This window comes from Biomphalaria glabrata, chromosome 11 (genome assembly GCF_947242115.1).
Source record: "Biomphalaria glabrata chromosome 11, xgBioGlab47.1, whole genome shotgun sequence".
Lineage (NCBI taxonomy): Eukaryota > Metazoa > Mollusca > Gastropoda > Planorbidae > Biomphalaria > Biomphalaria glabrata.
This window is the reverse complement of record NC_074721.1, coordinates 2,912,589-2,977,038: the sequence shown is the minus strand read 5'-3', so window position 1 is coordinate 2,977,038 and position 64,450 is coordinate 2,912,589. Positions and strand designations below refer to the sequence as shown.

Here is a 64,450-nt window from a genome sequence, read left to right as displayed (position 1 = left end):
TCTGAAAAGATTAGGCCTAATTTTTTTTTTTTTTTTTTTTTTGCTTTTAACTATTCCTATTTTCTGTACACTGGATGTATTCCAATTAGATAGTTTTTTATAGTTATCGGCATGGATAAAGATCTCTAATATATGTTTTCTTTCACTAAAAGTAACTAAAATATTGTTTAACATTCATACGCTTCAATATTCAACATGCTTGCAACACAGTTGCCTAAAGCAGCCAGGAAAACCAACGATTTAGCAGAATTTAAGTTACTATTTAACAAGCATGACTGAATGGACACATGAAATGAGGGAAATGCGTAAGACATAATTATCTTCTCTTTTTAAAATAACGTCTGTAATTTATAAAATGATAACTATTAAAGCTACATCTACATCTAGAAATACCCAGAAATCCCAAGCATAGAAAGAAACTGCGGCATGTAATATAAACACCCAGGGGCGGACTGGCTATATGAGTATTCGAGCGAATGCCGATGGGATGTAGGTAGCCAATGGGTCAGTGGGGGCGCCAAAAGGGCCACTTTGAATGACAGCTTTTAATCGGTTTGGCTTGGCTACCTATGAAGAAGGCTCGAGGTTCGACACCCGACTCGAGCAGAGTTATTTTTACTGAGCGACTAAAGGCAGCATGGAAAACCTTCTCCCAGATACCCCCTTCCACCCACTGGTCCACAAATGAGATTGGACCATAGCGCTCTGAGCATGCTATAAGCATGAAAGTAGCGATATATAAAAGCCATAATTTATTTATATAATTCAAGTCCCATAAATGTGATTGGCCATCGCCTTATCTTTTATAAATGTTTGTTGTTTTTTTTGTTTGTTTGTTTTTTCACAGACTGTAATACTTTACTGTGTAAAACAAGCCACAAGTTTCGTAATAATGCATTCGGCTTAACCCCCTTCCCAGAAGGTATGGCAAGTTTTTGTGGGCCGGGTCGTATGGTAATGCCCATGACAGCCAGTCTGTCGGCCTTCTTATGCACCACTCTAAACCCAAAAAAAAAAAAAAAATGCTTTCAAAATTTCAGTTTGAGAACCTTTAAAATCAGCACGCGAGAACTAACCCCATTATCAGCCTGACCACAACAGTCTGTGAAAACCAACAAAAACTAACCTTGAGCAAATATCTAGACAGAAGTGCACACCACCTCTTTCTTTTTCCTTTTCTTTTTTTTTTTTGTCCCACTAGTTTTCACTATGTATTTCACACACACACAAACACACATGTAAACACTTAAACGCCCTACAAAATTTTGATGGAATGGCGTCCTGATATTAAAGCTTCATTGATTAGATCAAAAGAAGTTCTGACAGTTCACGACAATAACTTGGATAGTATCATTCAGTTGTATTCCACAAAATGATCTGCAAGAGGATCTGAACCATAACTCCTCAGTTTGAAGACGCTCGAACTCGGTGACCTCCGATCTGAAGAGCCAAAGTGATGGGTGTGTGTGTGTTGTTGTTGTTTTTGGTCCAATTTTTTATTTCGACAATTTTTTTTTGGTCCAATTTTTTTTTACATTTTTTTGGGGGGGTCCAATTTTTTTTACATTTTTTGGGGGGGGTCCAATTTTTTTTTTTAAATTTGTATCCAATTTTTTTGACAATTTTTTGTGGTCCAATTTTTTTTTTTTTTTTTATATTGACTTTGTCGAATTATATGCTAGCAGTATGAGCTTCAAATGGACTTTGACATAGCCAAAAAATGCAAACATCAATTATCAAGGTTTTTTTTTCATTTTTGGTACCACACACACACACACATAAGGGGGCGTAGTGGCTGAGTGGTATAGCGTTTGGCTTCCTAACCTAAACGTCTCGGGTTCAAATCTCGGGGAAGGGAGGCGCGCGCTTTTGAACTTTTGTGATTTTCAGGACGACCCTGAGTCTAATGTGTTCCAGACATTAGTCGGGAAAAAAAATAAAAGCGGTTGATCGTTGTGCTGGCCACATGACACCCTCGTCAACCGTCTTTCATAGAAACAGATTGTCCTAAAGATTGCAAGGTCTGAAAGGAGTTTATTTACACAAACATTCGCAAACAAACAATACCATCCTTGCACAGAGGAAACAAAACGCAATGAATGAGGAAGACCAAAAGTTTAACACTTATTATTATGAGCTCATATTTTGTGTGTAGACTGGGCGAGACCCTATTAACTGCTACAAGCCGCATTATAAGATTTACAAAGAAAACAATTTTAATGCTATTTTAACGTGAACATCGAGAAAATATGTAATTAACAAGACTGAGTACCTGTGATGGCCTTAAAAAGGACATAAGTATTGGAGGTGAAAAGCTGACAAATGTCATTAATTTTAAATAACTTGGAGCTATTGTCTCAGATGAGGAAACCAAACCTGAACTACTGGCCAGAATTGCACAGTTCACAGCAGCACTCCAAACAAAATGGAAAGACTAAGGCATTGTCCTCGACACTATAATCAGAATGATGCGCTTTCTGGTCGCGGCCACATGCTTGCGAATCTTGGACCCTGACTACAGAGGAGGATCCTAGCAATGGAGTTGAGATGCTACAGAAAGATCCTGGGTTTCATTTACAAAGACCCCATCACATATTAAGAGATAAGAAACAGGATTAATACAGGATCCCACGATGACCTGCTAGCCTATGAAAAACGCAAGCTTAAACTCTATGACTATATCACAAGGTCCTCGAGGCTAGCAAACACCTTCCGTCAGGGAACAGTACCAGGAAAAAGAAGAGGCAAACATAGAAAGTGATGGGAAGACAACATAAAGGAATGATAGAGCCAGTCATTGAAAGAAATTCTACCCAAGGCAAAAGACAGAGTGGAATGGAGAAAGTCGTCTAATCTTGTGAGGTGCCCCAACGGTTCAACAAACGAATGTGAAATGTGAGACAGGTCTAGGTGTCTTGGCTCTCCAATGTCCGATTAATGTTATACTCCCTATCAACTAACTGCTGAGATCTCAGCGCCCTTGGGGGGTCTCGACATGCTACCTTCAATTTAATGGCCATCCGGTTCAGTAGCTTGCCATCACCTCACAATACGTGAGGATAACATTAGCCCTCAACATACCAAGCTTTTGAATCAACTTTTTTTTTTACCAATTTGTCAATTTTATAAGTGCTATTTGCGGTAAATTACTTCTTAAAGATTTTTTGCGTGTTTATGAAACGAAATTTCATTACAACAATAAAAAGAAAATTAGTTATTACAGTTAATACAGGATAACACTAGATCAATATCTTTGGTTCTTCTGGAACCTCCCCCCCTCACGGTATGAAAATTATAACATTCCAAGCTAATGGTACTGTTTTCACTATCCACTCCTACTTGGGAATAATGTCAGTCCTATCAAAATGAAATCTATGAGGCATTTTTTCAAAATATATCACAGTCCAAATCATGCGAAGAAGAATTACAACAATCAGATTTTTTATCTTATCTTGTATAATACAGACGTTACTTCAAAAAAGATGATTATGTCCTACGCGTCATGAATCTAGTCATGCATGTTAACCAATGACTTTAATTCTGACTAGTCACCGATTTTCCAAAGCTTACCAAGTGTGGTCCTTCCCGGGTCTCCTGGCGACCTTTTTTATTTTTTTTATTTTTTTAAACTTTTTTTGTAATTATAACTAGCCTATATATTATTTTGCTTCGTATAATACAGGACGCATACAAAAACGTAGTGAATATTAACCATTATGCTTAGAACAAAATCAGCGAAATTAAACCTCTGGGGTCCCTGGGGGATCCCTTTGTAATGATAAGGGTCAAGACTTATCACTTGCTCGCAAGCACGCTTAGGTCTGGCTTAGAACTTCGAATTATTGATCTCATTTTAACTCTAAACGTTAAAGTTTTCATATTAGGCCTACTAAAAGAATGCATAAAACAAACTAAACCACAACAAATGCGCTGTTGTTTGTTTGTTGTTGTTTTTGTGTGTGTTCTTTTTTTTTGGGGGGGGGTGTAAATACGCCAATTCAATTTTTTTTTTTTTTTTTTTTTACAGCAAATGTTATTAAAAACGGGAACTAGTTTTGTATAAACGAAATTTGTCTCGTTAAGATTTGTTTCCGATTCAAATTTTTGTATTTACCATTTTTGAACTAGTTGCCCTCTGACGTCGATGCATCTCTTCAAAAGTGAAGGCCATAACGTGCTGGCCTTGACGTAATTGGCATGTTGGTTTTAACTCCCCCCCCCCCCCGCTCACCACACACACTGTCCTCAGATTCCCCCTGTGTGGTGCGTGTTTGCTCTGTTTGACGCCAGTGGATTGAGACAACAGTCCGCGCGTTCCTGCAGGTACTGTCACAAAGATCAAGATAGTCTTCCCAAAGTTAATTCGAATTCTTTTCTCTTTATATTTAAGTTCTTTTTTTTTTACTGGCATTATTGTGTTGTTGTTTCTCTCTATATGGACGTTGCCTGGTGGTGTTGACAATGTTGTGGACGGTCGTTGACTTTTTTAAAAATAAAATACAGACCTCAAAAAAGATGATGATTACGCCCTACGCATGTTCCCATGTCAATCTAGTCATGCATGTTAACCAATGACTTAAGTTCTTCCAAGTCATTAGTTTTCATGTCTGACTCAGGCAACCCATTCCATGCTCTTAATAATAGCACCAGGGAAAAAGGAGCATTTGTACAAATTTGTCCTAGCATGTGGAACGAGGAATGTACCTTTATCTTTGTGTCTTTCTGAATATTGTATTAGGTTTCAGTTATGGTTGTGTTTTAAGTATAATTGCTACTTTACTTTTAAGTAGCACCAAAATTCTGGTCGACAACTAAACCGCTGTAGGCATATTATATTTTAACTTGTAAAACTTGAAATGACTTCTTTGTGAACAATATTTAATAGAACTTTTATTATAATATAAATAAATTCAAACTTGAGAGGAAATACAATAAATGTAGTAGACCTGGGGGGCAGGTGATGTAAATGTCAAGCGTCTGTCTCCTACACAACGACTAGCTGGCTTTCCTTTTTCCCCACCTAATGTCAGGTACACATAAAAATAGGGTGGACTCATAGGCAGCCTAAAAATCAAAATACCAGTTTTTACTGGGAACCTAAGACCTCTCAGCTCAGAAGCCTAATGCTATACCACAAAGCCACTGCGCCCCAAGTCAATAAGAGTTAAGAGGAAATGCCCCATTCTTTTATAATTAAACTATTTAATGGCCTCTGAAGGACAAAAATTATTAGGAGAAGCACTAACACAGTCACACCCTATGGTAAACATCTTTTTCTTTATTCAATAAATAGGATCAAAATTACTAACTCTCTTGTACAAAGAAGATGAAAACAAAACCAAATCCTCAAGAAAGTCAGTTTTAATTGAAGGCAAGGTTCTTAATCAAATTGGATGATTTAAGCCTTAGAGACTTCCAACTCTAAAGGAGCTTGATGATATATTTTTTTAAAAGTGCTTTTAATTTAAGACCCAAATAATAAAGCCATCCAATTTGTGTCAGTAAATGTTTTGAGAATTGAGAATATGAATATTAACACAAAATGTTAATTTTCAACAAGATAAATTACATTTTAAATCATTTCAACTTTATTTTCTTTTATATTTTCAACATTATTTTCATTGTTTTGTTCCACCGGAGATATTGGAATGTCTATACTATATTGACCATTGTCTTGGACTAACGCTGCCCATGGCTGGACATCTGCAGAGGCCAGAATACAAAATCCTGCTGTCCCTAGGACATATATAGCTGAGGTCAGAAACAGGACTATCTGCCACTCTTCTCTTGTTTGCTGTGGACATAGAGATAATAATAATTTAATTTATAGAGCGCTGTTAAAAAAATAATAAAGGCTCAAGGCGTTTTGAGGCCAAAACCACTCGGCTATGGCTTGGCCTCCTAACAAGGGGACGCAAGTTCAAATCCCAATCCCGACTCAACAAAAGAGATTGGACCATAGCACATTGAGCATGCCATAAGCAGGAAAGGTGTGCTAAATAATAGCAATTAATAACTGAATTTGCGTAGTCTTGTGAAACACTGCACTCATCCTTAATTTCCGGAACCAAAGACATTAATAATAAAAATAACGACAAACTAAATCTCAACAAGTTTTGGGCAGGGCAGTCTTTATACTCTTCTTGAATGTGTTTTGTATGAGCCCAATTTCTAGATGTATTGATAGGTATTTGTAAAGTAAGGATATCGTGTACTAGTATTTAGCAGTTTTAACTTAGTCCTACTGTTGGATGTGTATTCTATTTATCCAGTATACGAAACTGGAGAAGCACCCTAGTGCATATTTTATTTCTTAATTTATTCTAATAAAACATCATGTCTGCTACATTGGACTTCATACAGTGATTACTAGCTGTTTTGTCATTTACGTTTATTCATAATCTAGACAAAGCCCAAACCAGAATCCACGACTTTTGTGTCACTAGTATTGATAACAAGTCTTCTTTACATTGATAATCATGGTAGCCAGTATAATCGATCTTCTTTACATTGGTAGCCAGTATAATCAATCTTCTTTGCATTGGTAGCCATTTACACACAAGTCCATCCAGAGCCCCCCCCCCCCCTCCCATGATATGTAAAGACAAAAAGTTTTAACATTCCAAGCTAATGGTACTGCTTTCACTCTCCTCTCCTACGTCGGAATAATGTCAGTCCTATCAAAATAATATGGAGGCGCGGTGGCTGAGCGGTAAAGTGCTTGACTTCCAAACCTGATATCCCTGGTTCGAATCCTGGTGAAGACTGGGATTTTTAATTTCGGGATCTTTGGGCGCCTCTGAGTCCACCCAGCTCTGATGGGTACCTGACATTAGTTGAGGGAAAGTAAAGGCGGTTGGTCGATGTGCTGGCCACATGACGCCCTCGTAAACCATAGGCCACAGAATCAGATGATCTTTACATCATCTGCACTATAGACCACAAGGTCTGAAAGGGGAACTTTACTTTACTTTACTATCAAAATAATATAGTTGAGGCATTTTTCAAAATATAGCACAGTCCAAATCATGTAAAGAATATATACAACAATCACACTTTATAACATATCATACACATGGATTTATAAAGTAAAATGTAAAATTATTTTTTTAATCAACATGAGTAAATAGTTCTAAAAAAAAAAAGGGGGGGGGGGGGTTCAATTAAGATATTTGGCTGACTGACAAACAGGAAAGAAAAGATAACTCTTAACAAGAAATAGCAGACGCTTACATTTTTGGTGACTGTGGCCACAACAATGGGAGTGATTATCCCTGGAATGGTAGCCAGTGTGTTGCTGATGGTCATAATCTCTGCAGCAAAGCGTGGAGCTATGTCAAATGGATTTGTGACAAAACCAGACAAACCAAAACCTGTCAGAGATAAAGAAAATATCATTTATTAGGCACTGCTGTCTAGTTATCTCTTACCTGTCTGTCAAACTGATCATGATGATACAGAGTTTAAACCATGCCTGCAGCTCCCAAGACCGGATTTTAAGAAGCAGAGATCTGCCCATGATTTGTGTGAAGGTTCCTGATCTCTTCAAGTTTCAATATAAATGTACTTAAAACTATGGATCAATCTATGTCATATGTGTTTAAAGAAAAAAAAAAAAAAAAAAAGAAATCTAGAAAATTTAATCTCATGCATTTTTTTAATTGTGTATTTTTGGAATGTGGACATATACACAATGTTTTGGTGTCAACATCATGAGCAAATGGTCAAGATGTAACACTTGAGACTTTCTGCCAAAAGATTTCAGTTGAAGTTCAAATTGGAAACGAAAACTTTCATTTAGATTATTGTCAAAAAAAAAGTAAAATATTTTACGTTTCAGATGTTCCTTCAACGTTCAAGATAATTTACATATTAGTCCAAACCATCAGCAGGATGACAGGGGATGATGGCAGTGGGCAGGGTATGAACCCAGGACCATTAAGACAACCGAACGACAGTCAACCGCGCATACTGCATAACCAGGCTGCCCTCATGTTGCTGCTCCAACAAATGACTTTCCAGATCCTAGGAATCTGATTACAAATGTGCTTCACCATTGAGTTCTAATGATAAACTTTTCCCACAAAAAAGTGTTCTGTGCATCATTAAGGTTCAAATAGATGTTTTAAAAATTGTAAACTTGCTACTAAACCTAAATGTCAGTCATTCTTGAAACAATTACAAATATAACCAAATATTTGATAGGGTAAAATTCACTATAGATCTAATCTTACCTGTAGCACCAACACTTAGGACTAGCAGGACAATGGCTAGTTCAGGCTGGTGACAGTCCAAAAAGCTTAAACAGACTAATGCTACAGCAGGTATACAGTTTGCTAAAGGTAAAAGAAAATAATGGTTAAAAGCACTTTGAGTATCATAAATCAATACTTATTACTCTTTAAAACATTAGGAGGGGTGGTGGCTGAGGGTTCATCATCATCAAACTCCATTTGAGTGAGGGCTTGAGAGGCTCAAATTCTCTCTTGCAAAAGCCCTGGAAAGAAACCCTGCTGTCTTGTGTAGTGCATAAATGTCACCATACAGGTCGAGAATTATTGGTTTCCCAGACCTGTCAAGACGGAGATCAGCCAGTCTGGGGCAGTCAAACAGAATATGAGGCATGGTTTCCTCTTCTTCCCCGCAGCAGGGGCACCGTGAATCAAAATTTGGCCATAGCCATGAGAAATATGAGCCAACAGGACAGTAACATTGTGGTTTTGTTGTCTTTTTTTTTAACAGAATCAAAATGAATGTGACATTTATCTGGATAGGAGGGACTGAATCAGTCAGAATATAATCTACAACTTTTATTTATCAATCCCCTTATAAATAACAGATGCTTCTTCAATTTAAACAAAAACAGTTGTACAATTATCTTGGTTTATAATCCACAAAATCACCACAAAACAGAATTTGTTTCATTTTGTTGTTCTATTTTTTAAACCTGTAGGCTTATTCACTTCATCATGGCAAAATGAATTATTTTACAAAAGATGCCATGTTTTATAAATCTAAAACACTCTGGGTTTAAATTTACACAGTTAGTCAATAAGAAAAGTTGAGAATCTCAGTTGTTAATTTTTAATGCATTTATATGGGGATATTTAGTCCTGTTTATTTATTGATGTAAATTTCTTTAACAATTTTGTTAATGTTAATAATGAAAGATTAATGTACCATAATAAGCTGTAACAGAGTATGAATAAATCTGATGAGTAGATGGAAGGGAAAAGCTAAATTGTTCAATTTGTTTCTTTTGTAAGTGTCTGACATTCTTTATCTTATAAATACAGAAGTTATTTAAAAAAATAAGATGATTATGTCCTATGTGTATCCCTAGGTCAATTTAGTCATGCATTTTAATCAATCACTTAAACTCTTCCAAGACATTGGTTTTCCTGGCTGGCTTAGGAAACCCATTCCATACTCTAATAGCACTAGGGAAGAAGGAGCATTTGTACACATTTTTGTCTGAATATTTTATTAGGTTTTGTTTTTGTATTTGAAGATTATGGTTCAGTGTTTTATGTATATTTGCTTTTAATTCTTCTTTCCTGAAGGGTTTCTAAATATAATGATTTTACTCTATTCGTTTGTTAAGAACCTCACTGCTCTATTTTGTGTCTGTTCTAATTTCTTTGTTTTCAAGAGATGAAGGATCCCAAATAAAGGATGCATATTCAGAAATAAAGATAACAACTTCCTAGCCCAGACCTTCTGCAGGACAGCCAGTGCTATATTTACTTCAAGCCAACATAAGCTTTAGCCTATTAACCCCCCTTATGCTAAGGGGCCTCCCACCAGGGATAGTTGCAATTCATTTTTATGAAATAAAAAAGAATGGCCTTATTTTGACTACAAAGGGCCCTAATCTCAAATAGCCTAATCAAGCCTAAATACAGCCCTGACTGGACGGCAGGGGATGGCAATATGCAGGGTTCAATCTCAAGACCATGGGAACAACTGTCTTAAGCACATATCACATGACCAGCTTTTATTGAATTTAAAAATAACAAGATCAGGCAAAACATAAATTCTAGCCATTCCATATGCTACAACAAATTCATACAAGTGCTTCTTCTTCTCTAGTGCCATTAGAGAATGGAAAGGGATACTTGAATCTGCCAGAAAAAACAATGACTTAGCAGAGTTTAAGTCATTGATTAACATGCATGACTAGATTGACACATGAAGTAACGTCTGTAGTATATAAGAAGATAAGGTAAAACTAAAATGTTGTTTTGCAAATTACAAAAACAAGAGAGTTCAGATCTACCATAGACACAGACTCCTGGGGCATAATTAATACATTAATAATAATAATTAATTGATAATTAATGGCAATGTCTTCGATTCCCAAGATGGATGAGCACAGTGTTTCAAATGGATAATAATTAATAACAATTATTTAATAAAAATATTTGGTTTAATTTCTCTCTTATGATTTCAACAAATCCAAAGACTTACATGTGATGATACACAACTTGCGCACCAGTAAGACTCTCATGATTTGCTTTTTAATAAGTAGGTCACTTATTTGACCTGACGAGAGAGTTGTGACAAACAGAGCAATGTAGGGCAACATGGAGAAAATACCATTCTGAAAAAAACAAAATAGTTTTAGTAATCAGAAACTTATTTAATAGGTTAAAGTATATTCTAATATCTTAATTTGATTGAACTTATTATTTTTGTAAGGGCTATATATCTGTTTACTTGAATTTCACCTAGACATTACATCAATCATTATATGGGCTATATTCAAACTAGACATGTTAATTATTACCAACTATTAGGATATACATTATAAACATTTAGGGTATGTTATACTGATTTCTATTCAGAAAAAAATTGTTCATGATTGTCACTTAACATAAAGCAGCTTTTGCATTAAGTTTTTTTTTTAGATTGTAGTTCTGCAGCACAAGGTCATGATTGTCTGTTGTTGACGAGTAATGACAAGTTTATTTTAAATGTTGACTGTTTCTCTGTAAGCTCCTAAAATAGTTTGGACGTAGCCAGAAAGGGGGCAAGAGTTAGTATTTAAATAGACTGGGAGCGACAACAAGAGTAAAAGAGTTTCAATTGAATTGTATTACATTTATGTAATGTGTATATTATTAAAGTGATTTCTAGTTCCAGAATAAAGCCAATGTATTTATTTTAAAGAAGATTTCAGTTTTGAGTTTACACTTTAAAGTAGGCCTAGTTTATCTGGCATCATGAGATTGGGAATTCAGAAATTGTCTAAAGGAGAAATCTGTACAGAATTATAACATCAGAAATGCATAGTCTGATCAACACAATCTCATTGTAACATCAAGACATCGTTGTCATCCGTCACTCAAAAATAAATAACTACCGGTAATATAATTTAAAAATGAAAGCCAACTTACAGATGCTATATCAAACTTCAGAACTTCAAACATGTATTGGGGCAGTGTTGAAAGAAACAGGAAAAGGCCCCAGGTGTAGCTGACATGGGCGGAGACGATTCCCCAAAATGGAGGAGACTTTATAATAGAAAGCCATGGAGCTTTAGCCTGATGTGGAAATTTAAAAAAAATAGTTTTGAAATATTGTAAAATACATAAGTGACTTTTAAAATTTTAATTTACATTTGCAAAAATTTATAAGTGTAGTCCAATGATGTTGAAATATTGTACACTACATAAGTGACATTTAAAATTATAATTTACATTTGCAAAAATTTATAAGTGGAGGCCAATGATAAAAACTTGAGAAACTCCAAATATCTTTTGAGAGCATTCAGAATTAAAAGATATTCAAGTCTTCTTGTATTCAAGCACAAAACCTAGTGAGGACCTGTTTTTACATGCTCCGGGTGTTCCTTCAGAATTGAACATCATTTTATCCTAGACCAAACCTCCCTTACGATGGTGGTGGGTGGCAGTGGGCAGGGTTTGAGCCTGGCTCCATGAAGATTACAGTTCAGAGCACATACCACACGACTAGGCATCCTACATGCCTCCATAGAGCCAAAGAGAAGAAAATAACATCTTCTACATTAAATACCAAAACCTACAATTACCCAGACTGCATTTCTATATGCATTAGGCTGCCTGAATCTAAGACTACATGATGATTAGAGCGGTACTCATTATAAATGAGCTATTACAAGCAATAGCATGATGACAAACATCTTTTAAATAATTAAAGTGTTTTACAATCTCACATAACTTGTTTATTGACAAATTAATTACTGCCTAAGGACATCAACGACTATCCGATTCTCCTAACAATGACCTACGAAGAAAAGACTATTCACTTATAGGATGTATTAAATAATCAACTTTATTGGACTGACTCACTTTATGCTTGTGAACCTCGGTTTCTTTCAATGAGCCCATGATGTAGCTTCTTTCCTCTGGTGTGATGTATTTATGGTGCTCAGGCGAATCCTCAGTGAACAAGCAAAAGAAGACCAACCACACCAAGCCGATAAGTCCTGTAGATAATGAATAACAGAATACAGAGCACATTCTACATGTTTCACACATTTACTTCACTGTCTCTTGAAAAACATGAATATTTGCTCTTTAGAAACAAGTACATTCGAGATACAGTATTTTAGAAAATTAATAATCAATTTAGAAACAGCTCAGTGTGCTCACAAGCCCACAAATGCTAATTCAAAGAAAAACCCATTACTAGCTTATTCAATTGCAAACTGCTAATTTTTAGAAAAAGCCCATCACCAGTTAAGTATTCATTTTGCATTCTGCTAATTTTAGAAAAAGTCCAATCAATTTGTCATCTACTTAGTGCCAGCTATATATTCTATTGGCCCTCTACTAATTCTACAACAAAAGCTCAGTGCCAGCTATCTACTTAGTGCAAGCTATATATTCTATTGGCCCTCTACTAATTCAGCAACAAAGGCTTAGTGACAGCTATATATTCAATAGGCCCTCTACTAATTCTGCAAAAAAAAGCTTAGTGCCAGCTATATATTCTATTGGCCCTCTACTAATTCTACAACAAAAGCTCAGTGCCAGCTATCTAATCAATGTCCCGCAGGTACAAACCAAAGACATAGAAAACAGAGGGCCACCCTCCTAGGAAGCCGTACTTGCATAACAAGGCAGACACAGGAAATGCCATGATATTGCCCAGCATCTGACCAGAAAGTCCTACAGTGAGCAGGCCAGTCCGTTCAACAGGAGGTGCCCATTTAGACCAAATGCCATACAAAGCTATCATAGCCAGAGCCTGAAAAAGAAAGAGTGCAGAACAGGTTACTATATGAAAACATTATCTTTCGAATCTGTTAAGTTATCAACATAAGGCCATACATCAAGAAATAGATTTCATTATAGTGACAGTTACATTATCAGAAGACATACACATTTATTTGTTTTATGTTTTGTTAATTCCTTAAGCAATGAAAGTATTACAACCTAGTAGACCAAACCTTCTGTTGGATGTTAAGGGAAGTGCAAGGTTTGAATTCAGAACAATCCTTATAATATTCCAAAGTGAATATGAAATGCCATTCAGCCATAGTTCAAGAATATCACATAGGTCTTGACAAGGATACTTTGGCTATAGCTATAGATTTACTTTATGTTCCCAAAAAAGGGTCATTAATAACATGTCAATTATTATATTAAATCTCTGGCAGATAGAGTTTAACTACAGGTGGCCCATAAAAAAATAGCATGATTCCTATCAGGGCCGGATTTAAGTATGAGGAGCCCCCTACAAAAACTTTAATAAACATCCACTTATTAATAAAAAATTCTAATATCTAAAAGCATGCCATATTATTAAAAAAAAAGAGTGATTATAAATCAAATTTAGTTTTTCTTTGTTTAAAAAAACATAATTATTTAACAAGCATATTTTTGTACCAAAAATTGACAATTTTTAATTAGTGTTTATGCAATGTACTAAATCCAGAATATATGACAAGAATATGAGCACACTATATTATTATATATTATATAACCACGACAGTATTGCCAACTGTATGATCTAAAGTGATGCTGGTAAAAATGCGAACAAAAATTTATTTTTTTTTATTGTAAATTTGATGACCCATCAAAATATGGATTTTTTTCTTTATTGTGGAGGGGTCCCTTTCTTGTGGATGACCTCCAGGGCTGTAGCCCCACCTGCTCTCCCTTAAATCAAGCCCTGATTTTTATATCCAGTAGGCCTTCCATCCTAAATACTGATCATCCATTTGGCCACTTGCTCCTTCTTCATGTGACAATATTGGGGTAAAGGAAAACTCTCAACTTCTTGGTATTCTGACTGAGGCATCTGGACGTGTGAAGTAGGCTCCTTTTTCTAAATACACATGTACCTCACATTAGGAAAATATTACCCTGTAGTCTGATAACCTTTTGTTGTATTTGTTCATTAACATATTGATTTGTATCTGTTCCATATTCATACACACCTTTTACCCTTTACCTATCCCCAGGCAAGACTTGTCTACCGTCTTTCTCCATTCCTCCCTTTTTATGCCCTGTTTAGAACCTCTTTCAATGGCAGGCCCGTCCATTCTTTAATGTTGTCCTCCCATCGCTTTTTCTGTCTGCCTCTTCATACACACAACCACCTCATTATATCACAAAATCTATCCCATATATCATACTATCCCATTCCCAACACATCTGAAAATCATAATAGATTGTGCACAAACCCCTCATGGATGTTAAGACTTCCCTCTCATATCACACAAGCTCATTTTATGTCTATAAACTGTCTTAGTTTTTTTCAATCAGAGGGTGCCTGCTAAGTCCCTGCCCATGATCAACTCTTTGACTCAAAACTGGTCACTGACCAGACTTGTATACTCACAGTACATCCTCCTTGTATAAGTCTCAGGCAGAAGACTACCCATTGGCTTAACAATGCTGCACCATGGACCAGAATGGTGCAAGATGTCATTAAAGTTAGCGAGACCAAGATGATAGTCTTCTTCTTGACATTTCTGACCAGCACATTGCCTGGAATCTGTACGGTCAGGTATGACCAGTAAATAGCACCAAGGAGAACTCCCTGAGTCTCCTTGTCCCAAACAAATGTACCATCCTGAAAGATTCAATAAAAAGTCAAAATATATTTAAATCTTTTTTTTTTAATAAAAATATTTACTGACCAACTCAAAGATAGCAGGATCTATATATTTTTAAAAAATCATGAGAAAATAGTACTAAGGACTGGCAAAGACCTTCCTTCAAGGAACAGTACAAGGAAAAGAAGAAGCAGACAAAGAAAGCAATAGGAAAACAACATAGGACTGTCACTGGAAGAGATTTTACTTAAGGCAAAAGAGAGAGAAGAATGGTGGAAGACAGTCAACAGATCATGTGTGGTGCCCCAACATTGCAACAGAATAAGGGATTGGTGAAAGTGATAATGTGTGATTGTATCTGTATGAAGTGTATGTCTTAATAGATTTGCTAAAAACTATTATGCTGAATCACAAAAGTAAACTAGTCTTACAGTTGTATTGGCTAAGAGACTAGAGTTGAAATTACTACCTGTATTAATAACAAAACTAGTTTAAAAAAGAAGCTAAAATAATAACAACCTCCTGGAAGTGTATCTGTTCACTATAAGCACTACCACACGTTTCTTGAGTGTCTGCAACAGTACTGCGACCGTGCACTAGACCTAGATCGCTCAGCTGTCCAGACAGGGGCGATAACAGTTGAGTTTGTGTGCTCAGATTCTTCGCCCCATCAGAAGTAAAGTCGGAATGGTTTAGCCCAGAAGATGGAGACGTCTGGTTAAAGGCAGTGTGGCGGCCCACGCTGACCGCGGTGTGGTTGACCATGCAGACGATAGCCACGCTCAGGTTGATCCTTTGGCAGAAGATGTTCATTTGACACCAGCACAGGATGTAGGCCAGAATATAGCGCTGAGAGCGCCACCAAGGAGGTCCTAAAATAAGGAACGTTAATTTAATTTAGATAATATAGTGGGAAAAGATTTTCATTTTTTTTTCTCCCCCATTCTTTTGATTTCATTTTACTTGGGTAATAATCATGCATAACTTAATAATCTCATTTAAACTTATTTTAGGCAATAGGTATTGTAATTAGCATCGATACTCAAGACGTTATAAAAAAAAACACACACTCTATCACAGGGGTTCTCAACCTGTGGGTCGCGACCCCCTTGGGGGTCGATTGACGATTTGCCAGGGGTCGCCTAAGACCATCGAAAATATGGATTGTTTTTGTCTATTCTTCTTTTGCTGTGGGGGGGGGGGGGTCGCGGCCGAGTGGGGGATTCTAAAAAGGGGTCGCCGAGCTTAAAAGATTGAGAACCGCTGCTCTATCAAAATCTTCGCCTAGTCCTATCCAGATTGTTGGACCATTGGGACCCGAGTACGCTATTCTGCCTCAACGCGGCACTCGGGTGGAAACGATCACTAGAGGAAGTGATTAGGCTAAATGAACAGCAAAACAAAACTCCTGTGGGAGTGTCTAAGGGAATGCGAGAGCTTTCCCATTGCACGGTGCGGAGTTGAAAGAGAGCTTCCACGTCCCTGTCGATAATTCATGCGCCGTTCCTCAAGGGACCGTTACACTAATGGCGAGTTCTGCAGGGTTAGCTTGGTAAAACATAGGGGAATGGCGGGGGTTCCCGGTGTGCTCGGCCTTCTGCCGACTCGAGTCCATGCGCCCGGAGTACCAGATACATCGGAAATAGCAATGTTTTACATTGACATTGACTTGGACCTCTTCCAGACACAACGGTTGGTTCAAGCAGGATTACACGCCTAGAGTTCGAAGAGCCTTCGGCTCAACTCTTTTGACAATCATACGGACCGTTGGGGTACCACAAATGATCCAGCAACTGACTCTATAATTCAATGATTGTTTTCTTTGTCTGCCTCTTCTTTTCCCTGGAACTGTTCCCTGTAGAAAGGTCTTTGTCAGTACTGTGAGTAATAGGTCCATTCATTTTTTGATTCAAGTTTATTACAGTAGTCAGCCAATCATCGTGGGGCACAATAGTCATCAGGATCCTGTTTCGAATGTCTTCATTTGTGGTGCATCTTTGTATTTGAATCTCGAATCCATGGCTAGGATCCTCCTATAGCATCTCGAATCCATGGCTAGGATCCTCCTATAGCATCTCGAATCCATGGCTAGGATCCTCCTATAGCATCTCGAATCCATGGCTAGGATCCTCCTATAGCATCTCGAATTCATGTCTAGGATCCTCCTGTCTGATTCTGCAGCTAATGTACAAGATTCGTAAGCATACAATAAAATGGCCATAACAAGGAGTGCATCAGTCTAACTTTAATGCCGAGGGCTAATGCAATACATCAAATATAAATGGATGACTATTGATCAATTGCTAACACAGACTGCCAGGTCGAGCTTATTATCTTTTTTTTTTAGTAAGTATTTCAGTAGATTTGATATTTAGCTATTCGTTTTAACAGTGGTGCTCAGACTACAACCCGCGGGCCATATCCGGCCTGTAATGCGGTGCTATTCAGCCTTTTGAACTAACGAGCATCTGTGTCGGCTCTTTAAAAATTGTTGGTGAAGGCGGGTTTTGCGAGATGGGGGCGGGACATTTGACCGTTGCGAAACACTAGCGATTAAAAAGATACTTTTATGAGAATATGGAAGGTCGCAGTGTTAATTTTCTTGGTACTGCGTTTCTGCCAGGCGAAGTTATCAAATCTAAGCCTGCAGTTCCGGTCTTAAGTAACTAGAGGCTTTGGACGAAGTGAATTTGATGGTTCCAAATGAAAATTAAAAATAAACAACGAAAAAAATAAAAACACGCAATTTATTAAAAAACATATCTGTATCTATATAAAATCAATCAATATGTTTTCGATACGTTCTTCATTACTGATCGAAGATCTTTCCAATCGAAGCAGAAGTGCTGACTCTACTGTGCATTGCTCGAACCTGCATCTTTCCTGACCATATTCATGACTTTTTTCCTTCAAAATACACTTCTTTTAAGGCCATCCGCTTTTCGTTTGCCTTTTGGTGCATCAGACTCGAAATGTCTCGCCATTTTCACCAAAAGGTCTTCTAGCATTGGTCATCTAATAAATCAATCTAAATTTTTGTTATAAACCTTGAGTCGAGGTAAAAACTTAGAGCGAGTCTAGCAGACATAGAGCAATAGACCTATGCTATGTTTGAGATTTGATCCAAGTTTCGCTGGGTTTTTTTTTCTTTGTCTAATTTTTTTATTAGTCCTATGCGAGGCCCCCACCAATCGGAGGTGATAGGTGGTTGTATATTTTGCCTATGCCTTTGCCTATGCTTAAGGCCGGTTCTGTCTGAGGATCCGAGGCTCGTGCCCTGGTCAAGACTGTCCCCTATTTCGCTGTATCCAATTTACCATTTTCTCTTTTTATCAAAGCAGGTTTACATATTTATTGGATGCCACCATTCAGTAGGCTCCAGCATTGAAGGAAAATATATTACATTTATATATTTAAAGCGTTAACTAGGTCAGTGGGTCATTTCTAGTATTTACCTTTTCTCGTGCACGCCACGTGATATTCCGACTCTTCTGTTTTGTGTAATAGCTTTGTGCGGACCTTTTCTTCATCTTGGCGAGTGATGACGTCATTGCTCATGTTTGGCATTAACGACCAGAAGTGGGTTAATCAGGGTTTAGTTTGATAGCCTCATTGTGAAGAAAACCATCTGGGAACTTTTATAAGGGAAATTAGAAATTTTAAGTTTTTTTGTTTTTAACCAATTATGATAAGAGATCAAAATAACTGATCTAATGTAGACAGATCCAAATTCTATGTAAATATTGGGTATGCAATATTAATTATATATTCTTTAAATACCTATCGAACTGGTTTGCCCTCTAAACTATAAATAAAAATACTTTAAAATATAAAGAGTTTATGTAAGGGTATGAACTCTATATTTAACGCGATATATTTTATTATTTTAAGATTTAGTTTCTTTTTCTATACCTGGTATAGAATGTATGTAATTCTACTATTTAATTAACTAATTTATTGATTTGTACGGCTTTGGAAATAGTCAGGGAAGACAATCCATTTATTAAGGATGGATGCCTGGTCGTGCGGTTTGCGCGCTGGACTGTCGTTTGGATTTATCGATGGTCCCGGGTTCAAACCCTGCCCGCTCCCATCCCCCGTCGTCCTGCGGGAGGTTTGGACTAGGAAGTAAACTCTGAAGGATTATCCAAAACATGTGTAAAAGAAATTAGGCCATAATTTTCTCATTTCAATATGCATGGAAACCAAAAAAAAAAAAAGGTAGAGGGGTTAGGTCTGACAAAGAGAGGAGGAGAATTCTTTGAGCCAGTGTTTCCCAAACTGTGTTCCGAGACCTCAATAGGCGTTCTACAATAGCCGCAATAATTAACTAGTAGGCCACACCTTGAATTAATCTCTTTTTTTTAAATATTCAGAATGTGCGAAGTGTTCCGTTCAGGAAAAGGTTTGGGGGGGGGGGGGGATCACTGGTTTAACTCTTTCTCTCCTAACTGACGATACCAACGTTGATTCCACCAGAACGTGGTAAATAATTACGGAGAGAAAGAGTTAAGCAACACAATGCTTCAATACAGTAAAATTGTGAAAGAAGATAAACCGTTTTAGAGAAATGTTGAGGCGATATATAGTAGCCTAAAGAAAAACTTTAGGAAGATAGAAAAGAAGTCAACAATGTTAATATGAACTAAATTACTTTAAAAAATTACTTTGAGAGTTTGAGTAACACGCGTAAGAGTTCCAGATGTTTGATGTTTGCGTTTAAACGTGGAGGCTATATTTTAAACTACCGGTGAATAACTTATCAAAACTTCCGACTTCATATATGCTGTACCCCGGATACACCAAACAGCTAGCTACATTTAAAAATCGGTTGTACAGAAAATACGAAATAAACTTACACAAAAATGAAATCAATTCCTTGACTATGTAAAAATGCTTTGAAGAGTATAGGGCCCTAAGTTGATTGTTGTTGTTTTTTTTTTCCATAATTTCCTAAGTCTGCCAAGGAATTTTATTATTTCATTTTGTGTAAGTTTAGTTCATATATATAATTGTAAAGAAATTTATATTTATTTTTTAAAACACCAACGGCTGATCGTGGAAGCTCCACTGCATCAAATGAAGTCTACTAAAAATTCGTATCATTACTAAAATGTGCATACGAGATTCAAGCCTAACCTTTACAGCGTTCTAGTGGAGACTGAATTCAATTCATGATTGAGAAGGAGAGGGAAAGAGAGAGAGAGAAAGGAAACAGAGGAAGAGGGGAAAAGAGAGGGGCAGAGAAAGAGGAAGAGATGAAAAAGAGAGAGGCAGATACCGAGGAAGAGAGGGGGGAAAAGAGAGGGGCAGAGAAAGAGATGAAAAAGAGAGAGGCAGATACAGAGGAAGAGTGGAAATGAGAGAGGAGACAGAGACAGGAGAAGAAACAGAGTCAGATACAGAGGAAGAGATGAAAAAAAGAGAGAGGCAGAGACAGAGAAGAGAAAGACCTAAGGAGAAACAGAGGCAAGGGTAGAGAGGAAAGGAAGAGAGAGAGAGAGAGAGGGAGAGACAGGGAGAGAACAGACAATGGCAGAGAGATAAAGGCACTGGCCATAAAAGGAAAAGACTGAAGGACCGAGAAAGTCTACATGCATAAATTACAAGTAATTATTCGGTGACAATTAGGTCTGCTTAGCTACATCATCTAATAATACAAGCAGAAAATCTATTTAATAATTTGACTCATTGATTAGCCTCATAAATAAGTATAAGTATAGATGGATAGATAGATATAGATATAGACTATGGAACAACTTTTATATAAAAGCTTCAACGTAACAATGCAATGTTTTACCTACCACATGTGTGTAATCAATAGAGAACTCTTGCAGTGAAAGAACTAACACTGTTTATCAATTATAACCGTAAACTAGTAGATTTATTATAAGATTTAGATACATATATATTTTATGATTCTATATATAAAATCCTACAATTATTACACTGATAACAACAACGCATAAAATAGGCTCAGCAAGGAGAAAAAAATCACCACACTGTTGTCATTGAATTCGTGGCGTGTCTTAGCACACAGAGAACACATCACATCACATTACTACACACTGGGGGGATTCATTGACTCGCTCGTTTAACAGGTTGAGGTAGTCAGTGTAGTTTTCCTCCAACACATTCACAGCACACTGGATTCTGGTCTTCCCACCCCTTCCCCTTTCTCTTCCTGTTCCGTGTTTATGTGTAATGCATTCAGGGGCAGCTTGATCTGGGGAGGCTATTGATTGGCGTAATATCTTTATTGATTCACTTCAGGGGTTCTCCTTCACTCAGGGTTTGTTGCTCGTTACCAAGGTAACGTCAGGCTTATAAGGATGCAATGAATAATTCGATTCGTCTTTTTTTCAAATATGACTTTATATAGGCCTATATTACATGCAAACACATGTTTAAAACAAAATACTTTTTTTAAAATCTAAGGCAGGGGTTTTCAACCTGTGGGTCGCGACCCCATTTAGGGGTCGATTGACGATTTGCCAGGGGTCGCCTAAGACCATCGAAAATATGCATTGTTATTGTCTGTTCTTCTATTGCTGTGTGGCTGTGGGTCGCGGCAGAGTGTGGGATTGTAAAAAGGGGTCGCCCAGCATAAAAGGTTGAGAACCGCTGATCTAAGGGGAAGTGAAAGAACATTTATAGCTACATAAATCTATTCTGGAAGATTTATTTCCGTGATCAATATCAAACTAAATTAATTAATTACCACTAATCTTCAAATACAAAAACAAAAGTTAATAAAAATACTCAGAAAGACACAAAAATAAAGGCACATTCCTCATCCCATATGCTAGGACAAATGTGTACAAGTGCTCCTTCTTCCCTAGTGCTATTAGAGCATGGAATGAGCTAGCCAGGAAAACCTGTGACTTGGCGGAGTTTACGTCATTGGTTAGTATGCATGACAGAATGCATGACGCGTAGGACGTAATCATCTTTTTTGAAGTAACGTCTGTATTATATAAGATAAGATAATCAATGAATTAATTGGTCATTTTTTTTTTAATGATTCATATTTTTTGGGGGGTACAATGAATAATTGTGCAAAGCTTCAACTTGATCCGAGAATACGATGTGGGAGGAATTATGTGTACAAAAAGCACCAGACAGACAGAAAGACAGAAAAAATGAGTTTACAGAAGCTTTTGTAAAAAGAGGATTATTTACAGTAAACCTTCCTCTATGATGAAGATTGTAAGAAAAATATATAGGCAAGTGTTCAAACACTATGTGCAGATGTTTAATGTCTAGTGCCTTAGTTGAAACAGTTTGATGTTCGATGAGAGAGAGAGAGAGAGAGAGAGAGAGAGAGAGTAAGAAAAAGAAACAAAATATTTCGCCTTCGTCTGATCATGGTTCATAATTTGTCGCGTTTGATGTCACACAACTATCTTCATAATGTGTATATGTGTGTGGTGTGCCTCTCTAGCATCTATTAAATCGGGTCCCCTCAAATCGTAAGGCCGGCCCTGTATATAATTATACGTGAACTGATAAGAAGAAGGTAAACACAAAGGAGTTATAATAGCAAACAATGTAGAAGAATAGTTGATGAAATTTAAATTGATTTGATGAAATATTTTCGCTATTCATATTCAAGATTTACTTAAAGATTTTCACTCAACACCCGAAATATAGCGGCTTTAAGCCTCCCGACTAAAAACAAAAATCGCGAAGTAGGCCCTAGTGAATCCGAGATCGATTAATCGCGAGGTATTACTGTATTCATAGTCTGCCCAATTTTTTAATCTTGTTTTTCCAGTAGCAAAATTGTGCTCGTTGGTTTGCCATTTGTTTATACATCATCCAAATCAATCACAAGAAAGATTACGCTTACTATAAGCTATCCCGACAAGACCAACGTCTAATCTTTCGACTCAGGACTGGACACAACAGAATGCGACAACACCGGAAGCTCAAAATTGGAACCAGTGAATCTGCCCATGTGGAGTATCACCAGAGAATGCCGACCATGTCCTCCAAAACTGCTCTCTTTACCAAGAGGCCCGTATAAGACATTGGCCCCAAATCACCCCAATAGAAAGAAAACTATATGGAGAGCTCCCTGATTTGGAAACCACTGCGCAGTTCATCTCATGTATTGGTCTAGTCATATGAACACTCCAACATAACAATGAGAACGATGAAGAAGAAGAAGAAATCCATGTCAACCCAGAGCAAAAGCAACAAGCTGGTGGCGACCTGCATATTTCCATTGTTTGCGCAGACGTGACAGTCATAGAAGAAACACAGGCGTGTCTGAACGTCGAAAACTCACTGAACCGTTAATAAATAGCGCGCTTGGTTCATGGATAACCTGACTAATGGGGAAATTATCAAACGGTGTGTTGTCTCCCTTGTTGTTCTTTTTTGCCTTCTATTATATGACTTTGTAAAGTGTCGTCTGCAATGACATGTTTGACATTATATCTAGCGTGTTTTGAATTGGCCTGGTGTTTTTAAGTTGTGTTTCTGTATGGGGTTTCAATGTGGTGTTTTTTGTGTGGTTTCTGTGTGGTATTACTGTATGGTGTTTCTGTGTTGCGTTTTTGTGTGGTTTTCCCCCATGGTGTTTTTGTGTGGTGTATCTCATCTTTGCCTTGGTCCCGTCTGGGGACCAGGTTCCTCCAGGCGTCTCGGTTGTGTGCGTCTCTCCAACTGTCCCCACGTCTTGCCCACCTTCTTGGCATCTGCTTCCGTAGCTGGCGCTATGCATTCCTGGGCCGCCCCCTTTTCCTCTTTGCTTGGGGGTTCCAGGTGAGGGCATGCCTTGAAATCAGTGGCGTAACTAAGGGGGGGGGTGGGGGGGAGAATTTTAAAATCCCCCCGGGCCCCCACCTAGGGGGGGCCCCCAAATGGGTGTCCGAAATTTATTTGTAAATACATAAATTAATATATTTGATTGACAAATAGTGTCAACGGGTGTCTTTTTTTAATCAACATTTATGGATTAAATTTATCACAAAGACTAAACCTAGATATTTTAAAAATATTTTTGCCGCAGAGATCAGTTTTTAAAAATGGAATGTGTTATTCATTTTAAACTTTGTTGCCACGAATAAAACTGCATGATATACAGCGAATTCCAGGTATCTTGTTACCTTTAGTAATAATAGATCTAAATGGCGAGTATTATATGGCTACACTAATTAACCTTGAAGCAAAATTTACAGAATCGAGTATAACTAAAAGTTATTCTTAACAATGCTAAAATTGTCCATTTTTCGGGTTTGGCGTCTATAATTTCAGTATTAAACTTCACACTCGAGTTATTACCCCTCTATTCATCTTTCCTCAATCCAATGGAAACTCTCTCTTTTTATTTACATCTAATGATCTAGTCCTTTTGCTTTCGCACAAAACATAAACAAAAAATAATGACGTAATATCATATAATATTAATACATCCTTCCTATTGAAGTTATTATCACACCCTTCCTTTTAAAGTTCTTAATAGTGATATCTACTAGCAGGGCCGGCCCTAGCATTTGCGGGGCCCTATGCAAAACGGATCGCGAGGGGCCTACTCTGGGTAGGGATAAGCATAATGTCAAAATTATTTTTTTTTGGAATTAGAAAATAGGCCTACTTTCGTCTTTGCAATAAATTTTTATCAAATGATAGCTCGCAATGCCACTTATTATTTATTGGCACCCCAAAACGTCAATTTCGTCTATTCTTCAGGAGATTTGAATAAATTCAAAAAATGTTCAGGACTTTATCGTATATTTTGCCTTTTCATGAGATTTCCTGGAGGCCCTGAAAAATCAGGAGGTCGCGAAAACCCTGTTATTTTATAAACGTTATAATTGTTTAATTTAATAATGTACACTTGGAATTAGCGCGGGGCCTATGAAAGCGCGGCGCCCACTGCGACCGGCACTGTCTACTAGGAACTTTAACAATTCGTCCACTTCTGGTTGTCTTGACTGAACAAGTTCTCTAGACGTTGGTCTATAACTGTCTGTTTCGTTTGTTCCAACAGTTTGCAGTTCATTGTCTCCATCGGTATCATAGTACCCAGAGATGTCTTCATCGAAACTCATTTAAAAAGCGTTGATTTCTTCTGTATGTTTTTCCTTCGTTTGTCTTTATGATGTAAGATCTGGGTGCTGAATGTTTTTTTATGACAACTGCTTTCTGCCATGTTTGACCTAGACGAACTCTCCGACAGAATAATCTTTAGGTAGCCTTTTGCATCGTATTTCACTTAGCTTTTCATCTGTCGTTCGTTGAGTAATGTCTCTGCATTTTCAGCTACCAATGGTTTCAATAGTTTGTGATCAGTTGGAATGATTCCCTGAGTCTTCTACTCGTCAGCAGTTCTGATGGTGAATACGGCAGTCCACTTATCGGAGTATTTCTATACTCGAGCATAACGAGATATGGATCTTTCCCACTTTTGTATACCCTGAATCCTTTTGCTTTCGCACAAAACATAAACAACCAACAATGACGTAATGCCATATAATATTAGCACAGAATCTTCTTCATGCAGTGGAAAATTAAGAATTTATTGCCTATCTGGAATTCTGGTCAAAGCTCCTGTGCCCAATTAATATAGTTCGGAAGAAACTACAAAAGTCTGGACTGCATATACAGGAAGCTGCTGAAGAAATTAGCACCCTTTCATGCTTTCTGCAAAATGATAAGAAACTGACAAAAACCCAACCCATCGAAAAAGCAAAAGAAGGTAGTGAATACTATGGATTCCCTGTAATCAAAACAACCATATGAAAGAAAAGACTTGATGGGAAGTTGAGTTCTAATGTAGGACTGTCAATACAACTGCAATTCAAACGTGTTGTGACAGAAGTGCTGGACAGATTTCATATGGAAATGAAGGACAGATTCCAAAGGCTGGAAAGAAAATGGATACCTTTGGGTTTCTTCTTGAACCAAGACACCTGTTAGAAGACACGCTTGTGACAAACTGTGCTTTTTTTCCTGTTTGTATGATGAAATAAATGGCAAATCGCTTTTTCAATAATGTCATTGATGCACGAGCACTTGTCATCAACAAACCAGTAATACAATCACCAATAGACATATTGAGGAAACAGGCTTCATATGGGAATTACGTGTGCTCAAACTTTGCAACCTCCTCGGAATACTGCTAACTCAGGCCACTTCCATTACGTCATGTGAGAGATCATTCTCAAAGCTCAAGTTCATCAAAAACTATCTCAGGAGCACAATGACGCAAGAAAGGCTTATCATGGCCTTAATGTCAGTGAAGTCACAAATACTAGAAAGTATCGATGTAGTTGATGTTATAGATGTCTTTGCTGCACAGAATGCACGACGTGAAGCGATATCAATTTAGATTTGTCACGTGTGCATTATTTAACTAATAAACAAAGGTATTATTCATTAAAAGAGTCTTGATGATTACTTTTTGTTAAGTTTACTGATATACGGAACCAATTTGATTTGGGGCTTATATATTTTTGCGTACATTATCTCATGACATATGTCGAATGTCAAAATGCAAGGGGCCCCCAAAGAGGTCAATCCCCCCGGGCCCCCAAATCCCTAGTTACGCCCCTGCTTGAAATGTTGAAACAAGGATTGCGAAGGGTTTGGCAAATCCATCACCAGCATCTCAGAATGCTATCTACTTCAATGGGCTGCTGCTTTTTCTTTGAAACAGTTCCTCAATATTGATCTCGTCTGGGTATCGAACCTTGAGAAGCTTCCTGGTGCCTATCCTGATTTTGTTTATAGTGTCTTTATAAGGAACCACTACGGTGGTGTAGTTACATTGTAGTTTTTTAAATCCATATGTGAGTATTCAAAAGAGCTTTATCAAAAATGTTTAAAAACAAAATCGTTCAAATTAAATGACCAATTTTATCTACTTAGAAGACGCCAGAATAAAGGAAGACTGGAATTTTCAACGAAATTCCAGAACCCATAAGTGGTGCTGACGATCGTTGACCGTGCCGTTCGTGGACATCTAAACCGCTGTAGTCGAATTAGATGTTTAATTATACAACTTACAATAACTTTCAATAACTTGAATAACTTCTTTGTAAACAAAACTAAATAGAACTTTTAGTACAATACAGAGTCAGACCAATTCAACGTGAGATGAAACAAACTAAATAGAACTTTTAGTACAATACAGAGTCAGACCAATTCAACGTGAGATGAAACAAACTAAATAGAACTTTTAGTACAATACAGAGTCAGACCAATTCAACGTGAGATGAAACAAACTAAATAGAACTTTTAGTACAATACAGAGTCAGACCAATTCAACGTGAGATGAAACAAACTAAATAGAACTTTTAGTACAATACAGAGTCAGACCAATTCAACGTGAGATGAAACAAACTAAATAGAACTTTTAGTACAATACAGAGTCAGACCAATTCAACGTGAGAAGAAATAAACTAAATAGAACTTCTAGTACAATACAGAGTCAGACCAATTCAACGTGAGATGAAACAAACTAAATAGAACTTTTAGTACAATACAGAGTCAGACCAATTCAACGTGAGATGAAACAAACTAAATAGAACTTTTAGTACAATACAGAGTCAGACCAATTCAACGTGAGAAGAAATAAACTAGAACTTTTAGTACAATACAGAGTCAGACCAATTCAACGTGAGATGAAACAAACTAAATAGAACTTTTAGTACAATACAGAGTCAGACCAATTCAACGTGAGATGAAACAAACTAAATAGAACTTTTAGTACAATACAGAGTCAGACCAATTCAACGTGAGATGAAACAAACTAAATAGAACTTTTAGTACAATACAGAGTCAGACCAATTCAACGTGAGATGAAACAAACTAAATAGAACTTTTAGTACAATACAGAGTCAGACCAATTCAACGTGAGATGAAACAAACTAACTAGAACTTTTAGTACAATACAGAGTCAGACCAATTCAACGTGAGATGAAACAAACTAAATAGAACTTTTAGTACAATACAGAGTCAGACCAATTCAACGTGAGAAGAAATAAACTAGAACTTTTAGTACAATACAGAGTCAGACCAATTCAACGTGAGATGAAACAAACTAAATAGAACTTTTAGTACAATACAGAGTCAGACCAATTCAACGTGAGATGAAACAAACTAAATAGAACTTTTAGTACAATACAGAGTCAGACCAATTCAACGTGAGATGAAACAAACTAAATAGAACTTTTAGTACAATACAGAGTCAGACCAATTCAACGTGAGATGAAACAAACTAAATAGAACTTTTAGTACAATACAGAGTCAGACCAATTCAACGTGAGATGAAACAAACTAAATAGAACTTTTAGTACAATACAGAGTCAGACCAATTCAACGTGAGATGAAACAAACTAAATAGAACTTTTAGTACAATACAGAGTCAGACCAATTCAACGTGAGATGAAACAAACTAAATAGAACTTTTAGTACAATACAAAGTCAGACCAATTCAACGTGAGAAGAAATAAACTAAATAGAACTTCTAGTACAATACAGAGTCAGACCAATTCAACGTGAGATGAAACAAACTAAATAGAACTTTTAGTACAATACAGAGTCAGACCAATTCAACGTGAGATGAAACAAACTAAATAGAACTTTTAGTACAATACAGAGTCAGACCAATTCAACGTGAGAAGAAATAAACTAGAACTTTTAGTACAATACAGAGTCAGACCAATTCAACGTGAGATGAAACAAACTAAATAGAACTTTTAGTACAATACAGAGTCAGACCAATTCAACGTGAGATGAAACAAACTAAATAGAACTTTTAGTACAATACAGAGTCAGACCAATTCAACGTGAGATGAAACAAACTAAATAGAACTTTTAGTACAATACAGAGTCAGACCAATTCAACGTGAGAAGAAATAAACTAAATAGAACTTTTAGCACAATACAGAGTCAGACCAATTCAACGTGAGATGAAACAAACTAAATAAAACTTTTAGTACAATACAGGGTCAGACCAATTCAACGTGAGATGAAACAAACTAAATAGAACTTTTAGTACAATACAGAGTCAGACCAATTCAACGTGAGATGAAACAAACTAAATAGAACTTTTAGTACAATACAGAGTCAGACCAATTCAACGTGAGATGAAACAAACTAAATAGAACTTTTAGTACAATACAGAGTCAGACCAATTCAACGTGAGAAGAAATAAACTAAATAGAACTTTTAGTACAATACAGAGTCAGACCAATTCAACGTGAGAAGAAATAAACTAGAACTTTTAGTACAATACAGAGTCAGACCAATTCAACGTGAGAAGAAATAAACTAAATAGAACTTTTAGTACAATACAGAGTCAGACCAATTCAACGTGAGAAGAAATAAACTAGAACTTTTAGTACAATACAGAGTCAGACCAATTCAACGTGAGATGAAACAAACTAAATAGAACTTTTAGTACAATACAGGGTCAGACCAATTCAACGTGAGATGAAACAAACTAAATAGAACTTTTAGTACAATACAGAGTCAGACCAATTCAACGTGAGATGAAACAAACTAAATAGAACTTTTAGTACAATACAGAGTCAGACCAATTCAACGTGAGAAGAAATAAACTAAATAGAACTTTTAGTACAATACAGAGTCAGACCAATTCAACGTGAGATGAAACAAACTAAATAGAACTTTTAGTACAATACAGAGTCAGACCAATTCAACGTGAGATGAAACAAACTAAATAGAACTTTTAGTACAATACAGAGTCAGACCAATTCAACGTGAGATGAAATAAACTAGAACTTTTAGTACAATACAGGGTCAGACCAATTCAACGTGAGATGAAACAAACTAAATAGAACTTTTAGTACAATACAGAGTCAGACCAATTCAACGTGAGATGAAATAAACTAAATAGAACTTTTAGTACAATACAGGGTCAGACCAATTCAACGTGAGATGAAACAAACTAAATAGAACTTTTAGTACAATACAGAGTCAGACCAATTCAACGTGAGATGAAATAAACTAGAACTTTTAGTACAATACAGGGTCAGACCAATTCAACGTGAGATGAAACAAACTAAATAGAACTTTTAGTACAATACAGAGTCAGACCAATTCAACGTGAGATGAAATAAACTAGAACTTTTAGTACAATACAGAGTCAGACCAATTCAACGTGAGATGAAACAAACTAAATAGAACTTTTAGTACAATACAGAGTCAGACCAATTCAACGTGAGATGAAACAAACTAAATAGAACTTTTAGTACAATACAGAGTCAGACCAATTCAACGTGAGATGAAACAAACTAAATAGAACTTTTAGTACAATACAGAGTCAGACCAATTCAACGTGAGATGAAATAAACTAGAACTTTTAGTACAATACAGGGTCAGACCAATTCAACGTGAGATGAAACAAACTAAATAGAACTTTTAGTACAATACAGAGTCAGACCAATTCAACGTGAGATGAAACAAACTAAATAGAACTTTTAGTACAATACAGAGTCAGACCAATTCAACGTGAGATGAAATAAACTAAACTGATAGTTAAACACGTTTATCTCACAATAAAAACATGTCTGGAGTCGTGTGGGGTACGTAACACAGCTTACGACAGTGCTGGTTATCTTGCATCATTCTACTAGACTAACATTAAATAATGACCCCTCTCTCTCTACAACTAACAATAAATACTCCCTTTCTGTGTCACCTAGGAAACGTACATACACACACAGACACTCCATAAAAATACATAAAAGAGATGCGATGCCCTTGACAGTTAGTCACACACCTGGCCTATATAATCTTACTGTACTCTTACATAATACAATACTCTTACATAATACAATGCAAAATTCTAGATATTTTACTGTGTTCAGAGAATATAGTCAAACAATTATAGAAAGTAGCAAGTAGGCTATATATTATACCTCTATACTACTCTACTTCAGACTTTCTCTTTTTGGCGAGAAGGCATCACGGGAAGATGTAGCAGACGATCTTTTGTTAAGTTTGGGCGCTGACAAGTTGAAAATTTTATTTATTTTTGTTGCCTTCTGTCGAACCCGTACCTTTCAGAGATGAAACTAGTTTTGCAGGGTACATAATCCATGAAATACTCATATTTCTTAAATTATTATTGTTTACTTCCCTTTGAGCGAACAATTATTTTTTTCTAATTAATATATTAAGCAAAGAAATACGATGTCCTGACTTCTGTGATGGTGCCCTAGCTAGAATGTCTTGTTGGAGAGGACCACATATAAGCGAATAAGGAAAACAGAGTAGTCTTCCATTACCTATCGTTAAACGCAAAAATAACCCAGAAATTCCATATTTGGTTCCGCAGTCATCCTTCCCGATACAAGTAAGGAAAAGTAAATTTCCCATTTCAGACCCTGCGATCTATGGGGAAGATTATGTAGAGGTAATCTGTTTCTGTGGCCCACGGTTAACTAGGGTGCCCTGTGGCCAGCACAATGACCTTTACTTTTTTTCAACTAATATCAGGTACCTATTAGAGCTGGGTGGACACAGAAGCGTCCTAAAGATCCCAAAAATCAAAATCCCAGTTATCATATGTTGGTGGATTAAGACTCCTGGAGATAATGCCCTGCGTATTGTACTTACAGCTTCATTGGATCCTCGCTCTCTCCCCCCCCCCTAACTACGCCACTGAATGTCTGTACAACTTTTTAATAAACGACTAAAAGATGTCGTTTTATTAGTTCATATTTACCGTCAAAAATTTACACCCCAAAAACACTTCTTCTTGTAAAACCATGGTTTAACTTTTAAAAATTGATAAACAAATATAAAATCAGAATTTATCAATATCGGAAATTAAAGTGAATTTGATAACTTTTGATATGTCCTGAGTGCTTCCATCAGGACAGAAAAATGACGCAGATCTCGTTTAGTTTTGTTTCTGATAGAACTACATTGCCCAACAGGTCTGGTATCTCGTTTTGAATCTAAGGAGAGTGGTAAGTTTGTTTGTTTTCTTAACTAGGAGTTCTTTCAGTACTAGATCCTACTTTGAGGTTAAATCAATCACCTTCTTTGTTACTCTGTAACACATTACTTCCCTGTCTAATTGGATACGAAAGGCAATCAGTAGCGTAGCTAGAGAGAGAGGGGGGTCATAATTTGCCTCCGCCGGGTCCCACTAGGTGGGGGCCCCCAGATGAGTGTCTGAAATTTGGTTTTACATTAAATACTACACCATTATCTCAAGTCTGCCTGGATGGGTGTCTGGTCGTACGGTTTGCGCACAGGACTGTCCTTCGGACTTATCGATGGTCTTAGGCTCAAACACTGCCCGCTCCATGTAAAACAAAAACTTTACAAACATAACATAATGTCGAACGTCAAAATGCAGGAGCCTCCTCATCTCGCTCTGCAAAATTCTTAGCTACGCCACTAAAGACAATATAATATAAAGCCTTAACCAGGTCTGAGGTTTTTGATTAAATAATAATATGATTAACTTTATTTAAGATTATTTTAATTATGATATTTAATATAAGGGAAATAATACACTAGCCGTGAAATCTGAGTGTATGCTGTGACAAAGCTGTTTCTGGTAAACAGCCAGCTATTGGAGGTAACTCAAACAAGAACATAGCTTCTTTAATATTTAAATATTTACTGAATTGCCTCCCTTAGATTATAAGCACCACGTCGAAAGACCTCTCTCTTTGTCATTCTTTCTCTCCATTTCTTTTTCTCATTCTCTCTTCTCTCTCTCTCTCTCTCTCTCTCTCTCTCTCTCTTCCCCTCTACATCTCTTCTTCATTATCTCCTATTTCCCTCTTTCTATTCCTTCCCTTTTCTCTTTCAATAGAGATGACAAGAGTATTGAATGTAATTTTAAAACCAGAAAAACATTAAAAGTACTTTAAAAACAAAACAAAACTCATAAGAATTGTACTTGTATCGATTAGTTTAGATCAGTCATGTAATAAAATGTGTAACAGATCTAGACTAACAACAATTAATCTGTACAATTAATAATACTTTTACCAATTGTTTTTGTTTTGTTTTGAAGCTATTTCATGCTTTTAGCTTTGTCAATACGCTATGATCCTATCACTTGCCTGGACCAGTTCAGAAATTGGAAGGGGGGGAGGGGGGAATTAGGAGGAGAAAGAAAGGGATATCTCTGAAAAGACCTGATATCGAAATCGTGGCTCGGCCGACGTGCTAACCACTCTACTAGTGAGGTACTTATGACTAGAGAAGATTGTATAAATATATATTGTTTGTTTCAATTTAGAGCGACGCCCTATAAAGGGGACTAATTCAGCTTATACCACCACTTCAGTCAAGTACAATGTCTTTCCCTTGCTCGAAATACCAAACAAAATAATTAATTTCAAACAGTTTATTAACTAATTGGTTAAATATTTTTATTGATTCTTGTGTTGTCAGGTAAAACAAATGTAAAAAAAAATATTCCTACTTAATGACTCCGACACTGGCCTATCAGGTGTCATTCTACTAATGTCTTATAATATTGTTAAGACGTGGGAATGAAATAAAGAAAGTAACTCACCGATTCTCAGATCGCTGGTATCTCTCCGATTGCAGAAGCACAATCCAACTATGATCAATCAATATCCCCGGTAAAAAGAAATAATGTAACAATCTCCAAATCACATTTTTACATATCCCGAGTCACTAACACAATAGAAAACAATCCTCAATCCTCAGTCAAGAAATCCAAACTCATAACTCAAGTTTCTTTACACATTTACACACTAGTCAAGGTCATTTACGCCCAACAGCAAAAAAATCACCCTACTTTGCACGTGGAAAAAAATGGTTAGTCAGGGATGAACATGGTTACAATGTCTTTGATTCCGAAAGTTAAGGATTACTACAGAACGTGGCTATGCAAACTTAGTTGTGACCTGCATATTTTTTTCATAACTAATGCAGACCAAGCCGTTGTTCTCGGAAAGGGGGGGGGGAGTTTTCGTTACCTCTTTTGTGCCTTTCTTCTACAAGATATTTTCTCTGATCCTTAGAGGTCTTCAAGGCAGCAAGGAGTCTTTCCATGAGTTCTGAACAAATCTAGTTCTCCTAACATCAGTAGGACCTGCATCTGCAGGATGGAAAATGGAAGACCGCCGCATCCCTAGATGAGTCTTGTATGGCCAACTAAGAGAAGGAAAGCGCTCGCATGGTGGTCAAAGAAAGCGCTTCGGGGACACCCTCAAAGCTTCTCTGAAGGCGTTCAGCATAGACCCAGGCACATGGGAGACAGAGGCACATGACAGAGCATCATGGCGTCTCGCTGTGAAAAACTGGCGCACAGGTTGCTGAGGAAAAGAGAACAACGCTGGCAGAAGAAAAACGCCAGGCCAGCAATGCCAGTGACACTAGCTCCAGCTGGAATAACCTCCCCAGTGTGCGGCCAAACATTCCGGGCTCACATAGGTCTCACCAGCCACACGAGGAGGCATAAAACCCTAGTGCAAAGCCTTCAGCCCCCTGGATGACAAAGTGGTCATCATCGAACCACGATGGACGAACTATATAGGACCTGCATCTTATGGATTTTTTTTTTTAATGTGTATTATTGTCAAATACAAAATATAGTTTTCTTATAATAAAATAAAGTACCAAAATGGTTTTGAGTTCCCTGAGATGCTTATTATAAATTTACAGCGTCAGTTTCGGGAATTTCCAGTGCCCATTCATAGTTTCCCTTCAATTTGGTTTTCTTTCCATCCATAAAGAGGATGCAAGCTAAAAGAAGGAATAGGGGGGGGGGGGGGAAGGTTTTAGACTTAACGTTTGTTCATACAGAACATTAACTTTAAGAAATCTAGATATTGTCTTTGTTCGGAATGAGAGGGCTACCTAGAGGGGGTAAAAGTGGACCTATTTAAGCACATCTAGTCTTTACCTTTCACGGTGTTGCGTTTTTTTTTCTGATCTCATTATAAAAACAGCATATTGTTTTATTTTTAATCTCCATTCCTGTTTAAATAGATGCGTGGTAGTAAAGCGCTTGGCTTCCGAGCCGTAGGGGTCCCGGGTTCAAATCCTGGGATTTCTTAATTTTGGATCTATAGGGCTTCTCTGGGTCCACCCTGCTCTAATGGGTACCTGGCATTAATTGGGAAAAGTAAAGGTGGTTCGTCATTGTGCTGGCTACATGACACCCTCATGGACCGTGGGCCCCAAAAGCAGATGATCTTTACATCATCTGCCTCAGAGATCACAAAGTCCGAAAAGTGAACTTTACTTTTAAAAAAATCTTTGCTGATTAAATGTGTTGGGAAAACAATTCATTTGTAATAAATCTAAGACAACACTCAACGAAAAGAGGTAATCAGGGGCGTAGCTAGGAATTTCCCATCGTTTGGGGGCCCGGGGGGCTTCGCCTCTATGGGGGGCCTCTGCATTTTGAGTAATATTTAAAAAAAAACACTCTTTTGGGGGGTCCCCTCCAAGTGGGAGCCCGGGGGGGAATTTTCAAATTCTCCCCCTCCCTCCCCTAACTACACCACTGGAGGTAATAATAGATGCTGTATTTATTTACAGTTATAAAGTACACAGTGAGACATCGTCTTATCTTATCTTATATAATACAGACGTTACTTCAAAAAAGAAGATGATTACGTCCTACGCGTCATGCATTTATCAGATATCAAGTCTCTTGCCTTAAGTTCTACAAGTACTTTCCCCAGCAAAATGAATACGAACCAACGAACTTTCCACGCTTCTCCGCAGGTCCCTACTACAGTCTTCAAGCAGTACAAAGGACAGCTCCTTAGTTCCTAGCAAATCCGACTCTTTCTAATCTCCTGATACCAATGCAAACACTTTTCTTTTCTTTTTCCTAGATTCTTCCCTTCCGTGTCCAATAGTGCGCTCGTACGCACCACAAACACTGGTGCAAGGAAGGGTTACCACAGTATTTACACAGCAAACTTACGAAAAATGTTGCGTTCCCTTTAACAATAAAAAGTTTATAGTTTGTATGTCTATGTTGAAAAAAACATAGATCAAATGTAACTCTTAAGTTGAGAAAACAGCATTAATGTCTAAGTAAAAATAAAAAGGGAATTTCAAGAATGATGTCTGTTTTTTTTTTTTTAAACCATAAAAATTAAGGATGTTATGTTAATCTTCTTCTTCTTCTTCGTTCTCATTGTTATGTTGGAGTGTTCATATGACTAGACCAATACATGAGATGAACTGCGAGGTGTTTTCCAAATCAGGGAGCTCTCCATATAGTTTTCTTACTATTGGGGATGTTTTGAGGTCAGTGTCTTTTTCGGGCCTCTTGGTAAAGAATGCGGTTTTGAAGGACATGATCAACATTCTCTGGTGACACTCCACATGGGCAGATTTCACTGGTTCCAAATTTTGAGCTTCCGGTTCATATGTTGTCTCATTCTGTTAATGTAATACTTTGGATTATTTTGTTTTAACAACGAAGTCTCTTGGAAAGTAAGACAGGTTTCTCATCGGTTATTCTATTCATGTTTACAGATGCTCCACTGCCACTGGCCAAAAGGGGAAGTTAATTATGTCGTCACGCCGCCCCCGTGTAGACGGTGAGCTCCCCTTGTTTAGACGTAGACCGGATCAATTTCACAATTTCAAACAGTAGGCGGGAATCCGCCTTTTTTTTTACCCGGATTCTCCGGACCACGTGACATGCCGTGCGCATGTCTGTTTGCTAGGCTTGATGAGTTTCGAGGTGGAAATGAACTCTTGACTACCCGAGGGCGCCATTGTTTGGCCATTGTCCCCCCGGCGCATGCGCAGTGGACAGATTGGTGAGCAGACTTACCCTCTACCGCCCCCCCTTCCCCCAAAAAAGTAACTCTAATCTCGGAAAGGTCCGGCCGGGCCACGCGGACGAAGGAAGTTGTTGCGACCCGTCTCCGTGCCTCGATTCGACCTGGGCCCCGGTTAACTTGGTGACCTGCCTCCTACGTCCGCCACTGGTTCGTGTGTTTTTGTTGATTCACGTTCGGTTTGACGTGATCTTACTTTAAAGCAGGTTTGACCCCAAAGTTCATAGTCTTATTGTCTCCCACTGCTATAAATGAGAATGGTGACGCCGCTGGTAGCGACGCGCTATATCCAACGTGTGCCAACCGAACTAGCCTTTTTTTTTTTACATTGTATGAAACAAAGCACGTTCAATTGACATTTATTCTCAAAATGAAGCTTGGATGGGGAAATTAGTCACGCTCTTTTAATTCATTTATGCAAATAACACAAAGCTCTTTTTTTTTTAGCTAAATTAGTCTTTATTCAATGGGCTACACACTAACTGTAAAATAGGCACACACCATGCAAATCATAAAGTCTAACTAAATATCTATATGCAATATTTAAAAATAAAAAAACAATTATATGTAGTGTAAGACAGTTTTGAGAAAGTGTTAATAAGTATTCAATGTTCCGTAGTACAGGGACTTTGTTTTTGTTATTTGTTTTGTTTTGTTCCGATTTCTTTGAACTCTATACTTAAACTGGACTCGTTAAATAGTGTCTATACTTGAAACCAATCTAAATTGCCAAGAATAAGGAATAATTATTGAATAATTGCTCTTTGGAAGACCATGACATCTTCTTTATCTTGCGTTTTTTTTTTCTGCAAACCATCAGGGTCGGCTTTAGGTAATTGGAGGCTCTAGGCCAGGGGTTCTCAACCTGTGGGTCGCGATTTGCCAGGGGTCGCCTAAGACGATCCAAAATATGGATTGTTATTGACTACTCATCTATTGCTGTATGTGTGTGTGTGGGAGGGGGTCGCGGCAGAGTGGGGGATTGTAAAAAGGGGTCGCCGAGCATAAAAGGTTGAGAACCGCTGCACTAGGCCCTATGCGAAGTAAATAAGGTGGCCCTTAAATGAAATAGAAAAACATAAAAATTAATACCGAAAATGACGCAAAAAAAAATTTCCTATATCTTTATCTAAATAAATGAATAAGGACTGTATAGCGCTGATAGCACACATCTGCTTCATGGACGATTCATGATCACTAGACTAGAAATAACTTTTCGAAATTTCACCGAAAGGAAAAAACAATGGTCTTCGAATATCAGTAATCTAACAAGTAGATCTAAACATTTGTTAATGAGCCTTGAATCACGTAGAGAGAGCTTGGCCTGTAGACATAGATCTATAGAGTTTAGTCATGTTTTAGAATTTTAACAATGTAGCCTTATAAGCATATTTTATGCATACTTTTAACTCAAAAAAATACTGAGGACAAAATAAACACTAAGCTCCAAGTAGAAGGGTTCTCAAAGTGACAACTTACGGTAGTAGTGAATTGCCCATTCAGTATCGTAGGCAATGTTCTATTCGGGTCCGAGCCTCACTTGATAGCTTCACGCTACAATAGCTCCAGTGATTCCATATTTCATAGACGGTTACCTGCGCTATTTTACCTGTCAAAAACTGTTAACCTGGTTTCACTCCAAGTGTCCAGGGGTCGCGTGACCTTCGACCTTGATAACACGTGTCCGAGCACGGGCCAATGGGAGCTCAAAAAAAAAGCGGGACAGACGTCCAGCAAACAAAAAGAGTTGGCGGAAAAAAAGGGACGTTGAGTTGGTGTAAATAATTCACACCCCGAGTGGGAGTCGGTCAGTGGAAGGCTATTCTTACAATTAACTTGATCAAGATACTGTCTACACTGGTCACGTGACTAGAGTCGGCTCTATTTTACTGGACTGATGGACAGGCGAGATTTAAATGGATTGTACGGGACGAGGAAGGGGACAGTACCTTTGATTAACTTAATGAACTCGTGTATGTTGTGTCAATCAAGATGATGTCCAGCCAACACTGAGTTATATGACATTGACAGGATACCGCAGGGAAGGGGTTAATCCGGGCCTGATTTGGAGATCTCGACTGAAAGCTAAAGAGTCCTCAACAATGAGCTGTATCTGTTCAGGGCATGCCCGAACAAGGCCATCTAGGGTCCGGTATATAAGGGCGGCGAAGAGCTCTGTTAACAAGAGGTGAACCTAAGCAAGATTTTCCATCGAAATATTTAGTGATCATTAAAGCGCTGTAAAGTTCAGTATGATGGTATGCATAGTCTTCAACTACAATAGCCTCTGGTGTCTACGACATAAACAAGTAATTAATACAAGATTCTCAAATGTCAGAAATGATAGACCCTCTTCTAATATGCAGATACTTCTGTCTAAAAATCTATTCTGAGGTAGCACGAAGATTGCAACATTTTTTTCCCTAAAGAGTTGTTGTTTTTTATTTGATCTCTGACCTTTTAAATCTAAAAATGTATCTATTCGGCGAGATTCGAGTGTTTCTAGTTTCTTAAATAATTCTACCACTGCAACTTCTTTTCAAAGATCAAAGATACAACGCTGTGCCTAAATAGCTGATCATCTTCAACAGAAATGGGTTAAGTAAACAAACCATGTCATTAGAATGCAAACGCACTCGTACATTGCCGGGTTATCCCTCAGATGAAGGCGGGAAAAATAAGAGCAGAGGTCAAGGAATAACTACCATGTCTTTCCCTTTTTATCTTAGGCTTATATACATTTTTTTATGGTGCAAAAGAATCAAATTAGCAAACATTTTAAAATAGAAGATATATAAAATGTTCACGTGACGTGATCATATAACGAATTCTTTGTAATAGGCGCTTATTAAAAAAAAAAAGTTATTTTATGGTTTTTAATTCAATGAAATACATGCTACAAAACAAGAAAAGATCGGAAACATAGACCTATATAGATATTATACCTAGACTGGACAACGGAAACAAATTCTTATCCGATAATGATAAGCTCACAGACCTATATATAGAGAGAGATAGATAGATTGTTATGTACGTAACTCTTTTTCAAGCTGTACGGGAAGTCGTCCCGAATCTAGGATAATCAATCTTTTCTGTCGTAGAAAATTAATGATCTTTAGTTTTCAAAGTTTAGAAATAATGCAAAATCGTTTCTCGGATTTTCTTTAGAATGGGCTGTTAATCACAGAACTATATATTCACGCCAATATATAAAACAAAGCCATTTCCTGTTAGTTTCCATTGAGATAATGTTTCAAAAATCCTAGATCGAAATAATGCATTTCTGTTGATTTTAATCATCTTATGTACATTTAAATAGATTGATTACCTAGATCTTTCTAGATATGAATCTAAAAATTTCAAAATAATAATTATGTTCAATTACCAGATCTAGATCTAAAAATTAAATTATATGTTACATAGGTTAGGGTTGAAAAAAAGTACACAGCATTTACTACCTATAACTACTTTACAAAACAACGCCTTGATCCAACTTTAAAAAAAAAAGTTTTTTTGTGACATTTTTTGTAGTGTTAAAAGATCTCCATGTCCAGTCCAGTCTAGATATAATATACTAGTCAACCCACGGTGTAGCATACGCCACTGTTTTGCAGGGCCGGCCTTAGGCCACTACAGCCTATGCGGTCGCAATGGACCCTGCACTTTCATGGGACCCGGGCTAATTCCAGGCGTAAATTATTAAATTAAATCATTTTATAACTTATAGCAGATTTCCCGAGGCCTCCTCATTTACCATATCTCTGTGTGTGTGTGTGTGTGTGTGTGATGTGTGTGCGTGTGAGTGTGTAAACGGGAGAGAAGAAATAATGAAAGCTATAAAAATAATAAGAGAATGAAAAGAATATTATTGAGAATTCGAACACGAAAAGGGTGAAGCAAAAAATGTCCTGCACTATATAGCCTAAAAATAGGACTGTTGCCAACTACTTCTTACTTCAAGCAGCAACGACTAAAAAATATGATTGCGCGGTGATAATTAGTGACATTAATTACTATAGAAGTACACACACACACAAATACATAGCGTATCAATATTTCCTTATTATGTACACCGGATTCGCCAGAAATTTCATTCATGAACATCCCCACCATAAAATTGAATCTAATGTTTTGTTCATCTGGATCTGAACTAAATGCAGGGCCTACCATCACACACATGAATACCTCAGAGTGGCAGACGACTCACTGCACAGAGGTAGATGTCATGACCTTGACCTACTGGGGGGGGCGATAAACGACAAATATTAGCTAACGTGCCAGGTGACCTTACATGGGTTTTGGTATCATTGCTTCGTCCGCTAATAGCTTTTTCTAGAACACGCTCACTTGAAGACACTGTTGACCTTATCGGAGAGATTTTATCCTTTACTCTGTACTGGTACCGTCTGCTAAAGTCAAGTTATCGATATCTAGTTGTGTGTCGGAAGTCATACAGGTGTTTAGTAGTGCCCAGTTGCCAGGTAACCAAACGAAAACAAATAGAATGCGATGCGGCCATTTTTTGTTTTGTTCTCATTATCTTTATTATTTTAGTTCAGTTTTTTTTTATTACGTTTAACGTAGTGTCGTTCTTCTGTACATTCTTTCATGCGGCATAGTGTTACTGATTGTATTTAATGTCCAGTATTGTTGTTGTTTATAAGTAGCTAAATTAAGCTTTTGACACAGGTCTCGAAAAAAATATATATACAAAAAAAAACAGATTTTTCATAATTACATAATCATATCTGCAATCTATTACGTACATTCTATTAGTAATTAGAATTACTGGTAAAATAAATCTCTATCAATATCCATAAAACTGAGGGGGGTGGGGGCTATAATCGTAGTGCTATTTTTTGTATACTACAATTCCTGTCAAATGGTTATTTTTTGTCAAGTAGTATTCAAATTTGTTTTTTTTTTTTTCTTGGCTATCTAGATTTTATAGTCTCCTAATCTAGACGACTAAATCAATAAGAAATTTGACTTTTATAATTGACAATTAAACACTTGTAATAGATCTCTAGAATTAAACGGTGTCATATCTAGGCGGCCAGTAGCGAATTCCCGAGATAATGGCCCAATAAGTACAGTGGGGCCTTTGTGTTGTCTTAAAAGTTACGCCATTTGTTATTTTTGTTTTGGAACTTAGATCTACCTTTTTACACATTTACAAGCACCAGATGTATCGAGAGAGAGAGAGAGAGAGAGAGAGAAAGAGAGAGACAGAGAGAGAGAGAAAGCGAGGGGGGAGGGGGAGAATGATCAAGAGACAGAAAGAACCAAATTTATTACACGCACACATACACAAACCAAAGCGGAAATATTAAAACTTCAAAAAGCTAAATTACAATTGAAAAAAAAAAGCTACTACATGTCGACAGAAGAGAATGTGTACATAGACACTCCACAATCAGGAAAGAACAAAAAAAAAATGAAGAAGGGAAAGAGACAGGTCTTCAGTTTCCAGTCAAGTTCAGAATCACCAGACATCGGGACACGTCTGCTTCTGTTGCCTGGGCCGTTAATGCCAGAAACTGTCTCAGTGCCATGCGCCGGGGATTACATCACATCTGGCGCACGTGCGTGGCCCTCAGGTAAAATAACGGCCAGGGATGCGTCAAATAGATTGTCTATCGATACTCAATATTCCTTCCACCCCACCTCCTCCCTATTTGTGTATGTGTTTTCCTCTTCTCTTGTTTTGTTCAACCCCAGGTAAGAAAAGTTGGGGGGGGGGGGGAAGGGAAAGTGAGAAAATTATAGGGGGGGGGTGAAACTCGATAGAATGGAAGCCACTACAACGTGAATTATCGAAAGACCCATAAGCGTGGAAAATCTTTTTCCCGCCATTGTCGGGTCACGTGCCTCCAGCTCCGGTGAAAGTGGAAGGCAACAAACAATCCCGGCAGAAGTTAACGAAAAGAAAATGAGAGATAAAACACACGGCTGGGGCGGGGGAAAAAAAAAAAAAAAGGGGGAGTGAAGCCACTTTTATTGTCAGACGACCGCTGATGTAAAAACATGGATCGGAAAAGTAACCACGGAAAGAATTTTCAAAGGCTGCGGTGTTGGGTGACAATGGCTCCCTTTCAAAGAAACCTGCAGAGTGTTTTGTTAGCATTTGTTTTTTTGTTCGCCTATTTTTTTGTTATATTCAGGCGTCCTTGACCAAAAAAAAAACTTTATTGCGGTTTAATTTTATGACATCTGTTAGTGAAAGTGATACAAATGCAATATAAAGACGCTCAATTCACTTAGCCATCACCTTTTGAAAAGCAAGTTATGGAAAGACTTCACTCTTACAATTTTTTTTTACCTTGACCTCTAACAAGGTTAAATCTGCCGGTTGTGGTTGCAGACGACTATAAAGATGCTGCCGCATTGCTAAACGATTTTTTTAAATAGATGTAGTTATCGCTTGTATGACAAAGAATGTATGGCCGTTGAAAATGTGTTACTCAATATGAAAGTATATGAATTCATATTTTTTTATTTGGTCGCAATTTTTTTCAGTTTCTGTTTTCTTATCTGCTAGACCAGCGGTTCTCATCCTTTTAAGCTCGGCGACCCCCCTTTTACAATCCCCCACTCTGCCTCGACCCCCCCTCTCTCCACACACACACACAGCAATAGAAGAGTAGGCAATAGCAATCCATATTTTCGATGGTCTTAGGCTACCCCTGGCAAATGGTAAATCGACCCCCAAGGGGGTCGCGATCCACAGATTGAGAACCCCTGTGCTAGACTAAGGGGGAAAAAATACATTTTATTATGTTCAATGCACTGCGAGCAGAACAGTCCCCTTAATGTCGGTGCGTAGGTTTTATTCTTTTAGTACCAATTCTTGTTAGGTGCACAATTTTTGAATGCACCTTTTTTGGTTGCATAGCTTTTTAGCTTATGGATTTTAGTTGTTATTATGCTGATGTAACGTTTCCTTGAGGTTCGTCTGTGTACCCCTGTTCAGGGTGGGTATCTAAGGTCTTACTGCATTTCGCAGTTGTTTCGCTGCCATAGTGTATTAGACTAGACCTTTCAATGGACCTCATTCACCAATCGTAAACAGACAACATTTAGTCACGTGATCATATTGATAAAACAACGAAAAAACACTGTCCCGTGATAGTCACTATGTATTAAAATTAGATCGTAATTTGTATAGAAGAGATAGAGAATCACATGGCAAAATGTTGTTTGTTTACGATTGGTAAATGAGGTCCATTTGTCCTTCTTACTTCTCTACAGGGAGTTAGTGATGTGATTGTAGATTGAGTCTATACCAGAGTCAGTAAAGGGCCAGTAATGTGAGTTTGAGAGTCTATACCAGAGTCAGCAGTGGGCCAGTAATGTGAGTTTGAGAGCCTATACCAGAGTCAGCAGTGGGCCAGTGTTGAGTGTTTGAGAGTCTATACCAGAGTCAGCAGTGGGCCAGTGTTGAGAGTTTGAGAGTCTATACCAGAGTCAGCAGTGGGCCAGTGTTGAGAGTTTGAGAGTCTATACCAGAGTCAGCAGTGGGCCAGTGTTGAGAGTTTGAGAGTCTATACCAGAGTCAGCAGTGGGCCAGTGTTGAGAGTTTGAGAGTCTATACTAGAGTCAGCAGTGGGCCAGTGTTGAGAGTTTGAGAGTCTATACTAGAGTCAGCAGTGGGCCAGTGTTGTGAGTTTGTTGTGTAGAGGCCAAATACGTACTAATGTGCTGTGTTGAGCTTGTGGGACTGCAAGGCGCAGAGTGCTTACTTGACTATTAACATAGTATGTATAATGTAATATTTGTGACATTGTTAAACTCAATACTAAATTACGTTATCATTGTATTGATTGTGAATAACGTTTACCTCATTAAATAGTATATTGATATGTTCACATCTAGTCTATTATTTTAATTTTAAGCACGACAGTGCATGTTGAATGTCAGGGGCCCGGGCAAACGAGCAAACCCAGCCCTGACACTTACCACTACAAGTCAATGTATCGAAATTGGTGTTGTGTTATACTGCAGGGGTTCTCAGCCTGTGGGTCGCGACCCCCTTGGGGGTCGATTGACCATTTGCCAGGGGTCGCTTAAGACCATCGAAACTATGGATTGTGATTGCCTACTCTTCTATTGCTGTATGTGTGTGTGTCTGGGGGGGGGGGTCGCGGCAGATTGGGAGATTGTAAAAAGGGGTCGCCGAGCTGAAAAGGTTGAGAACCGCTGTGATATAGTGTAGATGTAGTGACCAAAATGTAAAGAATTTTTTTTTTTTTTTTGCTTTGTTTATTTGTTTCTTATTCATGTTGTTGTTTTTACTTCAAGCATAAACATAAAGCAAGCAAGGCGCTGGAAGAGGTGGGAATGCTTCACCCTATCTCGGCAAAGCCATAACACAATAATGCAAGCTTTGTAGTGTTTGTAAAATGTTTTGTAAAATGTTTGACATGTTTCGGATGTTCCTTCAGAGTTGAAGATAGTTTACTTCCTAGTCCAAACCTCACGCAGGACGACGGGGGATGGGAGCGTCGATAAATCCGAACGACAGTCCAGCGCGCAAACCGCACGACCAGGAAGCCATCCTGTGTATCGGTGAACAGAATTGTAAACCTTGTCATCTGGTCCGAAGAATAGATAAGAGTGTAGTATTTCACGTGACTGCGTGGCCCCAGCTGCAACCTACATATTTTGCTATATCCAGCGCAGGCATCGCCGTTTTATGACAGCGGTCGGTTTAGTTTCTCTTTTCGCCGTCTAAGTCTTTGCTTGGTAGTAAATTTTTTTTTGGTCTCAAATGTGTAGTGTAGATCTATACCACTGCCTTTGTAAGTCATCTCCAGCTGTATCGTTCCGATGCGATCAGAATACGGAAGCATTAATAAGCAAAATATTTTAACAAATCTTATGACAATTGTTGTGCACTTTTAGAATCACAATTCTGAGCTCTGACGTTTGAAGCTCTAAGTATTTACCACCGTGCTGCCTGCATCAGTGATTTTTCTCTATGGCGTCTTAAAAATTTTCCATTCATTTCAAAATAGGTCTCTTTTCGTTTACTTACGTATCTCTTCAAGTTCTATCAATATCAACATTTCTTCTTATCGCTTTCTTTTCTTTACTTTTCCTTCTCTTACTGAATTACTTTGCTTGAAGAACATAAACGGGATCGTAAACATTCAAAGTGTAAACAAAGATCAGATAACTGTGTTTAACTTTCAACGTGACAGTCTCCAATAGGTCTGTGGTTTAACTCTTTCTCTCCGTAATTATTCACCACATTCTGGTGGGAATCAACGTTGGTATCGTCACTTAGGAGAGAAAGAGTTAAAACTTAGAGCTTGAAAAAAATTGAAGCGTGATTCCTAAACATGGAAATTCACTTGCAAGTTCAAAGACGTGTCTGCAGAAAGGAAGATGATCACGTCCTAACCTAGGCTTCCAGCAGGATGGCAGAGGTATAGCGCCTGGCAGGGTTCGAACCCGATCGAGACCATTCATTATAGAAGGCCTGGACGCACTGACCTGCAACGTCACAGCCTGTGGGAAGTTTAGACCTATAGCACGTTTGCCAGGTCACAGGTCTGTACGACGTGTCAACAAGCTATTGGTCTAAGCCAGGGATTCTCAACCTGTGGGTCGCGACCCCCTTGGTGGTCGATTGAGAATTTGCCAGGGGTCGCCTAAGACCATCGAAAGCATGGATTGTTTTTGTCTATTCTTCTATTGCTGTATGTGTGTGTGTGAGGGGGGGGGGGGGTCGCGGCAGAGTGGGAGATTGTAAAAAGGGGTCGCCGAGCTTAAAAGGTTGAGAACCGCTGGTCTAAGCCTTATATAACGATTGGTCTTGACCCGATACCAGCGAGACGAGAATCCGGTGCCCAGGCAGCCATCCATTGGATCAGATCAAAACTAAATTCTTATTCTGTAAACTCACTCTTTATTCGGCTTGGGGGGGTGGGGGGGAAGGAATACATCTATTTTTAAAGTGACCCAATTATTCCGATTATGACATTTTATAAAGGTCGAAATAAACTTGTAGAGATACTATATTGGTACCTAACCATAACAAATGAATATTTACATTTGACTAGAGTAACACCTTTAGTAAAATCACTAAATTTAGAAAGCCTTTAGGACAGAAGGCTCAAAAGTAAAGTAGCAATTATACATAAAACACTGAACCATTATCTTCAAATACAAAAACACAATTTAATAAAATGCTCAGATAGACACAAAGATGAAGGCGCGTTCCTAGTCCCATATGCAAGGACAAATTTATACAAATACACCTTCTTCCTAGTGCTATTAGAGCATGGAATGGGTTGCCTGAGCTAGCCAGGAAAACCAGTGACTTGGCAGAATTTAAGTCATTGGTTAATATGCATGACTAAATGCATGACGCGTAGGACGTAATCATCTTCTTTTTTGAAGTAACGTCTGTATCATATAAGATAAGATAGACCCTTTTGTCCAAAGAAATCCATCAACGTCTTAGTCATTATTTGCCCGATCGTTTCCCATGAAACATTATGACGCCAATCAAAGACCACGCTTGACGAATTCTACTAGACCAGGAGTCCCAAGTCTTCGATGAGTCTTATTAAAAAGTCAAATATTTGGAGGGGTGCGCTCTCTGGACATGTGGCGTGATGGTTGTTTATCGTGGCCAGGATCGTACTATCTGATCCTCTGGAACCGCCACTGCTAGCGGGACCCCCGACTTACACAAAAGACTATTTTTCCCAGCTAACCAAGCGGCTCCTCTCCTCTCTACGTCATCTCCGTGGGCGCAGGCTTTTAATGTTTTCAAGCCATGGGTGTGAAATCTGTCGAGGGAAAAGGTCCGGGATATTCATAGTAGTTGATTGAATGGGGAATCACTGGAATCGGTATTGTTTGATGTTTTTTAATACATGTCTTACACGTACGGTGCAACAAAGGCTTGGTGACTGAGTAGCTTCCTAACTAAAGATCTCGTGTTCAGATCCAAGAAATTCTAAAACATTCAGTTCTGCCAAGCTTTTCAGATCTGGAGATGTTGCATTTTTAATTATTTTTATTATGAATTGTCCAGATTAATTTTAATCACAGTAATCTGCTCTTGGCTTACATTTCTATTTTTAGAAAAAAAAATTTTAAAGAGAGAAAGTGATGCGAAGAAATGTGGAGGGACCTATGAAAAAAAAAGAAAAGTTTCTCCTTTTAAACCTTGACATCTATTTTATCAGATGACGTAAAGGTCATCGGTTTCTGTGGCCCACGGTTAACAAGGGTGTAATGTGGCCAGCACAGCGACCAACCGACTTCACTTTTCCCCAACTAATGTCAGGTACCCATTAGAGCTGGGTGGACTCAGATGCCCCCTGAAGATCCCAAAACTAAAAATCCCAGTCTTCACCAGGATTCGAACCCGGGACACCCAAGCGCTTTACCACTCTGCCACCAAGCCTCCTAGGCTAGTTACACAAAATGTTACATTCACATATAAAGATGTTTTGAAAATGTAACTCATTAGACATAAAAGATTATTCCCCTTTTTTTTACATATACATTTTAGTTGTTGTTTTCCTTGGGGTAGTCTTCGGGTCAGGAGCACTAAATTATTTACCCCTCTCTCTCTCTCTGTGTATGCGTGTGTGTGTGTGTCGATACGTGTGTGTTGGTTTGTATCTCCAAACAGTTGGTACAACTAAACCGGTGTGAGCAAATTACACTCTTAATGTCGAGCCTGGACAAAAATCGAAGAAAGTTCGTTAAAAAATTTTTTTTAAATAAAACTTGTATTTGTAAATATACACAGCTTTCAACTTCAGTGCAGGTGTACGTACAAGTATAAATGAAACAATGAAATCTTCAAGGAGATAACCTGCACCCATTAAACCACTGTTATATAAGATCTGAACGAAGTGGTCGTCTCCTTTCCATTAGGACTAAAACAGAAAGATTTTAAAAACTCCTTCATCCCACTTTCGGTCAGAGTGTTACAAGATCATCTATCGTCATCGAGAAGTTCATAGAAGTCTAATTCATAAAGCGCTGGTTGTGAGTGTGTACGTGTTTTCGTATGTGAATGTTGTTCGTATTTGTATCTATATTGTTTTTGTACACTGCCAGTAGTTACGCTGAGATTGTCAATGGTAGTCAAACTAAATTTCCATTTGACTGGATCAATAAAAAATTATCTTATCTTATCTTATCTTAACATACTAAAAAATACACATCTTTTCAGTCCTACGTTTCTTGCTAGTTCTTCTCTCTTCAGCTCTCAGACCAGTACAAATCTTTGTTCCTCTGTTCCCTGGCTTTCTTTCAAAGTGACCTGTTCCTTCATATGTCCGTCACTATGGAGGGGGTCTTCAAATTCGAATACTATGACTGCATAGTTCTTGTTGCAGTTCTTTCTGAAAATATTGAAACCTGCCTTTTTACCTGACTGGGTGGACCACTTCGGGGGCCGATTTTGAGTTTGTTTTTCCACACAAACTGTCTTTGTAACCTTGTTAAATCATACTTTATTTTTTTTTTTAATTTGGTTTCTTCATTTATACAAATTCTTGTACAATACATCAAGGCTATTCGTATATCTTATAAATTCCAGACATCAGTTCTTCTTATCTTGCATATTACAGACGTCACTTCTTCTTATCTTATATATTACAGACGTCACTTCTTCTTATCTTACATATTACAGACGTCACTTCTTCTTATCTTACATATTACAGAAGTCACTTCTTCTTATCTTACATATTACAGACGTCACTTCTACTTATCTTACATATTACAGACGTCACTTCTCTTATCTTACATATTACAGACGTCACTTCTTCTTATCTTACATATTACAGACGTCACTTCTACTTATCTTACATATTACAGACGTCACTTCTCTTATCTTACATATTACAGACGTCACTTCTTCTTAACTTACATATTACAGACGTGACTTCTTCTTATCTTACATATTACAGACATCACTTCTTCTTATCTTACATATTACAGACATCACTTCATCTTATCTTACATATTACAGACATCACTTCGTCTTATCTTACATATTACAGACATCACTTCTTCTTATCTTACATATTACAGACGTCACTTCGTCTTATCTTACATATTACAGACATCACTTCTACTTATCTTACATATTACAGACATCACTCTTTCTTATCTTACATATTACAGACCTAACTTCTTCTTATCTTACATATTACAGACATCACTGTTTCTTATCTTACATATTACAGACGTCACTTCTTCTTATCTTACATATTACAGACGTCACTTCTTCTTATCTTACATATTACAGATCTAACTTCTTCTTATCTTACATATTACAGACCTAACTTCTTATCTTACATATTACAGACCTAACTTCTTCTTATCTTACATATTACAGACATCACTTAATCTTATCTTACAAATACAGTAGTCCCTTCAGACAAAATTGGATGATGAAGTCCTATACATATCCTTGTGTTAATCTATTCGTAATTAATAGGAAAGTGAAACTCTGCTATGTCATTGGTTTTCTTGTCTGATTCATTCAACCCATCCCGGCTCTAACAACACTAAAAACTAGGAGATACAGAGCAAGAGGGCTATTCTCTGTGTAAACAGTAAATACTAGCCAATGCCCACTGATCCATCTGGCGATGTAAGAAAAGGAAAACAAAAAGTTGTGGTCAGGGAAGTAGCCGAGTTAAAGCCTCAGAGGAGGGCTGGAAGTTCGAACCTCATGTCATTGGCCTCACCTCCTTCTAAACATCGTGTTATCGTTGTACTGCACAGAGTTATAGTTCTTGAATTCTGTGGCATTTTACGTCTCGAGAGACGATCTTTTCCCTTTGCAACTTCTTGTGTGACTAAAGAGGCCAATCCTTGATACAAAGCTGCGATCGCAGGTTGGGCATATGTGATCACCAGGCGCCGTTGCATTTTCACCCTTCATTCTGCTTCTGTTGTGTATGACGTCTGCAATCCGTGACCCTTCCTTTATGCTCTCTCTCCATGTGGATCTGTCCAGTGCCACCTCTTCCCAGCTGCCAGTGTCGATTTTGAAGAGCTTCATGTCGCGTTTGCATACATATAGTACTTTAATTAAGCTCTCACAGTTACGTATAATGAATTACAGACGTCCCGACAGAATAGAATTTCATTCCGTCCTTTGGGTAACGATGTGTTTATCTAGTCGTGTATGTTAAGTAGTGACTCAAATCTGGTTTTCCTGGATGATTCAAGCAAATCATTCCATACTCTGATGGCACAATCTAAGACGAAGCACTTGCATGAATTTGTTCTAGCATATGGAATAAGAAATTCGCCTTTATCTTTGTGTCTTTCTGAGAATTTAATTAGTTTGTTTTTTTTTATTTAAAAATTATTGTTCAGTATTTTATGTATTATTGTAACTTTATTTTTCAGTCTTCTGTCTCTAAGTTTAGTGATTACTGTAGTCAAATAAGAATATTCACTGGTTATAAGCAGTGGCGTAGCTAGGGTGGGGGGAGGAGGGGGGATAATTTTAAAATCCCCCCTGGCCCCCTCTTGGAAAGGGCCCCCAAATGAGTGTTTTTTACATTAGAAATTAAGTATTACAAAAAAATGCAGGGGCCCCCAAAGAGGTCAAGCCTCCTGGGCCCCCAAACGATGGAATATTCCTAGCTATGCCCTTGGTTATAAGTCTTATGGCTCTAGGCTCTAGTTTCTTGCTATCCTTACTCTTCCTGTGATCACGTCCGACACCAATACAACATTTTTGTAATCATGCGCACACACGCACACATACACAAGATAGAGTTGTTACTAGGTCTATATTAAATAAAGCATATGATTCCCCATCTAGATAGCTGCATCCATTCAACCAAGCCACTTCAATTTTGAGCTGTCCCAATCAGTTCTGGCCCATAATGCAATTACGAGCGAGTACCGTTAGATAGCGACAGACGTGCGTGCAGCCATCCCGGCAATATCGGTCACATGATCTGAGCTAAATATCGAAGAATCCCGTGAGATTTTAAAAAGACCACCTGGCAAGAACTGGTTCGGGCGCGTGCTCCCTATTGTCAGACGATTAGTGGAACAAATGTCGCAGTCTGTCCACCATTTTTATTGGCCGTGTATCTGCGTGATTAGGAAGGACAATGACCACTTCAGACTGGGCCTTCAAAATAGTCACAGTTTCAGTTTACACATAACAAACTCAAACTTCAAAAGCCGAATCACGTGACTTGAGACCAAAAATATTTTTTTTTTACATTTTTTCACTTTCTAAGCTTTAAATTGTAAAAGTATTCTTGGGATGTTTGAGAAGGCTTTTACAGACAAGAAGTAATTCATTTCAATAGCTAATCTCACATCTTATTATAGTGGTTTAAAGGGAAACTCCGATGGTTTTGACAATTTTTGATATAATATGTGTTTTGATTTACAGATAATGAATATATTCTTCTTTTTTTTTTATTTGCAAGAATAACTTAGTAATTGATGTTTTTCCGACGTAATTTTCCTGCGCATCCAAAACAGTCAGACTTTTACTGGGTTTCTATGTGACGTCACAAATGTGTTTTAATCTATTGACTTATTGTATAACAGGAGACCATACAGCAAAGTTTACATTCTCGTAAAAGAAATATATCTTTGTCTATGCAGTTAGATCTAGGATCTTGTAAGCAAAGAAAAAATGGGTATTAAAAGTAGAATTACATGCTTGACTAATTACGGCAGTGTGTATTTTCTCGCCAGACCACTCAACACACAGCAAACACTATCGCTTGGTTGTCTTGTCATGACCGACTACACGTAGTCTCGACTAGCCTTACACTGACCAGTTTGTTCGAATCATTCAGACACACGATCTATTTACTTCTTGGGATAGGGAGAGGCTTAGATGAAAATGTTACTTTTTTTTCTGGAGTTGGTTATCCTAATGCTTTTGGATCTATCTATACATGTTTATATATATAACTGTATCGTAGCTCTGGACTAGGCCGTCACTAAGCCTAACAGCCTAACAGCTACTGTAAGAATGAAGCGATACGATTGGTTAAATCAAGTTTCTCTTTCAGTATTGTTTAGGGAAGTGACGCATGAAATAACTTAAAACAAATTCTCAAGGAATCCCGTTTTTTTTTTTTTTTTGAGATGTCAAGAATTTACTGACAAATTTATTAAATATAAAATTTTCTAAGCATTTAAATAAAAAATGATATAATGTTTACCATTACAACTTTTTACGCAGAATTTAAATATGTCAATAACTCAAATTTGAAAAACTATCGAAGTTTCCCTTTAAGCACAATGAGGCTCTATCGAAAGCGAGGCTACCCGAAAACCGACCAAGTATTCATCAAAAAACGCAACATCCATAAGTATCATAAAAAAAAAGTTTAGTTTTTTTTTTTTTTTTTTTTTTTTAAAGATAATTTCTCCTTTATAAAACAAATGTTATTTGTAAAAACCTTTTTTTTTCTTAATAACTAATGAATGATACATTTTTTAAAAAAAAGGAACATTTTTTTACCTTGCCCTAATGCCTGCCCTCCACCACCAACCCCAATTTTACCCCAGAAACAAATTCTGGTTAAGCAAATGTATAGATCTACTCAGAGTATATATGACTCATACAATAGGGCAATAGATCCAGGCTGTATGAATTTATTTATTTATTTCACTGTTTAATGAATATGTACGGGAATAACCGCTAAAGTATGTGTGCTCAAGATTTAGATTGCCTAGACCTCTGGACAACATTTAATTTTAGAAGATAATATTATGCAAAATAATAATATGACATTACTTCCGGTCATGCCTAACTTGTGTTCACCATTTGCACTTTCACGCTGTGTATTCAGACAAGTACAAGGCAGTAACTATATTGCCTGTGACATCTATCAACTTGGCTAACCAGCCATACTTGATATGAAATTTTTGCTGGAAATATTCAATTTACCTCATTGTCTTTATACCTTCAATCATTCTAAGACTTTTTTTTTAAATGTTGTTGTGCCCAAATTAATTAGGTTATTTTTGTAATGTGGTTTATTAAAAATATGATTTCACTTACAATAACACACCAGACAAACAGGTTAACACATCCACGTCCAGACTATATACTACTGTTCAGCAGTCAAGATTAGTGAGAAGTTATATATAGTTCATGATCATTTACTCTCGTTATTGTAGTATATCTGCTGAAGTTTTTGTTTTATTTTTAAAGGAAACCTCAGAATTTGCGCTATTCAATTTTAGCTTTTTCATCATAGGAATCCTTGGGCCTTAGGCCTCTTTTCTTTGCCTCTTTTTTTGGGCTTTATGTGCCTCTTTCATGGGCCATCTGTTTTGTAAGTTCTCATAATTCACAAGTATTTAATCATAAACAATTGAAAAGTGATTAACCTAAAAATATAATAATAGTAATATTATTTAATATCAAAGACATACTACCTAACCATCCTAACCATTGAACCCACTAGAGACAGAAAAATGATACAAGTATCCTCTACTCCAGAACAATCAACACAATGGCAGATATCCCATACCCCCAACACCCCATTTCTGGAATACTACCTGAGCATTGTACAAGTATAGTTTATTTATTTATTTTTTTTTCTTCTTTTTAAAAGGAAACCTCAGAATTTGCGCTATTCAATTTTAGCTTTATCATCATAGGAATCCTTGGGCCTTAAGCCTCTTTTCTTGGGCTTTATGTGATACACTAAAGGACATGTAAAGTTAAACAGTTTGAAATACTGCTGTTTTAATTCAACTTTAGGATTTGTTATAAATTTCGCAAGCTTATCATTGATCAAAACAGAAATGATCATTCAATACCTTGTTCTAGAAATATTAAACTTATAATAGGTGAATGTGCTGTTTTTAACGGTGGTACACCTTCAGCTGGTGATTTCACTTTGCGTATTAATCTTATTCCGTACTCCTACGATCGTATGTTGATTATAACCTTCTACATCCGTTTATGATTTTTTTAATATAAAAATATCCAGTATATCTAGACATTGTTTCAATAACAGTATATTTTTATTTTACAGATAGCAATTCTTTAATCTGAATTTCTGAATAAATATAGACTGTATATTTCAGAGATTCCCTTTCTTATATTAATAATAATAATAATAAAAAAAACCATGATGGCTCAAGTGTTTCTTCTGCTTTAATTTTGAGCCCTCTTTTCTTATTACCTCCCCTTTTTCTCTCCCCCCCCCCCCCCAAAAAAAAAAAATAGGCACCCATTTGCAGAAGGTGTTAATGTAATTTCCATTTTAAAGATATCAATTGTTTAAACCTAAATCACAGACTAAATCTAAATAATCTAAGTAGTGCCTGCATACATATTTAGAGATTATTAGTGTTTCAGGGAATGAAAGTATTTCTAGTTTTATGGACTACTGTGCAGGTTAAAAACTAGTCTTTGAGTGGAATTTACAAAAGCGCTGGTTGTGAATGTGTATGTGTCTCGTATGCGAATGTTGTTCGTATTTGCATCTATATTGTTATTGTACAGTTGTTACGCTGAGGTGGTCAATTGTAGTCAAACTGAATTTCTATTTGATTGGACAAATAAAAATTATCTTATCTTATCTTATCTTATATTATATTATATTAATGCATGACTCGTAGGACGTTATCATCTTTTTTTTTTAAGTAACGTCTGTACTATATATTATATTATATTATATTATTTCGTAGTTCTGTTTAATTTTGCTACACACTTCTTGTACACACCATCCCCATTTTTTTTTACACTCCAAACAAATTACAACCATTTTCAAACTTGAAAAACTGCCAAGCCCAAAACCTTCACCTTTGCCCTTTTCTAAAGGACGCCCTGATTGTACGCTCCCTCTTTATTTTTGACCAAACGACAGTCACTTCTGCTAATAGTCTATTCAGCATCAAATGTCAACTAATCGGCTCTGATGGCTCGGATCGATACGTTTATTTATCATTGTGTACAATAATTGCAGTAATTGGTTGCTCCCAGCTAGCGATACCAAAAAAAAACCTGGCGTTGACATTCAACGGAACAAACCAGCGGTGACACATTTACACCGCAAGCATATCATTGTTAGGTTTTTAAAATATACGATTTGTTTTGTTTCGCTAAACTTCGACTGCATTAAGAGCATCTGCTGTGCTAAGTTTGTATTTTTAATCTTGATCGTTGCCCATAGCCGTTAGTTTTGGATACGACTCAGTGACCTTATTGTTGGCGTCATTACCTAATGGCCTCTCCGTTTCATCGAAAAATTTCTATGTAAATAAAAAAAAAAGAAACTTGTCATCGGTAATTTTTCGAATCCGCAAACTTTTTTTTTAATGGTTACGTCACGCGGTGCTGCTTATAGAATAAGACCATGGCCAGATAACGAATAGAAAGACTTAGCAAGTGATTTCAATTATCGATTTGGTTGTGAGGTCAAAATGCGATAAAAAAGCGATTTTATGTAAGGCACTAATACAAGTTAGATGAATCATTGTTGATATTCTGGACAACGATATGTTTCGATATTAGGTATACAAATAGATAAGGCTTACTATAAGTTACATTGAAACGAAATATAATAAAATAATAATACTTTTTAAACAAGAGAAATCTATATGATAGATACGTCTTTCTCTCTCTCTGTCGCTCGCATGTCTGTCTATGTCTCTCAGTCTGTCTCTCTGTCTGTCTTACATACATGTAAACAGAAAACTAAAAATATTTTAAGAACATTTTCACGACTTAAGAGCTATTGAAAATGTTCTATATTATCTATATTTAAAAATATATATATTATGGCCCGCCAACATTTTTCATCTACGTTTTTGGCCCGCTCCTCAAAAAGATTGCCCATCACTGGCCTAAACTAAGTGCAATCACAGTTTTCAAATAAGGAAATAATTCTTTAAATCAACATATCACATCAGTAAATATCATTTTGAATCTCTCTGTGGCATTGAAGTAATTCAATATGTTAAGCTTTGTTTTGAAGAAATTCTAATCAACAACTAGACCGTAGACCAAGCGCAAGACTATAAACACCTAGGTACAAATGTAAAACAACAGTGGAGTAAAGACTTCAAATCTTTTCTTTGTCAGGAAGCTAGAAAAAGGTTAAATTGACAAAACCATAATTAAAACTTTTTTTATACTGCGTCCATCAATCTGATCACCTTTTGTCATTACCTGCTGGTAGAGTAATTAAACAAGCAAACTCTTCCAGTCGGCGGCCATCTCTTGAGCAAGCTATAAAGACTAGGAAGACATGCTGCAGAAAAATAAAATGAATAAAAGTAATAAATAATCTTTAAACTCTTTACCAAAATAAGAACTATTAACAAAACCATTAATACAGCGACGATTTTGAAAAAAAAAAAAAAAAAAAAAAAAAAAAAAAAAAAAAAAAAAAAAAAAAAAAAAAATTGGTATGTGTGCTATTGAAAACACAAATACACACTCATATTTATAGACCATTTATTGATATTTCAAGTGGTAGAATCAATAAACTTTGAATTCACGACTGTGACTTCATACATGGAAGATGCACGCAAGGGTCTGGTAAAAGATAGGAGCATCCTCCCTCAATCGGCTGCCATCTCTTGAAGAACTTTTTCATGAAAGGTCTTTTCCAACATGCACTGGCACCCATTGAACCACTGTTACGTCAGATCTGGACGAAGTCGTCTGCTCTGCTCTATTAAGGCGGGAACAGATAGAATTACAAACGTATTTATCTCCTCTTCAGTCAGGGTCATCCAAGGTCACTTGTGGTCACCGAGAAGTACATAGAAGAGTATTTCATAAAGCGCTGGTTATGTGTGTGTGTGTGTGTGTTTCGTGTGTGAATGTTGTTCTTCTTTGCATCTCTAGTGTTATTGATACAGTGGTTACTCTGAGGTGGACAAGTGTAGTCAAACTGAATTTCTATTTGTTTGGACCAATAAAATTATCTTATCTTATAAGGTCAATAAGAATGTACATTTCCGCACTACAGCGTCAACTTTTTAAGCGCCTCCGTTTGTAACTTTATATAGTTGGCAATTTTGAATTTCAATTTAGTGTCCTTATAATTGTTTAGAATCTCCAATAAGCCCAATACTCAGAGACTTTCAACCATTTTATAAAACACATTCAAGTGTATATTTTGTTAAAGATACAAACTATATTAAATATTATTTCAGAGCACAAATCTTATATTAAGTGAAGGGAGAGAACCACTTAAACTCTGTTATATCTCTCAATATTGCAAGATATATCTTCCCTTTTAATATATGAAAAAAATGTAATTAATTTCCAGTGATAGATTTATTAATTGGTTAATTTCTTGATTGATTTATGTGTTGTCATCGACATCGAAGAATTGTACAACATTTCAACTTATCCGATAATGGGAAAGGAGAGATAAAAATGTGTTAAAGAATCCACCCAGAGAGACAGACAGACGGAGTGAATTAATATAAGCTTTCTAATGACGAAATCGTTACATAACCAAGGTATGGACGTACTTCTTATACGAGGAGTAAGCCCAGTCTTTAATTTGCTCTTCGTTGGCTCAATTCTAGATCCTTAAAGACATTGTTATGAGCACAATAGTGTTAAAATGATCATGTCTTTTCTCGACATGGTCAACACAAACCAGGATCGGCGTGTGTTCGTTCACTAAAGCGTAACCATCGTGAAGCTGACCAAAGCCAAGTTCAAGGTCAAATCGCTTTATTCATTGCCTGATTCAAATGATTTGTTTCGAAAATGGTTTTCTGTTTCTTGTTTCCTCCACTGTGTGAAATAAATGGATAAAATAATTCTCTTACCTCTGAACCAAGAACTCTTGGATTAATTTGGCTTTGGTGGTAAGTATTGTAGAATATATTCAAGGGTTATATTTATAATCAGTTGAAATCGAAGCAGGAGTGGCAGTAAGAATTTCCTTTTTTATCACTAAGTACTTAGTACTTCATTGTTCATCAGTGTACTTCGTTCAACAATAAGTACTCTGTTGTTCATCACTAAGAACTTCGTTGTTGAAAACTTGGTACTTCATTGTTAAGCACTTGGCACTACGTTGCCGAGCACTTGGTACTACGTTGTTAAGCACTTGGTACTACGTTGTTAAACACTTGGTATTACGTTGCCGAGCACTTGGTACTACGTTGTTAAGCACTTGGTACTACGTTGTTAAGCACTTGGTACTTCATTGTTAAGCACTTGGTACTACGTTGTTAAGCACTTGGTACTACGTTGTTAAGCACTTGGCACTACGTTGTTAAGCACTTGGTACTACGTTGTTAAGCACTTGGTACTACGTTGTTAAGCACTTGGTACTACGTTGTTAAGCACTTGGCACTTCATTGTTAAGCATTTGGTACTTCATTGTTAAGCACTTGGCACTTTATTGTTAAGCACTTGGTACTACGTTGTTAAGCACTTGGTACTTCATTGTTAAGCACTTGGTACTACGTTGTTAAGCACTTGGTACTACGTTGTTAAGCACTTGGTAGTTCATTGTTAAGCACTTGGTACTACGTTGTTAAGCACTTGGTACTACGTTGTTAAGCACTTGGTACTACGTTGTTAAGCACTTGGTACTACGTTGTTAAGCACTTGGTGCTTCATTGTTAAGCACTTGGTACTACGTTGTAAGCACTAGGTACTACGTTGTTAAGCACTTGGTACTTCATTGTTAAGCATTTGGTACTTCATTGTTAAGCACTTGGCACTTCATTGTTAAGCACTTGGTACTACGTTGTTAAGCACTTGGTACTTCATTGTTAAGCACTTGGTACTACGTTGTTAAGCACTTGGTACTACGTTGTTAAGCACTTGGTACTTCATTGTTAAGCACTTGGTACTACGTTGTTAAGCACTTGGTACTACGTTGTTCAGCACTTGGTACTACGTTGTTAAGCACTTGGTACTACGTTGTTAAGCACTTGGTACTTCATTGTTAAGCATTTGGTACTACGTTGTTAAGCACTTGGTACTGCGTAGTTAAGCACTTGGTACTACGTTGTTAAACACTTGGTTCTGCGTTGTTAAGCACTTGGTACTACGTTGTTAAGCACTTGGTACTACGTTGTTAAGCACTTGGTACTACGTTGTTAAGCACTTGGTACTACGTTGTTCAGCACTAAGTACTTTCTTATTCATCACTAAGTACTTTGAGGCACGGTGGCTGAGCGGTAAAGCGCTTGCCTACTGGGTCCCGGGTTCGAATCCTGGTGAAGGGAGGGATTTTTATTTCGGGATCCTTGAGCGCCTCTGAGTCCACCCAGCTCTAAAGGATACCTGACATTAGTTGGGGAGAAACTAAAGGCAGTTGGTCGTTGTGCTGGCCACATGAAACCCTCGTAGGCCACAGAAACAAATGACCTTTACATCATCTGCCCTATAGTCCACAAGGTCTGAAAGGGGAACGTTTTTGTTTTTTTACTAAGTACTTTGTTTATTTGTTTAGCTTTTCTCTTAGTTTACATATTTAACTGAATGAAAGGGTAGCAGGTTATTTTGATAGTTTGAATGAAAGGATTGCTATAGTCAAACATAAACAGGACTGAAACACATTCAGAAATGGTCTTACAAAGAGATTTCTATTGACCGCAACTAAATGTGAGCGATTTTCAAAGTAGTCCCATTTAGTAACATTGAATCTAGTACAGAATTGAATAAGTATAATAGTTAATGGCCAACGCTATGAAAGCATATTGCAGAGGGGGAAACCATCAGGCATTGAAAGCACCCCTCCCTTCATGGTGTATAGTATACACCCCCTTCTAAATCACCCCCACACCTAAAATATTATCAAAGGTACAATGTCGCTTCCTCTAGCTCAAGAGCCGTTAGAGGAAGGTCAGTAAGACGCGGACTAGACACTTATCTGCGTCCACTAAGTTATATGATGTAATGATATTCAGAATCCTCCTTAGGTAGAGTCTACTTCACTTGAGTGTTTGACTATGAACCCCCATAGCTTCCTGGGCTCTGGGACATTCGCCAAGTGTTTCCGCCGAGGTGTTCTTTGTTTCAGGACAAAACAGGAAGCGTCTTACCCTCAGCCCAGAAGTCCAGGCTTCCCACTGCCCAAGTAGCAGAAGCGAAGACGGCTTCCGGTCAAAATTTCTCCATGATCCGTGAGCTAATTATCCAATCTTTTATCTTACTGGACTTCCAAGGTCAACCTGGAAGTTGACCATTATGTAAGAGGATTAAATAACGCATTATTTCTATAGTTCATTCAATAAGAAACCAAAGCGCCTCTCATTAATTAAGAAGAACACAAGTATCTCTAGTTTATAGAGGCCTTCAGAGAGTAGAGTAGAATCATTAGCATATCATTTTTATTTTTCTCATTCTCCCCACTGGTTTTGTTTATCCTTGAAAGCTTAATATCCCTATTACGATTCTATTCTTGTATGCTAATATCCTGGATGTGGTAAAATATGTAGGTCACAGCTGGGGCTGCGTAGCCACAGGAAATACTGCACTCCTCATTAATCTTCGGACTCGAAGACAAGCCTTATATATATAGTTATTATGCGACTATGCTATTATCTTTGTAATAGTTGTCTGGTTAATATCCGTGTATGATCTTATCCCTGATATCTTTATATGCTGTTACCTGTATGCTACTATCCTTGTATTCTTATATCAATGTATGCTTCTAATGTTGGTCCTGATCAGTCTTTAGTATTCTATTTTAACTTACACAATTGCCATTTATGAATAGCGCTAAACACCTAAAAAAATGCACTTTTTGTTATTATTAATTCTATTCAAGTTAAAGTACTTTTATCTTATATTCATCATAATAACTTCATTAATATTTCAATAGCATGTAGACGTTACAATAGAATGTAGACTTTACAGTAGAATGTAGACTTTACAATAAAATGTAGACTTTACAGTAGAATGTAGACTTTACAATAAAATGTAGACTTTACAGTAGAATGTAGACTTTACAATAAAATGTAGACTTTATGTAGAATGGTGGAGACCATTATTTTCTCTAAAAATCAACTTTGTTTTAGCCATTCGTTTTATTTATTTATTTTTGTTACAACCTCCAAGAGTGACGTTTCTTATTTGTATTCTATTGTCACTGACCTATGTAATATTAATTTTGTATTGATGCCAATCTTAGTTGATACCGAAACAGGGGAATCTGTGTTTCTTTTAATTTCTTAAGGTTGATCAGCAGCATTTAATTTGTTACTTTTTATTTAGGTTTAAAAACTTGCAATGTTACAGCATGATTGGCGTGATCTGGGTTTTTTTTTGTCTTCTCCTATCATTAATATCAAATACACTATGAACCAGAGAAGTCTTAAGAGCCTAACTAATAAATGTGGCTTTTCATCATTTAAAAAAAAAAAAAAAAAAAAAAAAATTTGTAAAAATAAAAAATTCTCAATGTTTCCCATATACAATAATTTAATTGTGATTGTAATTACAATTATATGGTTCCGCTATAAAAATGTACAAAGAAGAATGGGCGCCAATTTAATAGATAGGCCTACACATATATGAAGATATTGCACTGCATTATTACTGTTTTTAATGGATCATTACTACATGTTACTTCAATATTAATATATCTGGGGTGGACATGAGTGATAAAGCGCTTGGCTTACGAACAGAGGTGTGGTGCTCGAATCTCGAAGAAGACTGGGATTTTAAATTTCGGGATTTTTAGGACGCCCCTGACGTAAGCACCTGAGGAAAGTAAAGGCGATTGGTCGTTGTGCTGGCCACATGACACCCTAGATAACCATCGGCCATTGAAACAAATGACATTTACATCATCTACCCTAGCGGTCACGTGGTTTGTAAGGCGCCCCCTTTTTTTTTTTTACTGTATTAATGAGTAAAGAATGTGTTTGGAATTTTTAGAGAACATAGTCACATGCAAGTGTGTTTTAAATCTGCAACAAGGTTCGCGGTTCTTCGGGGATTCGCTGGAGGGGAAAGAACGTAATCCCCCTCCCCCTCGAATAGTGTTTGTGGAGAGGATGCTGTACACTCTGTAGGTGTGGTAACAAGGACCTCAACAAACAACCCTAATTTGAACTAATTTTATTGGATTCCAAACCAACAATTTTAAAAAAAGCAAAAAAAAAAAAAAGCGAATGAGGCCTAAGCCTTACTAGAATCTCGTGTAAGAATTTTAACCTAGGACTTTGATGAAATTAATGTACGGATTGTATCTACTAGGAGTTTCAAATGCATGCTTTTAGTCATAATAAATTTGTTTTAAAAACAGTATTGAATCATGAGTTAGCCTACCTTTAAAATACAGAATTGAATCATGAGCTAGTCTACCTTTAAATACAGTATTGAATCATGAGTTAGCCTACCTTTAAATACAGTATTGAATCATGAGTTAGCCTACCTTTAAATACAGTATTGAATCATGAGTTAGCCTACCTTTAAATACAGAATTGAATCATGAGCTAGTCTACCTTTAAATACAGTATTGAATCATGAGCTAGTCTACCTTTAAATACAGTATTGAATCATGAGTTAGCCTACCTTTAAATACAGTATTGAATCATGAATTAGTCTACCTTTAAATACAGTATTGAATCATGAGCTAGTCTACCTTTAAATACAGTATTGAATCATGAGTTAGTCTACCTTTAAATACAGTATTGAATCATGAGCTAGTCTACCTTTAAATACAGTATTGAATCATGAGTTAGCCTACCTTTAAATACAGTATTGAATCATGAGTTAGCCTACCTTTAAATACAGAATTGAATCATGAGCTAGTCTACCTTTAAATACAGTATTGAATCATGAGCTAGTCTACCTTTAAATACAGTATTGAATCATGAGTTAGCCTACCTTTAAATACAGTATTGAATCATGAGTTAGTCTACCTTTAAATACAGAATTGAATCATGAGCTAGTCTACCTTTAAATACAGTATTGAATCATGAGCTAGTCTACCTTTAAATACAGTATTGAATCATGAGTTAGCCTACCTTTAAATACAGTATTGAATCATGAGTTAGCCTACCTTTAAATACAGTATTGAATCATGAGTTAGCCTACCTTTAAATACAGTATTGAATCATGAGCTAGCTACCTTTACATACAGTATTGAATCATGAGTTAGTCTACCTTTAAATACAGTATTGAATCATGAGTTAGCCTACCTTTAAATACAGTATTGAATCATGAGCTAGCTACCTTTACATACAGTATTGAATCATGAGTTAGTCTACCTTAAATACAGTATTGAATCATGAGTTAGCCTACCTTTAAATACAGTATTGAATCATGAGTTAGCCTACCTTTAAATACAGTATTGAATCATGAGCTACTCTACCTTTAATACAGTATTGAATCATGAGTTAGTCTACCTTAAATACAGTATTGAATCATGAGTTAGTCTACCTTTAAATACAGTATTGAATCATGAGTTAGCCTACCTTTAAATACAGTATTGAATCATGAGTTAGCCTACCTTTAAATACAGTATTGAATCATGAGTTAGCCTACCTTAAATTACAGTATTGATTCATGAGTTAGCCTACCTTTAAATACAGTATTGAATCATGAGTTAGTCTACCTTTAAATACAGTATTGAATCATGAGCTAGCTACTTTTAAATACAGTATTGAATCA

At 37.1% G+C, this 64,450-nt stretch overlaps 1 protein-coding gene across 3 annotated transcripts; it reads right to left on the bottom strand.

Moving 5' to 3' along the window:
- Window positions 1-5,565: 5,565 nt before the first annotated feature.
- Window positions 5,566-35,890, bottom strand: LOC106060962 (sialin-like). 3 transcript variants are annotated; one of them, XM_056004742.1, is made up of 11 exons: window positions 35,741-35,890; window positions 18,508-18,687; window positions 15,572-15,924; window positions 14,836-15,069; window positions 13,053-13,236; window positions 12,336-12,472; window positions 11,400-11,546; window positions 10,471-10,603; window positions 8,235-8,336; window positions 7,234-7,373; window positions 5,566-5,794 (listed from the first exon to the last, which is right to left on the bottom strand). In XM_056004742.1, the coding sequence occupies exons 2-11, from the start codon at window positions 18,617-18,619 to the stop codon at window positions 5,573-5,575; spliced, it is 1,764 nt and encodes a 587-aa protein (XP_055860717.1). In that variant the 5' UTR covers window positions 18,620-18,687; window positions 35,741-35,890; the 3' UTR covers window positions 5,566-5,572. The 3 variants fall into 3 exon arrangements, with proteins under 3 accessions (XP_055860717.1, XP_055860718.1, XP_055860716.1); XM_056004743.1 differs by lacking the exon at window positions 35,741-35,890 and adding an exon at window positions 33,579-33,672; XM_056004741.1 differs by lacking the exon at window positions 35,741-35,890 and adding an exon at window positions 20,857-21,228.
- Window positions 35,891-64,450: the final 28,560 nt, after the last annotated feature.

Excerpts from the sequence above, each read along its gene's own strand:
- LOC106060962 (XM_056004742.1), bottom strand. The coding sequence starts at position 18,619 with ATGCCAAACATGAGCAATGACGTCATCACTCGCCAAGATGAAGAAAAG. Across the intron at positions 15,925-18,507 it reads CGTGGCGTGCACGAGAAAAG|GACCTCCTTGGTGGCGCTCT; the intron begins GTAAATACTAGA and ends TCCTTATTTTAG. Across the intron at positions 5,795-7,233 it reads TGGCCACAGTCACCAAAAAT|CAAACAAGAGAAGAGTGGCA; the intron begins GTAAGCGTCTGC and ends CTATGTCCACAG.